The sequence below is a fragment of the Pyrus communis genome, chromosome 2 (genome assembly GCF_963583255.1).
Source record: "Pyrus communis chromosome 2, drPyrComm1.1, whole genome shotgun sequence".
Classification (NCBI taxonomy): Eukaryota; Viridiplantae; Streptophyta; class Magnoliopsida; order Rosales; family Rosaceae; genus Pyrus; species Pyrus communis.
This window is the reverse complement of record NC_084804.1, coordinates 29,061,621-29,132,853: the sequence shown is the minus strand read 5'-3', so window position 1 is coordinate 29,132,853 and position 71,233 is coordinate 29,061,621. Positions and strand designations below refer to the sequence as shown.

The 71,233-nt window shown below is 37.8% G+C and overlaps 6 protein-coding genes across 16 annotated transcripts; 3 read left to right on the top strand and 3 right to left on the bottom strand.

Moving 5' to 3' along the window:
- The first annotated feature begins 4,812 nt into the window (after nt 1-4,812).
- On the top strand, nt 4,813-5,630 carry LOC137726344 (antimicrobial ginkbilobin-2-like protein). The gene has a single exon (XM_068465260.1). The coding sequence runs from the start codon at nt 4,832-4,834 to the stop codon at nt 5,558-5,560; it is 729 nt and encodes a 242-aa protein (XP_068321361.1). The 5' UTR covers nt 4,813-4,831; the 3' UTR covers nt 5,561-5,630.
- A 5,750-nt stretch (nt 5,631-11,380) lies between these two features.
- LOC137721950 (subtilisin-like protease SBT3.9) lies at nt 11,381-17,148 on the top strand. The gene is made up of 11 exons (XM_068460966.1): nt 11,381-11,695; nt 11,928-12,019; nt 12,744-12,841; nt 12,985-13,140; nt 13,223-13,334; nt 14,040-14,580; nt 15,381-15,478; nt 15,578-15,820; nt 16,010-16,124; nt 16,207-16,408; nt 16,485-17,148. The coding sequence occupies exons 1-11, from the start codon at nt 11,459-11,461 to the stop codon at nt 17,051-17,053; spliced, it is 2,463 nt and encodes an 820-aa protein (XP_068317067.1). The 5' UTR covers nt 11,381-11,458; the 3' UTR covers nt 17,054-17,148.
- A 12,596-nt stretch (nt 17,149-29,744) lies between these two features.
- LOC137726543 (GATA transcription factor 5-like) lies at nt 29,745-32,018 on the top strand. The gene is made up of 2 exons (XM_068465475.1): nt 29,745-30,245; nt 30,674-32,018. Exons 1-2 carry the CDS (start codon nt 29,943-29,945, stop codon nt 31,340-31,342), a joined length of 972 nt encoding a protein of 323 aa, XP_068321576.1. The 5' UTR covers nt 29,745-29,942; the 3' UTR covers nt 31,343-32,018.
- A 6,024-nt stretch (nt 32,019-38,042) lies between these two features.
- On the bottom strand, nt 38,043-40,732 carry LOC137726615 (protein FMP32, mitochondrial-like). Of its 2 annotated transcripts, XM_068465552.1 has the most exons (6): nt 40,282-40,732; nt 40,083-40,142; nt 39,369-39,445; nt 39,186-39,242; nt 38,399-38,465; nt 38,043-38,311 (listed from the first exon to the last, which is right to left on the bottom strand). In XM_068465552.1, exons 1-6 carry the CDS (start codon nt 40,597-40,599, stop codon nt 38,192-38,194), a joined length of 699 nt encoding a protein of 232 aa, XP_068321653.1. In that variant the 5' UTR covers nt 40,600-40,732; the 3' UTR covers nt 38,043-38,191. The 2 variants fall into 2 exon arrangements, with proteins under 2 accessions (XP_068321653.1, XP_068321654.1); XM_068465553.1 differs by lacking the exons at nt 38,043-38,311; nt 38,399-38,465 and adding an exon at nt 38,751-38,841.
- A 7,157-nt stretch (nt 40,733-47,889) lies between these two features.
- On the bottom strand, nt 47,890-56,114 carry LOC137725212 (bifunctional aspartokinase/homoserine dehydrogenase 1, chloroplastic-like). Of its 10 annotated transcripts, XM_068463821.1 has the most exons (7): nt 55,710-56,114; nt 55,562-55,622; nt 52,255-52,353; nt 51,968-52,141; nt 51,515-51,613; nt 51,140-51,334; nt 50,149-50,376 (listed from the first exon to the last, which is right to left on the bottom strand). In XM_068463821.1, the coding sequence occupies exons 4-7, from the start codon at nt 52,046-52,048 to the stop codon at nt 50,260-50,262; spliced, it is 492 nt and encodes a 163-aa protein (XP_068319922.1). In that variant the 5' UTR covers nt 52,049-52,141; nt 52,255-52,353; nt 55,562-55,622; nt 55,710-56,114; the 3' UTR covers nt 50,149-50,259. The 10 variants fall into 10 exon arrangements, with proteins under 10 accessions (XP_068319926.1, XP_068319919.1, XP_068319922.1 ...); XM_068463825.1 differs by lacking the exon at nt 50,149-50,376 and adding exons at nt 47,890-48,378; nt 49,930-50,123 and having other exon boundaries at nt 51,968-55,622; nt 55,710-56,105; XM_068463818.1 differs by having other exon boundaries at nt 50,148-50,376; nt 51,968-52,082; nt 52,211-55,622.
- A 2,023-nt stretch (nt 56,115-58,137) lies between these two features.
- On the bottom strand, nt 58,138-70,208 carry LOC137724533 (zinc finger CCCH domain-containing protein 19-like). Its single transcript, XM_068463291.1, has 10 exons — nt 68,650-70,208; nt 68,484-68,563; nt 66,538-66,725; nt 64,481-65,402; nt 64,248-64,375; nt 63,811-63,870; nt 63,683-63,733; nt 61,683-61,753; nt 60,579-60,733; nt 58,138-60,414 (listed from the first exon to the last, which is right to left on the bottom strand). Exons 1-10 carry the CDS (start codon nt 69,987-69,989, stop codon nt 58,325-58,327), a joined length of 5,085 nt encoding a protein of 1,694 aa, XP_068319392.1. The 5' UTR covers nt 69,990-70,208; the 3' UTR covers nt 58,138-58,324.
- Nucleotides 70,209-71,233: the final 1,025 nt, after the last annotated feature.

The following is a 71,233-nucleotide window of genomic DNA, read 5'->3' as shown; positions in this document are numbered from 1 at the left end:
ATTTTAGAGAGAAATGAGAGCTTGTGTTCTCATCCTTTCCCCAAAAACAACCCTTAATGAATTTTAGGCTATAAAGTCCTTTATATAGTCCCTTCAAATAAGTGACCTAATGGACCAAAAGCCCTATTCTTCTAACATGGCCGGCCTATAGGGTTTATTGGGCTTTCAAGCCCTTTGTTTATTCAAGTTGTCATACAACTTGAGTTAATGGGCTTGACATTCAAATCCCATTGGGCCTTGCGGTCCAAAACTAACCCGAGGTCTTTAACGAACTTATTCGTTTGATTAATTAACATATTAATTAATCCTAGCCTTAGATAAATAATTAAACCATTTAATTATTCTTACTCATCTCCGTTGTTTCTTCAAACTCTACCTTACTCGGTGAACGATCCATTAGGTTCCTTTTAGCGAGGCAGTGGGCGATTAAAACTCTTTCTAATCGATTGTGAATTGAAACTTACTTTCAATTCTCCCGTTAGTGATAATACACTTTTAGGGCTTCCACAAACCATGGTTGACACCTAGCAGCATGTCATGGTTACCCAAGCTAATCAGAAGAGGTTGAGAACCTATTCAGTTTTAGGATTCCAAATGCAATACGGTCTTTCTCTAATACAATACTCTTGACCACATTGTTTGGTTTGATAGTTTATTCATGTCTACTATCCAATGTGAGTCTTGTGCTTATATGATTACCTTGAATGTGATTTGGAACACATTCCTAAATCTCATTCATACTTTGGCCAAAGATTCTTAATCATATCATAGAGTATTCTCCCTCAAACAGTTTGAAGGTTAGAGATCCCTTGTTGCGCATTCACTTGCCTCCATGGCTAAGTGGCTTAACCCCAACGATGCCGCGGACACCCTCCTGATGGAGTGACTTTGACATAATCAAAGATTAAGGACCTAACCACAAGACAACTGTGATGCCTCAGGTCAAAAGACTAATTTGCATTATCCCAACCATGAGTTCTCATGTGACATGAATATGAGAACTCTTCGTTGATCGTGTTCAGTGAACTCATTCTCTATTGAGCACCTACGTACTTGTCTTGATGTCACACACACCAATGACTCGAGACTAGTCACTCTCCCTGAGAGAAGACATAGCACGTACTGATCTTAACGGACTGTCAATGCCCAATTGACAATCCTATGATCAGGAACGTTTAGGATGTGTCAACGAAAGAATGGTCTCATGAATCTAACTTCTTTAGATCGCATTCTTCCAATCACATATTCCTTGGACTTATCGTTTAAGCATATAACATTTATATGAGACGGCTCAAACAATAATCTTTGCCCTTTACATTTAAACTACATTAGTTTAACTTTGTGAAATGTCCGTAAAGTATCATCATATGATTGGTTTTAGGGCACATTTCCAACACCCAATCCCCAGTGTTCAACGATGTCCTGCAAGGAAAGGCACCAATGAGGTCAACTGACGTATGTACGACGGCCCATACTACCTAGCTGACGGGATTTACCCGCGATGGTCAACATTTGTCAAAACAGTGCCACGTCCGCGGAATGCAAAGGAAAAACACTTTGTAAGCTGTCAAGAGGGGTGCAGGAAGGATGTGCAGCGTTGTTTCGGTATCCTCCAAGCTCGCTGGGCGATCGTCAGGGGTGCTGCCAGATTGTTTGATGTAGAGTCGCTTCGATCCATCATGATGATGTGCATCATTCTTCACAACATGATTGTGGAAGATGAGTACGATTATGAAGCTGTTGATGAATATGAGCCAGACCCGATGAACAATTCAAGAACACGTATATATTGTGCTCATGACGCCACCGATGAGCCCGTGCAACATGAGCTATTACAAAGGGATGGACGTTACAATGAAAGGCTCATTCAACGATATACTGCATTTCAAATGCCAGACATGCACAATGCCCGACAAATTGACTTGATAGAGCACCAGTGGGCATTGAAACAAGCTGAAGATAATTAAGTTCATTTAGTGTGTTTTTTTTGAATTTGGTATGTTTATGTTGTTTTATTTGGTGTGTTTTATTATTTGGTATGTTTATGTAATTTTTTTTATGTTTATGTAATTCTTAGTATGTTTATGTTTATGTAATTTCCAACAACTGGACATCGATTCTTTGGTTCTTTTCCCACCAATTTTCTCAAGAAAATTGGTATGAATAAGACTCCACATCTCTCGCAACTGCATCTCATTACCCGTAAGCGAACTATGAGTAACTTCAACCCAGCTAGTACACAACGCAACATCTTCAATAAGCGACCAATTCGTACCTGCACCAGTGGTCATTTTGTTGAAAAAAATGGATTCAAACTTTGAGACAAAGAAAGGAATGTGATTGAAAGTAGTTGAGAAAATATGAAATTGTTGTGTAAGGTAGATGATAATGAGAAGGTATTTATAGAAAAGTAAAAACAATTTTTTTTACAATTTTTTTTCAGATTTTTCAGATTTTTTTTTGAATTTTTTTGAATTTTTTACAATTTTTTTAAAATTTTTATTCAATTAATTAATCTCTGCCGTTGGATATAAAAAAATTTGAATTCCAACACTCCAGATTGTGCCACGTGTCACAACGGTAACTTTTCTTAATTTTAAAACTATTTTTTCATTTATTTTTTTATTTATAAAGAATATTAATATCCACCGTTGATCTCAGATCGAACGGTGGATATTAAATCTGACTTTTTTTTTTTTTTTACCGTTGAGATCGAACGGTCCACATTAAGTAACCGTTGAGATCTAACGGACCGTGGGAAGCCACGTGGCTTCCCAACGGTAACTGACAAGCTTTTTTTTTTTCTGATTTTTGTGTCGGCGACGCGCCCCCACGCGCGAGTGGGGTGCACGCGCTTGACACAAAAAAAATTTAATATTCCCTAACGCCAGGCTGACGTCAGCCTGAAGTCACATAGCCCTCAGGCTCTCGGGCTGGCAATTCGCCACAGGCCCGGAGCTCGGGCCTCCACCTTCGGTCAGGCTAGCCCACGCTGGAGCCCTCCCACCGGCCCTCGGGCCCTTGTTTTCTCCACTGTCCCCCGAGGCAAACCCAACGTTGGGCTTGCTCTAAAAGAAGGGCTGATGCTGGCCAAGCGAAAGGGTGTCTAGAGGTTATGGGTGGAAAGGGACTCGTTGCTTATCATTCAACTCGCATGTGGAGTGTGGAAGCCCCATTGGCGTATCCACCAGATCATTAGTGACATTATGGGGACTGCAACTGAATTCGTTGAGATTTCCGGGCATCATATTTTTAAAGAAGCAAACTTTGTCGTTGAAGCTATTGCGCATGTTGGCCTTTCTATTGATAACCCTCACTTTTGGAACTTTTGTTGCCCCCTGAGGCTTTGACCCCCCTTAGATTTGACACTCGAGCAACTGGTTGTACCAAAGGTTTCAGTCTTTAATAAATGATTTGTTTATCCAAAAACAAAAACAAAAAAAAAACAAAAAAACTAGCTAGGGACTTAATTGACACTCGAGTAATAATTCATTGACCAATTTAGCAGTTTACTCATATTTATAATGGGTCATAAGGACCTAGAAGGCTAGAAGATAGACAGATGGATCATTGAAATATATTATGACGTTGACTCTAATAAAGTGTGTCCAAATATGTGCCTCCCGATCTTTACCCATATATAATAATAATAATAATGTTTTTGAACACAATAGTATCTACACTAAAGGGGTGGGGAAGTGAGTTAAGCCTTACAATAAGCTTCCCATAATAATGTGGTTCAAGTTCGCCTTTGGCGAGAATTGAACCTAAGACCTCTCATTTACAAGTGAAGAAGAATATCACTAAGCGAACAGAAATATCACTAGACCGTAGTATTAAGTAGCAATAATAATAATAATAAATTTGAAGTACTAATAGATTGTCCAAAAACCAAAAAAAAAAAACAACGGTATGAATAGGTGGTGCTATCTACACACCTATTTTTACCTCTCAACCACACTCTTCTCAATTTTAGTGTCACATCCCAACCCAGACTCTATTCTACCATAGCACGATATTGTTCGCTTTGGGCCCCGACCACACCCTCACGGTTTTGTTTCTAGAAACTCACATGAAAACTTCCCAATGGTTCACCCATCCTAGGATTGCTCTCGCACGAACTCGCTTAACTTCGGAATTCCGATGAAACTCGAAGCTAGTGAACTCCCAAAAGATCTCTTGCTATATGGAGGTGGGCATGTATGTATAAGGCATAGAGGATCTTCTTCCCTTGGCGATGTGGGATCTAACATTTGGTCGTCGGATGAATGAATTGAAGAAGATCAATGGATAAAGATTAACAAGAGTGTGCTCTAGAGGTATAAAAGAATGTGTGAATAGCACTATCCTAAAAATATTGCGGTAGTTTGTCGAGAACTCCTCAGCGCATTAAGCATAATCATGAGCTTGATCCAAAGGTGCAAAACTTGACCTAATCTTCCACTGGAAAGTAGCACCAGACAGACAATTAATAATCCATATGTAAGTTCCAAAGAGCGACCAGTATAGTGCCTTGAAAATGTGTGATGCTTTAGACATTTTACTTTTAATACTAACATCCGTGGCTAGCTTGAATTCGTCTTTCAACATCATTCGTGGAAGTTTAATTTGTCCAGAACTACGTCAATATCCCATAAGTAACGTCAAGTTTATTATATTGGCTGGTGAGAATTTTGACGACGTTCAATACAATCAATATCTTAGAAACACAAAAAAAAATGAAAAAAAATGGTCAACAATTTCGTCTCCAGTCAGAACCAATATCTTGGAAGCTTCTTATATATCTATATATATACCGACTGCGTTCTTTGATATATCTCATAAATCCAACATGTTCTTCTTCAAATCAATCCCTCTGGGTCTCTTAGTGCTTTGCCTTTTACACCATTCTGCAAGTGGTGCCTCCCCACTTAACCATTTTTGTTTCAGCCCAGAAAACTACACTGCTGATAGTCCATATGGTGCCAACTTGAACTCATTGTTCCATCTTTTATACACCAAAGTTCCTCCTTCTGGCTTTGGCATTGGTTCAACTGGCCAAGCTAAAAACCAAGTGAATGGCTTGGCCCTTTGCCGCGGTGATGTCTCAAGCAAAGATTGCAATACTTGCGTGGTTGACGCAAGCAAAGAGCTTCGAGACCGCTGCCCTTATCGTAAAGGAGCCATAATTTGGTACGATCACTGCCTTTTAAAGTACTCAGATGTGAGCTTTTTTGGGCAAATTGATAGCAGGAACAGGTTCTATATGTGGAACGTCCAAGAAGTAGAGAATGGGACACTATTCAATGAGAAAGTTAAAGAGTTGTTAAGTGGGTTATCTAATGAAGCTTCTGAAGCTAATCAAAAGCTTTATGCTACTGGTGAGGTACAACTCGATACATTCACAACCCTTTATGGCATTGCTCAATGCACGAGGGACCTCTCTGGGGTTGATTGTAAAAAGTGTCTTGATAGTGGAATAAGCGAACTCCCAAACTGCTGCGATGCAAAACGAGGTGGGCGTGTTGTAGGTGGTAGCTGTAATGTTGGGTATGAACTGTATCCCATTGTCAATACTTAAGAGTATAATTATTCAGTACAATGTGACCGACGTCTTGTTATGCTTGCTAATAAATGATGTTCAGATGATATTTGAATGTCTCTCTTGACAAATTTGTCCAAGGATATGGATCTGTGTTTACTGATTGTGTTTGTGTTATAAAAGAAAAGCATTATGGTATTGAGTAGTTTTATGAGATTGTATTTATCTTCGAAGTTAGCATTGAGTGGGAATATGCTGATTTATATTTCATATGAGATCTTTACAAGATTACAAGACATATATATGAGATTGGAATTGAGTGAGGGAAGGCATGGAATGCGGGACGACACACCTCAATCTTCTCGGCACAATCAGCTGCCATAATTCAAGGAAAATAGGTGGTATTCACAACTCATCACAAGATAAGGTGATGGGCAGTGGTGACTACAGCCTAATATATAGGTTTTCTTGTCTATGTAAATATGCGGTTGCTTGTACGATTACGATCGACTTATTTACGGTTTTGAATAAGTCTTGTATCTTGTTCTCTTATAAATACTTACCTTATGGAGAATAATTAAGTACTTGTTATGAATATACTTTTAGTACCTGCGTACATGGGCGGATCTATTAAGAGACTAAGGTGGTCCAGGCTTAGAAAAGTGGCTATGAAAACCTCCAAGGAACACCCAAATCTCGGCTGTGGTGGAGGAAAAGAGCAGCTATGGTTGCCGAGCACCTTCTACAAAACAGAAGGAGAAAGAAGATGACTTTTTCTTTCAAATGACTTGGCCAAAACGAAACCGTTTTGAGCCAAACCATTAAAAAAAAAAGACAATATTTAGACACTGACTAGTCACTGTATTGTTTTACTGACCACCAATAAATAAAAGACACATGTCAACCAAAACTCTCTCTAAATCTATAACCAAACAACCAACTCTAACATTGCACCCATAACCAAACAGCCACTCTCTCCTCCTAAGCCTACTTTGCTGTCTGCTGCAAATCTCGTCTGCAAAAGCCTCTCCTCCGCTAAGCCCTCCCCTCCGCCAAAACATCTTCCATCGAACCCAGCCTTGCCCACTCATAATCCAACCCTCTCTTTGCCATGGAAGGATGTCTGCACCTACCCGCACCACCTTTCTCTCCTTGCTAAAATTCTGGATCCGCCACTGCCTGCGTATTGTGCAAATCATTAGTAGATTATATTTAGAATACTAGAAGAACTTTTTCCTTTAGGATTGTATTAATTGCAAGGCAAGGAATCCTCCTTGGTTTACTATAAATAAAGGCACAAGGAATGAGAAATAACACACAGAATTCCTCAATCCAATTCTCCATCTCTCTTTCTCTCTATGCCGCACCCTCTGTTTGCCTCGGTTAATTATAGGCCACAACAAATTATCAGCAAGCTCTTTAATTATAACATACAAGCTTTGAAGATGGACATTCGAAATCCGGAGGAGGAACTCCTACAAACCAATTCATCAATACCATCACGTAATCCAACTTCTTCCAAAATAACGATGTTTATCTTAATATTTTTTCAGCCTTCATTGCATGAACCTTCACCATAATGCATGAACCAACTTTATGTTTTACGAATTTTAAATTCTACATAGATTGTGCGTACATTATACTCAAAATGTTGCTAGATTATAGGAATTGATATTAGGAATTTGAAAGCAAAAAAAATTAGGCCGGCTGCCTAAACCGCTGGAGCCGAGCCACCAAGATAAATCAAACCCAAAAAAACTATGAGTGTCATGCAGGTTCCGCCCACTTGCCTACATAGTGAGGAGTATACACATGTTAAGTAATGAATGTTTTAGTGCTATGTTGTTTGTAGCAAATTAAAATTTGGCATATCTGTTTTTGGTTTGTGGGATAATGATTTTGACTCAATATAAGGTTTGTGGTATTCAAGAATCTGGTTGCTAGCATGATCTATTTCTATGGCTATCTAATTTCTGGCATTGTATTTGATCTTATTCTGTATATTATTACTATTTTTGAAGATAAATTAATAAATGGCAGAAGGTTCCCAGTTTCATGAGATTGATACTTTTGAGATTGCTCATGCCTTGAAGAACAAAAACTGGACCAATGAGACAGCCAAGTCCAAATTTGTAAGTCTAAAATGGAATTAATGCTTTGGTGTTGTTTAATAATTAAGCTGTAAATTTCGGACAAAGCTCTACTCTATGCCTTTCTTGTTTTCTTTTAAAGGAAAACTAATGAAAAGGGTTTGAAAACTTTGAGTTTTAACGATAAAGACAAAATAAAGGGTAAAGTGAATAGTATCAAGTTTGATTTTTTAGTGTAAAAATATGGTTTTTCGTTAAAGTAAACAGTACCGTGGACTTTTCTTTAAAACTCATTTCTTTTAAAGGATGAGACGCTTGTTAGGAAAGAGGATTGTCTTAATGAATTTACAAAGGATTATCCTAAGAATATTCCATTAGATAACATAGCAGTACTTGATAAAGATTTTGTCTTCATATCCTTAACTGTGTACTGGGTGTTAAACCCAGTAGGTAGATACGCGGTTTGGGTGATGGCCGAGTTCATGGGTTTGGTAGATCGACTTCTCGGACGTCACTTAGAGCCTGTGAGTTGGAGAAGGAGCTTGCAGAGGAAAGAGCTGCTTGACCGTTGGAGGAGGATTTTGATGCACCGGGGAGCTTGGTGCATTAGCTACCTGTCAAGCAACTCTTTCCTCTACCAACTCCTCCTCCAACTAACGCGCTCTAAGTGACGATCGAGAAGTCAATCCACCAAGCTCACGAACTCAGTCATCACCTAAACCACATATCTGCCTACTGGGCTTAACATCAGTACATCAGTAAGGATATGAAGACCAACATCTGTATCAGTTACTGCTATGTCATCTAATGGAGTATCCTCTGGATAATCCTTAGCCAATTCATTAAGATAATCCTATTTCCTAGCAACCATATCATCCTTAAAACAAAGGGCATAGATTAGAACTTCGTCCGAAATTTACAGCTTTATTTATTATACAACACTAAAACAGAATCAACTTCAGACTTACAAATTTTGCTCTTCTCAGCATAAGCAACGTTAAAAGTATCAATCTTAGGGAATTGCGAACCTGCCTGTTAGCTTCAAATATAGTAATGATCAGTGTATAAAATCAAATACAAATGAGAAAAATAAATTGTACATACATAGAAATGGATCATGCTAGCAACCAGATTCTTAAATACCACAACCCTTATATTGAGTCAAAATCATTATCCAACAAACCAAAAGCAGATATGCCAAATTTTAATTTGCTACAAACAACATAGCACTAAAACATTCATTACTTAACCTGTGTATACTCCTACACCTCCATTATGTAGGCAAGTGGGCACGAACCAGCGTGTCACTCATGCTTATTTTGGGCTCGATTTTTCTTGTTAGCATCTGATTGCTTCTACATTTCGCAACAAAATAACAGTTTCTTAGCTAGTGCACATATACTTGACAAAAAATGAAGACGAACTGCTTTGCAGGTATGAACCAACGAAAAGAATACCATAAACTTCTCTGACTGAAAATGTTCATATAAAAACTCCCACTCCAAGTTCCCCAAGTCTTGAGTTCATCTATTGGCCATGCCTCATCAGGCGATGCCCACTCTAAAAAGTATGCATGTAACTCATACTTAAACTCAATACCGTCTAGACATAAGTCAGTCAACATAATCATAATGTTGTTCAATTTTGGTGTCCAAGTTAAAATTCACAAAAACAAAGGTTGTGATTTTTATTTCAACAAAATGCAGACCAAAACTTAAAAGAAAGTTAAAAAAGAATACATGCTGTTTGTAAAGTAAAATTCAGGTTGCTATAGAGATTACTACAATGTATATGTCTCGATCAAAGATTATTAATTAATTCTACTCACAGTAATCTTTTAGATGAGGTCTGACTTTGACTCGTCAAACATTTTTTTTGTCAATATGCCTTGTTTATTGGGCAGTGTTGGTGAACAATGGCCCTTGCATCATGTGTCAACAATCTATGAACGACCTTATGTATCGCTCACCTATGCACAAGTCTATAATGATCATGATCTTTACTTGCACAATACAAACAGTACGATTGGTCTGTTTAACCAACCAACATGCCCCGCGCACTGGTGTTTCATCAAGTTTGGGATAAAACCACCAACACCTACAATGCAAAAGCAAAAATGGTATTAATATGCAGTGATGATTGGTGTAACGTTATGTGATAATAACTATGCTGATCATGGTGTATTATATTTATTTATTTTTATTTCTTACGCCAGCTGCGGCCAACAGCACTCTCTTTCTAGTTGGTGCTTGAGTAGGCAAATCAATAGGAGTAACATCAAGCTGGGATCCTACAGGTGTATAGAAGCCTATCGCTGTTGATGAGAAGTTCTCCTAGTGCCAATTACGGATTGCGATGGAGTGCGAGGAAGAGGGGTCCCGCTCGCACCACTTATGGTAAAGACGATTATAAGGTGGACAACGCGTAGTGTTTTCCTGCCAAGGTCTTGGAGCATCAATATTCCTTGGCCCAAAAAATAAAAATTGGGCCTATTTTTTTCACAAAACAAAATTAAAGAGTGGGCTTTTAGCTAAAGCCCAAAATAGAAACAGAATAGTTTCATACTAAACCTATAAGGTTGGGTATAAGTTCGGCACACCCCATGATTGCGAACCAAATCGTACTAATTTTTGTTTTTGATTTTGATTTTTGTTCGCCTCCCATGCTGTGCCGAGCTATCGTGCATAGAGCTACCCAACCTATATATATATATATATATTTTCTCAATTCAACTATTATTTGCTTTAACTTTTTTTTTTTTCAAAAAAAAAATTATTATTATTAGGAAAGGGAGCAAAGTTCCAAACTATTACTTCAATTTGCAGATCAATTTTGAACTATGATGCATTGATAGAAACTCAACATCTTATCCACTAAAGACCACGTACAAATTATCTGCTCAAACGTGTTACAAAGTTGATTTCTCTCTTTTTGCTTTCATCACTCTTCAACCTATGCGAGGCTATATAAACTCTTCAACCAAGATTGACATTTTCAAAAATTGGTAAAAAAAATAGTTAACACAAATAGAAAAATAATGACTTATTTTTAGCTACGCTCTCTGTAATTCAATTTTAGTCTCACTTTGCTCTTTGTAACTTAAAAGTTGTCACTTTACTCCCTGAAACTCGTAGTTCACTCCACTTTGCTCTCTGAAATTCGATTTTGATCTCATTTTGTCCCCTAAAACTTGAAAGTCATCTCTATAAAACTCAAAATTCACTCCACATTACCTTAGATCTATTAATTTCTAATGTGGATTTGGTTTGAGTGCCCCAAGCTAATCAATTCTTTTTTATTTTTTCATCTCTTCAATTTCCCTTAAACCTATTATTCTTTGATTGTTGAATGTTAATCCATAATGGAGATTTATAATCAAATTTATTGCATACATCGCATAGTCTTATTGAATGTTAGATCCACATATATTTCAGGAAGCGACCTATAAGTTTCAGGGAGAACGGAAACTCTACAAGTCAAGGTGAAACGAATTTTAAATTTTAAAAAAGTAAAATGATGACTTTTAAATTACAAAATAATGTTTCATATAGAATTCCAAATACCGTAACAAAAAATAAGCCAAAAATAAATTACCCCCCAAGTCAACTTTACATAAAAGCTCATATAGAGTCCCGAGGTTATGGCGCCTCCAGCGAGAATGATTTGACCATGAATTCCATTCCCACATTGAACAGTAGAATGTAGGGTAGTTAAGGAAGTGACCACGCTTCTCCACACCAAATGTGGAAAATTTCAGTCAACCCTCTTGAGTCTTTGGTTTTTGGATTATGCTTTTTCCACATTACATTATTCTCATCAATCCTGAGCTGAATGCCGACTGTTGTAAATGCTTTGCTTATTGTCCCACCAGCAACAATTGCAACACAGCATACTCTCGCTACTTCCTTCCACAACCCCCAAGTTTATTAACTCAAACACTCTGAGCTTTCTGTGTTTTCGAATTGCCATTTTTCAGGTCACTCGTTCACATCGCATGGCTTCTCCTTGTGGGGTTATCGGCACCCTTTTTCTTCTTCTTGCTCTACAGAATTCTGGGTTTCTTCTCTCTTTGGCTTCCAAAAATGTGAGTCTTAACCTATTCTTTGTGTGCTTTATAGTTTATTCTTTATTTGTTTTGACAAAGGCGATATTCTATTATAAACTACTCTAACTTACGCGAACTATGTTTCAAACTTGGGTGCAATACGGCGGGCACGCTGCCCTGGACAACTGGCCAAACCGGCACATGCTGTGTGCTTTGTTATTGAATGTTACAATATGATCACTTTGTTTTTGTGGGTTTTTGGTTTTGGCAGGTTTACATTGTGTATATGGGAGAAAGACAGCATGGAGAGCCTGAGCTGGTTTCTCAGTCTCACCATCAGACTCTGTCATCTGTATTTGGAAGGTCATTGATACTTATCCAAACTTTTATCTTTGACTATGTGCGGTTCAATTTAAGTTAAATTTAAACTTAACCAACAAAAGAAGATGAACTGATTTCTATTTCTAATTTAGGAACACAAATTTGTTCAAATTGCTAGGTTTTCTGTATGTTTTTTTTCCCAATGAAATGGTTGTTCTCTATGTTCATAACTGAGGGAAGGGACTATATTGCTATATAATTGTTTTTAACTACCTTCCTATGGCCTTGACATGTTTCAATGCATTTTGTGCTAAAATATTTCGTATCATTTTGCAAGAAAAATAATTCGTAAGGCCTTACGTGTTTCAATGCATTTTGTACTGAAAATCCTCAACATTTTTCGAGAAGAAAAAGTTAAACATGCTGCTGCTGTTTTACTTCATAATAAAACGATATGCTGTTTGGTTTGAGAAATGACACAGTGGGATGGAGTTTTCATAGCTGTGACTGATATATGATGACAACTTCAATAGCATAGACCGAAAACTCCCTTCAGTAAACATGCATATTTGTGTGTGAATGTCTGCTGTTTTGTGGCATGCTAGTTTTGCTTGTTTGGCCAATGGTACCTCTTTCTCTGCAATATCACAAGCACAGGGTGCATCTCATAGGCATGGACATGAAAAATCATCCGAAAAAAGCATATTTTAACTGGACAGGATTACAGCATAATATAAAAGTAACAGGTTGTGAGTAAAATTTTCAGCAAAGAAGCCGCAAAGGAATCAATTCTGTACAACTACAAGCATGGATTTTCAGGGTTCGCTGCTGTCCTAACTCCATGTCAAGCAAAGCTTATTGCAGGTGTTACAATTTTGGTGAACTGTAAACTATGTTTTCTTTCTTTTGAGTCAGAATTTTCTTTTCTAATAAGTAACTTAATTTATATTTTCATTTGCTGAAAACTTAATGCAGATATATTTTCCTTTGCTGAAAACTTAATGCAGATTCCCCTGGCATTGTTCATGTCATTCCAAACAGAATTCTTAATTTGCATACGACTAGAAGTTGGAATTTTCTGGAAGTAAACTCTCATATTAGAAATGGAATTCTTTCAAAGAGTCAATCGGGCATTGGGTCTATTATTGGAATCATGGACAGTGGTCAGGATTTCAAAATTCTCTACATCTTGCAAAGTATATTAGATCAGATTACATTTTACTTATATTGTATTTTGATTCCCAGGAATTTGGCCTGAGTCTGAAAGCTTCAGAGATGAGGGTATGGGAGATGCCCCATCCCGATTCAGAGGGATATGTCAAGAAGGAGAAAAGTTCAATCGCTCCCATTGTAACCGGTTAGTTTATTTCATTTGCACGTGTAGTGTTATATTTTTCATCATTTCCTCATATGACGATGTAGTCAACTGTTGTGTACCTGGTGATTTATTGTTCCTTCACTTGTTTTAGAAAGGAGTTGTTTCGGTAAACTGGATTAGTAGTTATATTGAACCACTAACCTAATAATAGTTGAAGCGATCAGTTTAAATATATCATGTGGTGGAAATGGTCACAACCTTCCCATTGTCCCATTCTTCTAATTTTCGGACTCAACATCAGCAATGACTTTTGTATCAGTTTACTTTGGAGAGCTCTGCCTTGTGCTAACTGCAAAATTATCACTAGGTTTTTCTGTTAGGGACAAATCATGTCATCATAATAAATTGCAAAAAAACTATGAAAAATGTTGCATGTCAGTTTCACATTAGTGTAAGGAGTTCTTCAGTTATCAAGATCCCAGAATCTATACCTATAAGTATCAAGTGTGGGCTGCTTCCAACCAAATATTTTTTAGTGCTTAATTTTCAACAATTACCAAATTTCTCTTAGTAGTCCTTTTCCAATCCGCATTTATGGTGTTTACTTGCGAACCATATCTGAACAACAGATGAGTTTGACTAACTTCATCAAGTCCCTTAAGGGAAACCATTTATTGGTATTCTTTGCTGAACTACAGTCAGAGAACGACATGGTTTATTTATTCTATTTGCTATGATAAGCAGGAAAATAATTGGTGCACGGTGGTATAGTAAAGGATATGAAGCTGAATTCGGAAATCTAAGTACAAGTGATGAGTTTGAATATCTATCTCCCCGAGATGCTGGAGGACATGGTACTCATACATCATCCACCGCAGCTGGTGATTCAATAGAAAATGCAAGCTATAAGGGATTAGCTGCAGGATTGGCAAGAGGGGGTGCTCCATTAGCTCGGTTAGCTGTCTATAAGGTTTGTTGGGCTGGTGGCTGCAGCTCAGCAGACCTGCTTGCCGCATTTGATGATGCAATCTATGATGGTGTAGATGTGTTGTCGGTATCTCTTGGTTCTCCACCTCCACTTTCTTCTTATGTTGAGGATGCTGTGGCCGTTGGCTCTTTCCATGCTGTTGCCAAAGGAATCTCTGTTGTATGCTCTGCTGGAAATTCTGGTCCATACCCTCAAACTGTCATAAATTCTGCTCCCTGGATTTTCACTGTTGCGGCAAGCACTATTGATAGGGCTTTCCCTACTGTGATTACCCTGGGAAACAATCAAACTGTTGTGGTATATCATCACTTCCTTCTTTTAGCCATGAAGTTTTTGTTTGCTTCTTATTGACATGATTAGCGCTATGGTATACAACGAGTTATGTTAATCACTTGATAGACAGTCTGCTGTGATATGTTGCCAGTTATCAGTCAAGCCCTTGGTTCTAAATGCGCGGTTCTGAGTAGCAGTCTTTAAATAAGCATATCACATTGTGTCACAAGAGAACATTCTTATGCTACTCTACGCATAGCATGTATATTAGGCCATTATGTGAAATTCTCTTTTACTAATGCATCGCTCTTAGCATTGTTAAAGCAAACTTGCACAATAATGGAAATCGTTGATTTGAAATTTATGATCCATTAATTTGTTACCATTCATGTTGTTTCCATGATCTAGAAGAGCAATACGTTACTCTATTTGATTTAGTTTCAGAATCTGAGACCCTTGGAGTTGTTGGAAATGTTGCATATTTATCAATTTGAAAATGGTATGTCGTTAATTGTGTAAGAGAAAGTTTGTTCTGAAATACCAATCAAAGCAAATCATCCTGGTAGTGTTCTCAAAATCATTTGGGTATGTTCCACCGATAGAAGTGTTTTGTTGTTTTAATCAGTTTTAAGAATTTTCATCATTGTCGATCAGCGATGCGATTTAAATGAATAATGCACTGTGTTCGAAGTTGAAAATTAAACCATATATACTATATCCTTAATGCTTCAACTTGATTCTGAGTTTCCATTTAAACGTCTAAGTTGGTACTGGTAAATGCAAAACTACAAAAACCTGGAAATGAAATTTATTTTCTCATGTAGGGTCAGGCTTTGTATACAGGGATGGATAGAAACAAGTATTACCCTCTTGTTTATGGAGGAGACATTGCATCTATTGATTCAGATGAAGACATTGCCGGGTATTAAACCTTTTCCTCTATTTTTTAGCTTGAATTCTACATGAGCCTCGTACCTCACTGTAGAGAAATACACATTATAATGGTGCCCATTTTTAACAGGAGCTGTTATCCGGGAACTCTAAATGAAACTTTAGCAAGTGGAAAGGTCATTCTTTGTTTCCAATCTCGATCACAGAGGTCAGCTATTGCTGCAACGACAACTGTGACAAGTGCTAGGGGCGCTGGTCTCATTTTTGCTCAGTTTCCTAGCAAGGATGTTTCTCTGTCTTCGGGTAGTCTACCTTGTGTTCAAGTTGACTTTGCAATTGGCACAAATCTGCTAACATACATTGGAGCAACCAGGTATTCTCTAGTATGTGTAACTTGTCTTTATGCAGAATGTGTACCATATGGAAATAAAAATAAAGAGCCTTTTCATGCTTTAGTTCTTGTCACTCGTCAATATCGCTCCTCATAGAAGACACAATTACATTTCCCTTCTTTATCTTGAGGAGGCTAATAACAGTGCCCTAATCGAATGATGTGCCACAGAAATCCCGTAGTCAAGTTCAATCCTTCAAAAACACTAGTGGGACAACAGATATCCCCAGAAGTGGCATTTTTCTCTTCCCGAGGACCCAATTCTCTCTCTCCTTCCATACTTAAGGTATATAAACTGTGTTGTATTGTTTCATTAATTTTTCTTTTCTTAAGAACTATATTATTAACGATTCGAATGTGTTATGCAGCCAGACATTGCTGCTCCTGGTGTTAATATATTAGCCTCCTGGTCTCCTGCTCGGTCCCAAAATCAAGCAAATCCAGATATTTTCAAAATTGAATCAGGAACTTCCATGTCTTGTCCCCATATATCCGGTATTGTTGCTCTTCTTAAATCTATCCATCCAACGTGGAGTCCTGCTGCAATAAAGTCTTCCCTGGTTACAACAGGTGAGAGAGTAAAATTTCATGCATCTAGTGCATTCAAGGAACTTTTTGGAGAACTGATTGTTCTTCCTCTTTACAGCTTCTCTAGAAGATGAATATGGTCAAAGTATTGTGGCCGAGGGAGCTCCTCACAAGCAGGCCGATCCATTTGACTATGGTGGTGGTCATGTTGATCCTAACAAAGCCATAGCTCCTGGTCTCATATATGACATAGAATCATCAGATTATATCCGTTTCCTGTGCTCCATGGGTTATAACAACACAGCCATCAGTTTAGTGGCTGGGGCTAAGATCACATGCCGTAAATCAACCAACTTCATTAATAACCTTAATCTTCCTTCTATCACCATTCATGAGCTGAAGCAGAGCACAACAGTATCAAGAACGGTCACAAATGTAGGTCCAGTTAATTCTACCTACAATGCTCGTGTTATAACGCCTGCAGGTGTGTCTGTGAGAGTTAAGCCATCAATTTTGTCATTCAACTCTACTGTAAAGAAGCTGGAGTTTAAGGTTACTTTTCGTTCCCTATTAAGAATTCAAGGAAGATTCTCCTTTGGAAATCTGTTTTGGGAAGATGGTTTGCACGTAGTTAGGATACCACTTATAGTTCGAATTGTCCTTGATGATTTTTATGCAGACACATGATGAACTGCCATTCATTTTGAAAACCAAATCTGGAGTTAATCTGATTGTAATTATAATTGTATCCTTATGAATAAATGATTCATGGTTCTGTATCACTTTGCTTCATTAAAAATCTGTTGTTTGACTTTTTCACCATCCCTCAAAGTATGTTGCTTGGCGACCAAGCAAAGAACCTAAACCGCATACGGAAAAAAATTCTTTTGGGTGATTATGGGTTTTAGGTTCTTGGTCATATACTCGAAAAATACTATAATAGCATCGTCCTCCTGGTCCATTTTATATGCTTAACGTATTATGTAGAGCAATTCTTTTAATCAAAGCAGAAGCCATTCAACTGCTGGGACCAGCCTTGCTGCTGTTTATGCACAATGTTCTTATCCGGTATCAAGTTTCCAAACTGTGTGGCAAGGAAACGCTTGCCAACCAGCTTCATTTGTATGTTTTGACTTGTGGGTATGCAGGCTAGGAGTATGACTGCTTCTGCTGCTGCTAACTCCCCTCAAGAAAAGAGGCGAGGACACCCGCAGTGCCTTTAGCAGCCATGTTCATCCTGCTATACATGGGAAGAAAACCAAAACATGCATGGATCATAGTCTTAAAGGAGTAGATGAAATTGCGCCTGCACTTATGAAAGCAATCAAGAATTCATATCTTTCAGCAATCATTTCTCAGCAAACTATGCTTCTTCTACATGGTGTTTGGATGAACTTGCGCATATACTGCGATGCAAGGAGAGAGATAGACAATTTGTTATTCCCATTTTTTACTGCATTAATCCGTCACATGTACGATAACATCAGGGGGCATATACAGATGGGTTTGCTCGACTTGAAGAACGTTTTAAGGATATTGTGGACAAGGTGCACAAGTGGAGGGATGCTGGTGTTGGATTTAACCAAGATTTGTCTAGGTGAGAAGGCTGAGCTCTGTTTACTATTGTTTAGTTTGTTTGTGTAGGTCCTGGAACTGTGAGGTGTGATGGTCTGAATTACGTGTCATGGTCCTGTGACTCCTTCCCATTGCAACTTCAAATATGGTAACTACCGCGCTTGTAAGAGGGGTTAGTGTCTCCTCCTCTCTTAACCCTAGTGCCTCTGTGGTGGTGCAGTGAATAAATTCGTATGCTTGTTGGGTACTTTTTTGTCACATTGATTCAGAATTTGAATTTTCTGCAGCAACTTGGTGCAATTTGCAAGGAATTTGTAAGTATTTATGATCCATATTTTGTATACACAACTGGATGATATAAACTTTCTGATGCAGTTTTCGTTATTCCTGCAGCAAAATACATAGGTTCAGGTTTCTTCCCACCTTTCAAACCATTCATATGCTCTTTTCTTTGAGATAAACAGTGTTAGTTACTCCTCTAATGGGTTTTTATGATGTCCTCCACTTGCATGTCTTATCTTCGTTGACATCATGTCCTTCTATTAGCTCTCCTACTACCAGTAAAAAGAATTGCTATGACATACTCCTGCACTTGATTTGTTTTAATTGACTTTGTAACTGAACACGACATCTTCTCTCGGTAGACAAGAGGTTTGGCATGGCCTGCAGTTCTTGTCCGTTGGGTTACTCGGAGTGCAAGTTTACATATCTCTTCCACTCTTCCCATAGCATTCCGCTGTGATCAAAGTCATTGGTAACTACACTGCCATGGACTTTGTAAACTCCCAACATGTTTTTGAACCCAAGGGATTTTAAATAAAGCCAGCATTCATACTTATTTGTTGCCCTAGAGAAAGTTATCTTGGCAGGGGATTTCAAATGCTGAGGTTTAATGAGATTGTGAGCAGCTGTTACTTCATGTTCCTCGATTTATCTTGAGTGATGATTTTTCTTCTGTTCTTCTGATAAGCTGATCATGCCGGTCTTTCGGAGCAAAGATAGTTGAAAACTGAGTCCTGTTTGTATTGATGTTGGGTTTGCTGTATAGCGCTTGCTGCTTTAGGACAGGGAAGCTCTATTGAGCTTAGGTACTTGGTTCTTTTTATTTACTTTTACTTTACTTTTTTAAAATATGGTGAATTTTAATTGAGATCTGTTTACTTGTTTGGACCGTTATTTGACAATCCACATGGATTCTGAAAGATCCACTATGTCATGTTATTATTATGAGATAGCCACAAAAATTAAAGATATTTTTGATGAGGATGGGTGAAGACCTAGAGATCATGGAGCACTATATAACGAAGAGTATGGGCAAAGGAGAAGCCAAACAACTTAAAAAGAAAAGAAAAAAACCAAGATTATTCAATCTCTCTCAAAATCCTCCTACGAGCAATATTCTCATAGTCTCTCAAAGAGCAAATCTCTACAAAGAAAGCAAGCTTTCCCGAAAGCATTTCAAGGAGAAGTATCATTCCTTCTCCAAATGTCTTCCAATCAAGTAGTTGCGGTGAATACATACCATACCTTCTCCAAGCTCTCCTTCAAAATCAAGCAAGCCCTCTCTGACAAAGCTTTAATTTGCTTTCTCTTGTTTTGTAGCTTTGCATTTACAATTTCCTCTTGTAATCGTTACTAAGTATTTCAGTACAATTTCTCTTTGAGTCTTGAGATTTAGTTTCCGACAATTTGAGGTCCATAGCATTCAAGGCAAAAAGAACTCAACGCTGGGCCTCCCCACTCAATTACACAATTCCTTGGTTAGGAGTCAATTAGGTGCAATTTTTCATGTCCGAAATCTGTCTACTAGTAGCCTCTAATAGTGGCATACCTGTTTCCCTTAATCTATACCCATATTTTCATTTCAGGGGTCAAACGTATGTTGGCACGTCCACTGAGACTTCGTAGAAACTAATTCCTAAATTCTCATCAGTACTTTTCCAATGACTACGATTCAAAGGATGATGATGATGATTGGCCTTTATATGGCCCCAATCAAGGCTATCATCTTAATCATAATAATCATGTTGAGTGGCCTTCCTATGGCTATGACCTAGATTATTATTAGAGTAAATTGGATTAATGGTTTCTGTGATGATAGGGTATTCGGAAGATAGTTCCCATGGTAAAATAATTTGGAATATAGTTTCTAGATCATTCGTAGTATACTATTTCTATGATATAAAACCAAAACTCATGAATGAATAAACCTTGCTCATTTTCTTATTAATTTGGAACACTTACAATATACTTTTTTCTTTTTTTGGAATAAATGATAGTATTTACATTAAAGGTTGGCAGGGTCGGTCCTCAGATTTTGGAGGCCCTGTGCGAGACTCAAACGGAGGCCCTTACAAGGTCTAACTTTTGGTTGCTATATTTTCTTTTATATATATATATTTTTTTTGTGTGTATAAATTGATATGAACGCAAAAGAAAATAAATAAAAAAGAAGCATAGTTTGGTGGCTATGTATCTGCATTCTTTATGTTTTTAAGTTTGAAACTCCTTACTTTTTAAATAAAAAAAGCATGGTGTGGTGGCTATGTACATATCATATCATTGTACATGTATTATAATAAGAACAACTCATGCTTTTTATTATGAACTAGTTAAACAAATCATTGGTTATGATATTGTAGCATCTTATATGAACTGTTAGTTTTTTTATTACATTTTTTCTCACTCCCTAAAGTGAGGATGATTCTAACCCCCACTCGGTTGATTGTCATTAGATTAGTTAGAATTCGAGATTCGTATCTTAAATCAATTAAACCAAATTAATTTAATAGTAATCAATAGGGGATGAGCATCACCTACTCACCTTCCACTTTAGTGTTGTGAGCAAAGTTGTATTTTATATATATGACTAAATGGTCTTTAAATAGAATGAAAATTAGATGATCCTTAAAAATTGATCAAAGAATAAACGAATGACATGTATTCGATTAAATGATATCATATATGGAAATGGGGGTTTTAAAGATTATATCTTCAAACTTTTGAGGATTTTAATTAATTATGATATTCCTAATCATAAATTTATCATCAAAAGTTATCTTTTATAATGATAGAAAATAAACTACAAATATTAAAGAGAAAAGAAAAAATTAATGTAGTTTAGAAAAGGCCCAAAAAGGGTTCTACTAGGACTCGAACCCTTACAGAAACTTATGTAAGTACCAGCGGTTGCCAATTCCCCTAGGGCAACGTTGTGAATGACTTTCACACTCTTTTTATATGCAGTATATTATACAGGTTATTAAAATTCAGGGGCCCTAAAAATCGAGGGCCCTGTGCGATCGCCCGCCTGGCCCCCCCTCAGGGCCGACCCTGAAGGTTGGAAGAGTGAACTAAGTTTTACAATGAGCTTGCCTAATAATGTGGTTCGACTTTTCATTTGGCGAGAATCGAATCTAAGACCTCTCACTTACAACTAAAGTGGAATACCACTAAATCGTAGTACTAAGTAGCACAATAGAATATACTTTTTCTCTGGAGTGTAAGTTACATAAAAGCCCTTTGTGTTTAGAACGGATTGTGGTCACACATTTCTAGCTTGTTTGGATGTGCTTTTAAAATAACTAAAAGTGTTTTTGGTGAAAATATTTTTGGAACCAATTCTTAGTAAAAATGCAAGTAAATCTTGAAAAAGCACTTAAAGTGCTTCATGAAAAAAGCACATAACTGATGTTTCTTGCAAAAATCACTTAAAGTGTTTTTGGAAACCAAAATTCTTTTTCCTAAAAACGCTTTCAACTATTTTAAAATTTATAGCCCACGTTTGGCCAAAATCTTCAGAGAGCAGAGACCAAAAATGGCAGAGCAGCTAACGGAGGAGCAGATCGCCGAGTTCAAGGAAGCTTTTGCCTCGGGGACTGTGATGAGATCCTTGGGACAGAATCCAACCGAGGCTGAATAGCAGAACAAATCAATGTTCTTCAGCCAATTATAGTGTTTAGATTCTATAAGGGGTTGGGGCTATTAAACATTTGTGGTTGGTATTGTTGTGGTATGTTTGCTTTTTAACCGTTTTCTCAACAAGCTGAAATTCTCGTCTTTTTGGAATTAATTGAATCTTTATTTTAATTTTTTTTTTTGTCTTTTTTTTTTTGTTTTTTGGTACAGAAATTTTTACTTTCATGACAAATACAATTGCTCACTGATAACATTTCATTGAATTCCAAACAAAGATGAATTTCAAATCAAATGAATTATGAACCAGAGAAGACCTTTAGCTTGCTTTTCTCTCCCCAAAATCCTATTGTTTTTATCTCAATCTCTGTTAATGAAAAAAATCCATCGATATTTAATTTGAAGGAAAACCACAATTTGAATTTTTAAAACGAAAAAATAATTCAAGATCTCAATTCTGTAAATGAAAATTTGTCGAGCATACCCACAATTTGACAAACCAATAGATGAACTAGTCAAATTTTGTAAACATTGTCATTCGTTGGAAAGAAAAAAAAAGTGAGGAGGAGCAGTTTAAATATACGAACTGATTATACTAAAACTATACCAACCGATTTTACTAAAAATTATACTAAACTGATTCTACATATATTTGAAACTGATGATGCGAAAATGGTCAATGACGGGTTGGGCTAATAGCATATATGTTTTTTGTTGAAAATATATAAACTGATTCTACTAAAACTATATAGATAGATTTTACTAAAAAGTATACAAAACAGATTCTACATATATTTGAAATTGACTCTGCAAAAATGATCAAGGACGAGTGAGACTGATGACATGTAGTTTTGTTTAAATATACTAATGAATTATATTGAAACTATACACACTGATTTTACTAAAAATATACAAAAATGATTTTACAAATATTTGAAACTGGTTTTGCAAAAAATGATCAAGGACGGGGTTGGACTAATGACAAGTAAGTACTTTTGTTTAAAATATACAAACTAATTCTACTGAAACTATACGCATTGATTTTACATGTATTTGAAACTAATTATGCAAAATGGTCAAGGAGGAGTTGAATTGATTCCATTAATAAAGGATACAAACTAATTCTACATATAGGTTCGAAAACGATCCTACAAAAATGGTCAAGGAAAGGTTGAGTTGATGACACACATTAATTTCTTTGAATTTATGTGGGCTGGGCTATGTTAACAAACATAACTCTTAGGGGTATGACTGGTATTTTCAAAAATTATTTCCATGTTTTTAGGCTTGATGTTAGGTATTTTTGTGTTTTTGTCTGTCATTGAAATATTTAAAAATTAGTGGAGTTTCTTGAAATATAGTGTTTTTGGGGGATGAGATTTTAATGGGAGTTTGAGTTTCTGTGATGGTAGTTGTTGTGTCGTCGACTTTGAACCCCAAAGCTGCGCCCCAAGAGGAGGTTGTCCCTAAAACGACACCGTAAGGCCGCCTCTTCTTCTTTTTGAATCTAACAATGGCGTCGCTGTTCCTCTCTGCCTCAAAGCTCAGGGTGTGAAATATTGTCTCCGAGTACAAAGAAAGGCACGCCGGAGAGGTGTCAAAGGCAATCATTGATGGTGGTGGCTGAAGCTTTTAGGGGAGAGAGAGAGTTAAAAAATTGAGGTTTTAAAGTAAAAGGATTCGGAGAGTATAGGAGAGAGAAAGAGAGAGTTTTTTTCCTTCTTGCCATACCAACACTTAACGATTAATTTAACAGATTTTTAACGAAGGTCTAATATTGCAACGAATTCAGAAGTTGATGTATGATATTACAATATTTAAAAGGTGAGTTATTAGTTTGCTATGTGACTCAAAATTGAGTGGTAAAATGTATTTACCCTTTTAAAAAATGTAATATGAGTATAAAAGAAATAAAAGTGGAGAAAAGATAATACTAGACTTAACCTAATAACTATGTTGATTTTTTGGACCCAGATCTAAATTTCCCATAAAAAGTGCATTTCCATGCCCTAGAAAAAGTCACGAGAAATTAATTCCCATGAATTTCTTTTTGTGTACGAAACACAGCCTCATAGTAACTACTTAGTAATTTTATCACTCGAGACCATACCCCTAACCAAAAAAAAAAAAAAGAGGAAAACTAATGAAAAGGGCTTGAAAACTTTGAGTTTTAATGATAAGGACAAAATACATGGTAAAGTGAATAGTACTAGAATTGACATTTTAGTGTAAAAATGTGATTTTTCGTTAAAATTAACAGTACAGTGGGCTTTTCATTAAAACTCCCAAAAAACAGACTGCTCCCTCGCGTACTCTCTCCCAACCTCATAGTAGTTACTTAGTCATTTAAATAGCATTAATTTTTTTCAGTTATTGATAGTGCATATGGTAGCTTCAATGTGACATGACAATATTGGTGTAGAAAAGATATACTTGGCATAGTCTTCTGTTTAGTGTAGATTAGTATAAAATATCGTTATTAAAGAAATAAAATAAAAGCCAACTACAAGCATAGAAGTCCATGTTGTTCGACTACAAAATGTTATGTGTACCCAAAATATAAAGTGGTACACCATGTATTATAATATAAGTAGATGAAATGGTTGATATGTCATACTTTAGGGTATATTTTTCAATATTTATGCATTTATATTATAGTATGAGGTGTACTACCTTGTATATTGGATTAAAATATCTATCATTAAGCACCGTGCTTCTCTAACATGTAAGATGGGCCGGAGCACTTGGCTTTCATAAGTTTATTTCTTCTTTCCAATAAAAATTTTATTTTTACCATTTATATGTACCACCATTTGTATCATCTCTCTAATAAAGATGAGACCCACATGTATTGTTGCCCTAACTCTATTAGATAAATGATACAAATAAACTCTTAAAGGCCTCGTTTGGCAAACCATATTATGTATCAGATAGGATTAATAATACAGAGGCTGGTGTTTGGAGACTTATGTGCTAAATAGTCGCCGGATTAACGAATCTAGTCCAAATTGATTAGGACGCCTCATACTTGCTAGTTAGTACGCTAAAAAAACTCGATATAATTAGTCGGCCTCAAAACTAAAAAACACGCTTCGCACCCTTTTCGCATCGGAAGCAGATTCTCTGCCCTCCCACTTCTCGTGCCCTCCTGTTTGTGTGGTCACGATTAATCCAGGTCAACATTTTATATTACTATTCATTTTTGTCTTATTATCTCTATAAAAAAAAACAATATAAAATGTTGACGTGGCTTAACCGTGACCACACAAAACAGGAGGGCACGGTGTCACATATCGGCCCAGGGGGGACCACTTCCCGGGCCCGCTCCACCACTGTAGCACGATATTTTCCGCTTTGGGCCCCGACCACGCCCTCATGATTTTGTTTTTGAGAACTCACACGAGAACTTCCCAATGGGTCACCCATCCTGGGAATACTCTTGAGCGCTACTCGCTTAACTTCGGAGTTCCAAAGGAACCCGAAGCCAGTGAGCTCCCAAAAGGCCTCGTGCTAGATAGAGATGGGAATATACATATAAGGCTAACAAGATCCACTCCTAGGGCGATGTGGGATGTCACAATCCACCCCCCTTAGGGGCCCGACGTCCTCGTCGGCACACACGCGGCTAGGGTTAGGCTCTGATACTAAATTGTCACATCCCGGCTCGAGGCGGATCACTTCCAGGACCTGCTCCACCACCGTAGTACGATATTGTCCGCTTTAGGCTTACCATTCCCTCACGGTTTTGTTTTTGGGAACTCACGAGCAACTTCCCAGTGGGTCACCCATCATGGGATTGCTCTAGCCCCCTTCTCGCTTAACTTCGGAGTTCCTACGAAACCCGAAGCCAGTGAGCTCCCAAAAGGCCTCGTGCCAAGTAGGGATAGGAATATACATATAAGGATTACTCCCCTGGGCGATGTGGGATGTCACAATCCACCCCCCTTAGGGGCCCGACGTCCTCGTCGGCACACCACGGCCAGGGTTAGGCTCTGATACCAAATTGTCACATCCCAGCTCAGGGCGAATCACTTCCCGGGCCCGCTCCACCACCATAGCACGATATTGTCCGCTTTGGGCTTACCATTCATTCATGGTTTTGTTTTTGGGAACTCACAAGCAACTTCCCAGTGGGTCACCCATCATGGGATTGCTCTAGCCCCCTTTTCGCTTAACTTCGGAGTTCCTACGGAACCCAAAGCCAGTGAGCTTCCAAAAGGCCTCATGCTAGGTAGGGATGGGAATATACATATAAGGATCACTCCCCTGGGCGATGTGGGATGTCACACACGGGAAGTGGGAAGGGAGAGAATCTACCTCCTTTCGCATCTACTCTGTCATTTCGCGTCTACTACTAGAGATTCAAACCTAAATCAGCAAAACCACTCCTGCTTACACCATGATTGCATCATCTTCCTCATGGGTGTTTTCTTGTTTCATCTTCATCGTCTTCCTCTTCTTGCAATTTTCCTCTCCCTTTCTTGTATCCTTTATTTTGTGATTTTTTTCTATTTGATGGAGCAATTTGTGATTCTCGTTTTGGTACAGGTTTCAGAAGGATCTCGAATCTTTGAGCACTTCGTCTTCCCTGTTCATTTTTCTCTCGGTTACTTTTGTTTTGATTTTTTTTTTTTTTTGTGAAATTTATTTTTTTTTTTGGTTTTTTTTTTTAAATTTGAATTGTCATTCAAAAAATACTAATAAAAAGTTATTAGAAAATAAAATATAATCAAACCTCTTATTACGTCATTAGTTTGATATTGCACCAAACGCTGGACTAATTTAGTCAGTACTATTTGACGACTATTTATTCTATCTGATTAAAATAATCAGTACAATCCGAGCTGCCAAATGAGGTCCTTTAGCTTTTTAGGAAGTGGGTGGATTAGCTATCAATCAATGCCATCACTAGCCTCAAATTTGAAAGTTTTAACAGCGGGAAAGACGTTGGAAATTACGGAGAAAAAGAGGCGCGATTAACGCAGACAAGTAATCCCATTCCTTCCCAATCTCGTAAATAACTTGAATGCCGGTGGCGACTGTCCATGACTAAATGATTGCAGTTTCCTGGATGGTAAACTTTGGTTTCGTTTAATTTGAACTTTGAATGATCCTAGCGCCCAAATCCCAGCATAACCCACTGTCACCACCAATCAAGGCAATACCCACCGCTCATTCAAACATTCGAATTTCTTGATTCTTGATAGTTTGGAGAGAATATCGAACATTAGAGCTCTAATCATAATAAGTCACCATTAAGATTTATATCGGATGTGAAAATGAAATTAGTACTTTTAACATGGATGAACTCTTCTGTGTTTATATTCTACTTGTTTTGAAAAATATAGTTTGATTGTTAAATGGTAACAAATTTCGAACATGAACGATGATTAATGAAATTAATAAATAATAACACACATGTATATATTAGTTTTTATATTTTTTGATTAAAAGTACTTTGCGTAAAAGTTTGTAAAAACTCGTAAACCATTGTAATTAATCATTTAATTGCAGTACAATGACGCGGTATAACGGTTTCAAATTAAGATACGAATTTTCAATTTAGAGGGCTTAAAAAAGTTGGAACCGAAGGATCCAGTGCGATGATGGTCATTGGTGGGCATGGTCATTGGTGGAACCAGTGCGATGATGGTCATTGGTGGTCATGGAACCAGTGCGATGATGGTCATTGGTGGGCATGGTCATGGTCAAGCTCAAATGGGAATGTGGAATGTGGAATGTGGATATGGACTTGGTCCGGATAAGCCAAGCATGCCAACCCGTTGAGACCTAGAATAGTCAGCCGGACAGAGCCGGACAGCCATATGTCACGCGCAGACACCAAAAACACGCCGAGTCACAACCCCTCCCCAGTATTTAATTTAAATATTTTATTTTAGAATTGCCCCTAAAACTTTTGATTTGTTTTTCTCTTTGGTATCTTTTTTTTTTTTCGTTCCAAATTAGTCCATAAACTTTTAAATGTGCAAACACTATGACATAATGGCACGTGACCAGTTCTGAAGTAAGTTTGATAACCCATGTATTTTGAAAACCAAACGTCTTAAGTCCACATGAAAGTATTGACAGTGAAATACAATCAAAACGAACCAAATCAAAATGAGCCCGTCTAGTTTGAAGTTGTTTATAGTTCATATTGAAAGTATCTAAACCGTCAAAAACTAGTTTTTACGTTTAGTAGTAACCCATTTATTTTTTTTATAGTAATTGTTGGAAAATAGTTATTTATTTAGTGATTAGATTTGGGCTTAGCCCATTAGAATTAGATTTTCATTTCCTTGCTTATTAGGCACTATGGTTAATTTATTATAAATAGAGAACTTTGTTATTTAGAGATAATAAGTCATTCACAATGTAGTTTTTTAAAGTTTTGTAACCGTTTTGACATTCTTATTTGTTGAATAATATTCTATTTTGTAATCTTATTTATGGCGCACTTTGATATTCAACTAATAAAATAGTAATTGACTTAATAAAATAATATATGAGTATTTTTTTTTTCACGTTTCTTAAGTCATTTTGGTGTTACATGATTAAGTGCGAGTGCAATATGTTCCAACTTTAAAAAGGGCATAATCTTTTTGATAAAAAAAACAAAAGGCATCATCTAATTGCCCCACCACAAACCTTATCAAAATTTTCAAACTGTTGTCAGTGTTCTCATTTAACACATTTCAAATCTTATTAATTGTTAAACTATAGTATTCATTTTTAATTATAAGTAAAAAATCTTAAATTCAACTCTTATGAATAACAAGTTTAATACTAAATTATAATTATTCATTTGTCCGACTACCCCAATCACCAACACTAACATCTTTTCAAATAAACATAAGGGAGCATTTTAACTCACCACATTAAATTTTGGTGTATACTTACTATATACGTAATCACCTATCGCGTGGCCTTTCACTTAACCTTGGTATTTTTTTTTCAAAATCGAAAAAGTAATATTTAATGTGAAAGTTAACTAGAGTTAGGTTAAAGGATACATGACAAATGATTAGGTGTATGATATGGTGAGCATACACCATAATTATGGTGGTGAACAAAAATGCACTTTAAAAATAATGGCTTGTTCTTAGCTACACTCCCTAGAACACTATTTTGATCTTATCTTGCCTCTGTAGCTTAATAGTCACCGCTCCCTTAAACTCAGAATTTGTTCCCTTTTAACTCTTGACTTTCTCTTCTCCTTCAAACTTATAGATCGACTCCTAAAATATATGTGGGACACAAAACTCAATAAGACTATGTCACATGTGCAATAAATTTGATTATAAATCTCCATTTTGTGTTTACATTCAACAATTAGAGTATATCCAGTTTAAAAGAAATTGATTAGCTTGACACATCCAAATCAAACCTCATAAGAAAATAAAAGATCTAAGGTAATGTGAAGCGAATTTTGAAATTTTATAAAGATGACTTTCAAGTTTCAAAGGCAAAATGAGATAAAAATCGAGTTCTAGCAGGCAAAGTAAAGCGAACTTTGAGTTTCACGGAATAAAGAACGACCTTTGAGTTATAAGAAATAAAATGAGACTAAAATCGAGTTTCAAAAGGCGTAATGAGATAAAAATCGAGTTCTAGCAGGCAAAGTAAAGCGAACTTTGAGTTTCACGGAATAAAGAACGACCTTTGAATTATAAGAAATAAAATGAGACTAAAATCGAGTTTCAGAAGGTGTAGCTAAAAATAATAAATTTGAGACCAACTTGAGACGAACAAAAATTAGAGGTCCAAAGTGGAAGCACCACTACAATGGAAGGATCAAATTTATAATTCATTTAGTTGAATTGACTCCAAAATTCAAAATAAATAGGAAACGGACACTGAGAAAGAGATAAAAACACGAAACCAATAACTCAGGCACTTGCTTCGCTCACAAACCAGCCTTTATTTCAGTGCTTTTAACCCAACACACTCTGAGTCGCTGACCCCATCAATCATCCACACCACCTCGCCCCACAGTTTTCATCCTTCTCTCCTTCTTCTTCCTCTCTCACCAGCACCAGGTACTACTACACATATACTTGTTGTACTAATAATAATAATAATAATAATGGAGTACTGCATGGAAGCAAGGGCCTTGAAATCGAGTCTGCGCAGAGAACTGGCCGTGAAGTCGACCCAGCATGTTCTGTTGGAGGAACTTTGGTGTGCTACTGGAATTTCTGGTGTGCCCTGTGAGGATTTTTCAGTGGATGACCTTCTTGACCTCTCCAATGGCGAATTCGGAGACGGTTACGTTGAAGAAGAAGGAGAAGAAAGAGACTCAGTTTCTGTGGATGATGAAACTTCCAATTCAAGCAATTCGGTCTTGGCTGACTCCGACTCCGGTCTGGCAACCCAGCTCTTAGTTCCGGTAACAATCTTTTGAATTGACAATTTTTTGTTTAATTCTCTTTTAAATTATGTAACATTTTGAAATTAAATTTTGGGTTTTGGGCTAATTTACAGGACGATGATTTAGCAGAGCTTGAATGGGTTTCTCATTTTGTGGACGATTCTCTTCCGGACCTCTCTCTATTACACACAATTGGTGTCCAAAAACCGGAAGCTCTTCCTGCGAATCGGTCTGAACCGGAACCCAAACCGGCTCAATTAAGAGCTTCTCTGTTTCCTTTTGAAGTCCAATTCAAGCAATTCGGTCTTGGCTGACTCCGACTCCGGTCTGGCAACCCAGCTCTTAGTTCCGGTAACAATCTTTTGAATTGACAATTTTTTGTTTAATTCTCTTTTAAATTATGTAACATTTTGAAATTAAATTTTGGGTTTTGGGCTAATTTACAGGACGATGATTTAGCAGAGCTTGAATGGGTTTCTCATTTTGTGGACGATTCTCTTCCGGACCTCTCTCTATTACACACAATTGGTGTCCAAAAACCGGAAGCTCTTCCTGCGAATCGGTCTGAACCGGAACCCAAACCGGCTCAATTAAGAGCTTCTCTGTTTCCTTTTGAAGTTCCGGTCAAACCTAGAACCAAACGCTGCAGACTGGCCAGCCGGGATTGGTCCTTGTCCTCTTCATCTTCACCGTCGTCGCCTTCTTCTTCTTCGGGTTCGGGGTTTTCATTTTCAACCCCTTGTCTAATCTTCAACCCGGTTCAAAGCATGCACGTATTTGTTGGTGAACCGGCGGCTAAGAAACAAAAGAAAAAACCGGCGGTCCAAACAGGGGAGGGTTCAATTGGGGGACAGTTTCAGCGGAGGTGTAGTCATTGCCAAGTTCAGAAGACTCCACAATGGAGAACTGGTCCGCTTGGTCCTAAAACGTTGTGTAATGCATGCGGCGTTCGGTTCAAGTCTGGCCGGCTTTTCCCGGAGTATAGGCCGGCTTGTAGCCCGACCTTCTCCGGTGATGTCCACTCGAATAGTCACCGTAAGGTGTTGGAGATGAGGAAGAGGAAAGAGATTGGCGAGCCCGAACCGCGGTTGAACCGGATGATTCGGAGTTTTTGATGGGTTAAAGTTAGAGAATAGTGCACTTGAACCGGATCGAATGGGATGGACCCAATTGTGTTGTACATTTTTGTTGGTGGTTGGCTGTAGTAGTGGTGGTAGTACTAGGCTTTTAGGAAGCTTTTAGAATTTAGCCATGGTTTTAGGTTTTAGCTCTATACTTTTTCTTGTATTATTAATTAATGGTCTCCATCTTGTTACGGTAGTCGAAAGATGGCCCCGTAGTAAAAGAAATTAGTGTTTAAACCCTTGTGATGAAATTTGTTAAAAATTAAATCCAACATTAAAAGTTATGTAAATAGAAATTAAATCCAACATTAAAAGTTACGTAAACTCTACGTTAATTGGTAGTGCGGGATCCTCACATTAAAAGTTTTGTAAACTCAATGTTAAGTTTCGTAAACTCTACGTTAACTCATTCTGCGTTCGAAGTCCTCAGACCTAAAGGGAAGAAAAGAAAAAGGTCATTCAGCGTCCCTCCCAATTTGAACTGGGATCGAACTGAAACTGTCTATTGAAATCATAGAGTGGAGCGATGAAACCATGAAATCACGATCAGCAGGTTGTTAGGGTTCTGTGAGAAATCAACTTGAGTTTGAGTGAGAGAGAGAATTGAAATTTTTTAGGCTCACAAAAGTATTGAAAGGGGTTTACAGGTATGAAGTTTTCTTGTTTTGATTTTTGATTGATGTTGAATCGGGCTTTTTTTCTTATTGCTGCTTTTTTTTTTTTTAAAGCAATGAAAAAGACAAATTTTAGCTCACATGTAAAATATTGATAGTTGACGAAACTTTTAATATTAGGCTTAATTCCTAACAGATCTCAACACATGATTTAAATCCTAATTTTTTAAGACGAGCTATCTTCCAATTTTCTTATTATCACATGAAACTATGAATCCAATTAGGTATTATTAATTTGTTTTGCAGGTTTAAAATTAATGGAGAAAGGGGGATATAAATTTAGGGTTTGAGTGGAGCTTTGGACCTTCCGGTTTTTTATGGATGGGGAATCTTTCAATCGTTTGTTTTTTTTTTTTAATTTTTTTTTTTAACAAATGATATTATCTATACTAAAACAAAAAGGGTGAGCTTTGCCTTATAATGAGAAGGAATTAGGCTTAGTCTCATAATAGACTAGCAATAATCTGATTCGAATTTGCCTTTCGCGAGAATCAAACATAAGACTTCTCACTTATAAGTGAAGAGGAATGCTACTAGACCGTAAACTAAGTGGCTGATGGATGTGGAATCTTGAAACATTAGAAATTGGGTAATGTTAGAGAGACCAAATTTTTAAACAAAATTTTGTAAACCAAATGATGTGGTTGTGGATGATTAGATTATTAATTAAGTGTCAATTAACGTTTTTATTTTCAATTAGTAACATATGATTTAGTTTATAATTTTGTTTTAAAATTTGATCTTTCTCGTGTTTTTGTTAAAAAATTTAGTTGACCAAAAGAAACTTGATTCTTGAAACGCCAATTTGAAAGAATGGTGAGCTGTAATTGAGGTTAAAAAAATGATTGTGTAGGTCAAATCACACATGGCATGACTAATCATCATTAAAATACTTGCAATGAATCCCCAATAAAACATTTTTGACACCATCATCACCTTCAACCACCATAGCCATCACCACCTCCACCATCCCACAACTACAGGCACCATCACCACCCCTTCCACCATCGTTGCCACCATCACCATTAAAACATTCTCCACCCATTACCCTCACGATTACTACCACTAACTTCACCATCTCCTCCACCACCTTCACCATTTCCTCCACCCGACTTGATATGGATTCTCACTTCAAATTATTCGAATGTAAACAAACTTTCTATTTATGAGAACCTAGCTCCACATCTTCAATGGTGGCACAAAGAGAAGGTATAACTAAACAACAATACAATTCATTAACTTCCTTTATTTCCTTACAAGCTTCTATTAATACTGACCTCCAACTTCTAACAAACTCTAACTAACTCTTAACTAACTAATATCCAATGTACATTTGTCAATCTTAGATGATGTCACCTAACATCCTAACAATAACCCCACTCCCCTTAAAACACAAGTTTCCTCAAAACATAACTAAAACACAATACAATAAAAAAAAACTCAACAACATTGACAGAGTTTATCACAACTGCACAATTTCTGGAAACTTAAGCTTGAGCTCCTAATATTTTTCCCAAGTAGCATCATCCTTAGAGTGGTTCTGCCTAGGGATGCAACTCGGGCAGGCTGGGTGGGTTGGAAGGTCAACCCAATCCTAACCCAACGTTTATAATTCGGGCTCGAATTCGGGTTGGGTTTCATTCGGGTTCATTTGGGCTCGGGTTTAATTGGGTTAGGGTTTACTTGGGTTGGGTTCAGGTTGCCCAACTTTTTCAAGTTTAACCTTGTAACAACTTAGTTTCCAAGAATTCCTGAAAAAAATTAAGCCAAGTAGCATCAAAGTTAGCCAACTTTAATTTTATAAATCCATCTACTATAAAGCTTTAGGATTTAGAGACTAAAAATATGGGCTGACTAATCATAGCCTCTTATTCCCTAAAAGCTTAAGTAATTATAAAGGGTAGTTTATTAAAAAAAAACATTAGAAAGCTCGTTGGTTTTTGGACTTGACTCACTTGGGTGTAGTATGAGCATTAATTGATATGGGTTACAATCTGATTAGATTGGGTTTGGTTAGTCGGGTTGGGTTGGGTTGGGGATGGACGGGCAAATGATCAACCCAACTCAACCTAATTAATGAACGGGTTGAAATTGGGTTGGGTTTGGACGGGTTATAACTAAAAAAAAACCTTATTCTTTGGGTTTAAAATCGGGTTAGACATGGACGGGTTCGGATTGGCCCAACCCAAGTTGCACCCCTAGTTCTACTAGTACACCAAAACTTCAATCACTGCAAAATTGTTTCTTTTCACCATTCTTCTGTCCAAGATTGCCACGAGAACATCCTGAAGAATACTTGAATCTATGATGACAGGCAATGGAACAGTAGGCTGTGTATCCAAACCCAAGTGTTTCTTTAAACAAGACACATGGAATATAGTATGAAGTTTAGAATGATTTGATAATTTGAGCTTATAAGCTGCAGGACTGCTTTGGACAATATTTGAAATGGACCATAAAATTTTGGTTGTAGTTTAAGAAATGGATGAGAAGCTAAGGATATATGTTGGTATGGCACCAATCTCAGATAAACCAAATCTCCCACCTCAAATACCATTTCAGACCTCTATTTATCAGCTTGAACCTTCATCCTACACCAAGCAGCTTCCAAATTACTTTTGAGTAAAGATAAAATTTGATCCTTGTCCTTCAAAGCTTGATCCACATAATCAACCTTAGTAGTGCCATTCTCATAAGCTTGCACTGTTATTGGAGCTTGACCACATACAATTTCAAATGGAGTCATCTTGGTTGCAGAATGAAAACTTGTGTTAAAAGACCATTCTACCCAAGGAAGCCATGATACCCATTTCTTCGATTGCAAGCTACAAAAGCATCTCAAAAATGTTTCAAGACATATGTTCAATACCTCAGTTTGACCATTTGTTTGAGGATGGTAACTACAACTGAAGCATAAGAGGAACCTTGAAGATGAAAAAACTATTTCCAAAATTTACTTAAGAACACCGGATCTCTGTCACTTACTATAGAATTAGGTATTTCATGTAATTTGAAAATATTATCGACAAAGAGCTGAGCAACCATGGATGCAGAATACGGATGACCAATGGCAGTGAAATGAGCATATTTGGAAAATTTACCAACAACAACCCAAATTACAGATTTACCTTTACATGGGGGAAGGCCCGCAATGAAATCCATAGATATGTCGGTCTAAATCTTGGTTGGTAAAGGCAAGGGATGCAACAATCTAGGGGGAGACAAAGTCTCATACCTTCTTTTGTTGACATATTGAACAACAAGCTACCATATCATTCACAAACTTCTTCATACATTCCCAATAAAAGCACCTGGAAATCCTCGTATAAGTCTTCAAAAAACCTCATGACCAGCAGTGGGTGTTGCATGGTTTTCATTGAACACTTTGCTCCTCCATTGACTAATAGGACTTGAACAATCCTATTCTTGTATTTAAGTAGACCATTATCCACTTGAAACTTCAAAATAGACACTATCATCTTTAGACATAAGGCTTTGAACTTTCGACACTATCCAAGGGTCCTCTTCCATATCTCTTCTCAAATCATCTAACCATTGAGAATAAGGGTAAGAAATAGCCAATACTTCTATATCTGCTAATAATTGATCAGTAGGATTGGTAACATTCAAGGGAGAACTTGATAAAGCATTAGCAACTTGGTTATTACAACCCTATTTAAATTGAATTTTATAGTCGAATCCAAGTAGTTTGGTAACCCATTTGTATAGGCCTTGCCTTGAAGGAAATATTTCAAATTGTGGTGATCAATTTGAATAATGAAATGATTCCCTACTAAATAGGACTGCCACTTGTGAATGGCATGTAAAATTACCAACATCTGTCTCTCATATACAGATAACACTTGATTCCTAGGACAAAGTGCTTTACTAGTGAAAGCAATTGGTTTTCCTTCTTGTTGAAGCACAACACCAATGTCATGACCTGAGGCATCAATTTCAATCACAAAAGGCTTTGTAAAATCCGGTAATACCAAAACTTGAGGAGATAACATTGCTTATTTGAGAGTTTTAAAAGCTATAGTAGCTTCATCAGACCACTGGAAGCTGTCTTTTCTTGTAAGTGCAGTCAATGGACTTATGATCTTGCCAAAATGAGGAATAAATTTCCTCTAATACCCAGTTAACCCCAAGAAGCCTCCCAAAGCTTTCACAGAATTGGGAATAGGCCATTTGGCTATGGAATTCAACTTAGTGGGATCAGTAGATACCCTTTTCCTAATTATGAGTTAAACCCAATAAAGCCACAAAACCCACTTAATTGCCAAATTAGTTACAACATTTTTTGACAAATTATAACAATGTCACTTATTCAGTGGCATCGCATATCACTGTTAACACCGGATCCTATTCTATCCCTAAAATAGTACATGCCTAAAGGAAGATAAAAGCCCAAAGGAAGAAAGGAAGACAAAGGCCCAAAGGAATGAAGACCAAGGCCCAAAATAGCTGGGAAAGACAATCCCGAATGCTATGGATGGCCAACAATCTGGTTTTCTTGCCAACAATAAAGCTAAACATCTCCCTATAAAGTACTTTCCGATCACTGGCAACAAGTTGGCATACTGCCAACTTTATAGCACGACGTCTTAGGGGCAGGCCTACTCAGACATTAACCGTAGGCCACATGTTGCACGTCTACGAGAGCAAAAGCCTATGACGAGACATAAAGGCTAACAAATCAAGCACTCGGGCATGAGTTTCCACCAACCCTAGGGCTGAAAGGCGCTCGATATGCATTGGCTCAAGAAAACATGCAAGTGGATATGAACGAGTGTCACTTAGCCACATGTGTTGACTAAAGAACAGAATGGCAACTCACGGGTCACGTCAATGTACTTGGTTCATTAAATGCAAATGCAGTGGAGAACTCAAGCCCAGAGAATTGGGGCTCATTGAAGGACTATATAATGAGGACGAGTACCTTATTGGATGTAGCCCAGTTTTTAAGGGCTTATAACCTTTATTCAATATATCTGAGCACCTCAATGGATGTAGCCAAGTTTTTAAGGGCGAATCACTTAAATCTTGTTATTCAGTTCTTATTATTGCTACCCCGAACCACCAACGGCTGACCACACTAGTCTTTGTTAACCTCAATGGATGTAGCCCAGTTTTTAAGGTATGTATGTTCAATTTGTTTTATGTCTTAATGTTAATAATAGGAAATTTTGGCGTAGTGTGTGTGTGTTTCTTGTTAATTTATTATTCAGAAAATTTGATGTTTATTTGCATCAAATTAAGGTTACTGATTAAATGTTATTGATTGTTTTCTGAACCCTAGAATGGATGCAGCACAAGATGTACCAGTTTCGCTTCATACCTTGAGAGAGTACGCTATTCATAAGCAGATGGCTGATCATCCCCTAGTGGAGGAGACGAGGAGACAAGAAGAACTGAGGTTGGCCGGCGACAAGGCCGACGAACTCATGAATCTGGAAGCTGTTGATGTGAGCGACGAGAGACGGACATGTTGAACTTGTGTTTGTTTAAGCTAGCAGATGGCCGTAAAACCTGGCCTGGTTACGCCGGATCGCAGCTGCTCTAGATGCACATGAGCTTCAAAAAATTCTCGCCATTGCTGTTCCGTGTAACATTCCGGTACTCCAGCCGCCACACAATATTTACCGTGCGCCGAGATTCTGAGTTCAATTTACCTTTTCTTTACTTGTGTGTTTCTTTTTGACAAAATTCGGAACCACCGTGTTGTAACTATGGATTGGTAGATCTTGTGATGTTAGAATTGAACTTTTCAAATTTTTATGGTGTCGTAAAGTTTTACTTCTCGACTCAGTCACGGCCGTGGCTACAAGAGTATTTACGCAAGAATTTTACGTTGTAACCTGCTATTTATTTAAATTTCTATCTCCCACGTTACGCGACACTACAACATGTGATAAATAACTAGTTACACCAAAGATTTTCGCCTACTCAAGGGTGAGATCTACCATTAAAAATTAAATTAGCTATAACTATTGGAACTGTAAACATGTGTAACAGTACTTTGAATTGTTCGTTCTAACATCAAATTCCCATGACCATACGTCTATATCGGCTATATAACCCTGTAACAGGCATCACATTGCCACGAAAAGAATAGTGACCTCCGAGTTTCTGTGTCTCATCGATGATCAACGTACCTACAATCCTATACGAAAATACGAACTACAGCAAGTCCAACAGCAGTTATGGAGACCAAGGTACCTATGCAATATTTGATCACCTCATATTTTGCAGTTTCCACCTGTGCTCTTAATGCATGAATTTCCTGTCAACAAGGTTCAACATCATTATTTCTAATAAAACCCTATGTTATAAGTCAACTGATGTAAACCAAATAGTTTCCAGTGCTCACTCGGTCAAGTTTATTTGTGAGATTGGTTGTTTCTGCATTTTGATTGGCAAGCTCGTCGCGTATGCGCCTGCAATCATGAATCAGAAATTATTAATTTATTACGAGAGTAATCTGTTTACACCCAAATTTCATCTCGGGACACCCCATTCAATTTATAATATTCCAAAATCAACCCTACATAAAAAATATAGAAGGAAACAAAAAAATTGCACAACCACCCATCTCACCTTCATTGGTGAATCCAACTCGACCCCTAATAACCTCCCCCTATTCTTCTCCAACAACAGCAAATCCCCATCCCCACCCAACCCAAAAGTGTGGCTAAGGCTAAAAGATCCATTGCATAAAGAAATTGGAGAAACAATGGCTATTCTTCTTCTTCTATTGTAAGGTAACTCAACAGCCCAGGTGGCTGGAACATAGCCATCTGCCACTCCGCCGATCTGGAGATGGGAGGAGCCACTGATCACCATTAGTCCGGTGAAGGGGAGATAAAAGGGTAATAAAATGTGATGAGAGGGAGACAAAAAGCGAGGATAAAGGGGGTGGTGGGGGGATTGCATCCGTGGGTGGGAGAGAGAGATAATTGAGTGGATTCAGAGGTGGCTGGAACATCCGCCCTTTCTCCATTAATTTTTCAGTAACTTAATAATGGGATACAATGGTCATTAAAGTAAGAAAAATTTATGGGTGTCCAAAGATGAAAAGTGGGTGTAAACAAAAACAATCTTATTACAATGGTACCAACGGACTAATAAAATTGTAGACAAGAAGAAAATTGACTTACCCTCTTTCAAGATTTAAATCCAAACGCTGCCCTGCTGTAACTTTGTCAATCTCGTACCTGTTTCAGTAAACAAACTATTGAACTAAGACCCCAAAGAAAAATAACAGTATTGGAATAATAAGTTATGAGTCAATAATTCCCTTGACAGTAGAAACCAAAAACATAATACATCAGAAGACATACCTCAATTCACTGCGCATCTTCTCTATGTCACCACGAAGTTTTTCAGTTTCACGTTGCAACACTGTAAAATGATGCTCCTACGACCAAACAATGATGAATTAGAATAAGAAAATGATAATTTTTGTATTGTATATATAGGACTATTCAATACTAAAACCATTCAAAAGTCTAATAAATCTAAAATCATGCTATGCTACCTCAACTTCATTGAATTTCAAGCTAAATGTATGTGGAAATCGAATTAGGTTTAAACAACCTCAAAAGAACTAGATACGATTTCTGATAAAGAACGAAGGGTGATGGATGGGGAACAAATCAATGCCCTGCTAATTTTGATATATATATATATATATATATATATATAAAAGGAAACTGTTATTGGCACTCCAAAAATCTCATTATGCACTCATTGTGCACTCCTCAGAAGTGTATTTTTCTTTCTATATATAAAAAGTTTGGAGTACAAAATGAGAATTTAGGTGTGCGAATAACAATTCCTTTAAAAAATTTCAAATTACCAAATTTTACTCTACTTCAAAAGCTCATGTCTATTTTATCATAACAAACAATGTTGAATTCCATTTGGTGACATGTAATATGACAGCAACTTTCATGGAACGCTATACCAAAACAGTAGCAGTACTGCTTCAATAGCTATAAATTATTCTCGAAGTGCTAAGTTTTATGAAGAAGGAAGGACAAATCTGTTGGAACCTGTGAACTCTGTACTTCGGATTTGAACTTTGACAGGTTTGATTCTTGCAGCATTACAGCCTACAAATACCAAAAACAAAAAACGCATCAAAATCAGACCGCAAGATGAGCAGTAAAAACATCGAACAAAACACGCACAACTTCTAAACTCACACTCCACTGAGGCAAATCAACAAACAGTTGGGGAGCAGCTTTTTACCTGTTGCATTTCGGATTTAGATACAAAAGCATGAGCTACATTCTCCAAGCTATCGTTCAGAACTTCAGTGATCGCAGCAGTGATGGCCTCCGCCTGCTTCGTCGGCACGCCTTTGGCCTCCAAACCCCTGACCAGAGCCAGCGTGTCGACAAGAAACGCGCGGTTTCCGTTCGGTTTGACCAGCTGCGAAATCTGCCTGCTCATGAGTCCGTATCCGCTGTTGCCTGTCGAGGAAGGCGCATAGAAGTTTCGTCGGAAGCCGGAGAAGCGAAACGCCGATTCGGCACCGGTTTGAAGCACCCGCTTGCAGAGCGCCATGGATTTGCTTCAAATCTTTCGGGGAGAGCTGATAATCGAAGTGGGGTCCACTGGAGAGAGGAAGAGAGAGGCGGCGAACAAACGTGGATGGCCGAAGGACGTTAAGAAGAAGGAAAAACGAAAAGAGAAAGTAGTTTTGCGGTTGCTTGGGGGAAACGCAAACAGCTTGCGTTTATATTTATGCTTTCCTGTGACTCTGTCTCGGTCGTTACAAGCCTTTGCCCAAGTCAAGTCTTGCAGTTGTACTTCCAAACTTAATATATACCTATTCACATACTCATTTTTACTTTTCACATATTTAGTAATTTTTTGTCATTGATTTTTTTAATTTATTCGATCTATGGCCGGAATTAAGAAGGGTGGTGAGAAGTAAAAATAAATGTGTGAATAGCGCTATCTTGTTTTAAATTCAAAATTTGGAGATTTTTTGTGGATGGTTAATCATAATAATTTGTGTTTTGAAAAATGCTAGAGAGATCATTTTTAGATCATATTTTACAAATCACATGATGTGGCAGTTGATGGTTGGATTCCTTCTTTAAATGTTTAAACCAATCATCAACCATTGTTGCATCATGTGATCTATAAAATATGGTTTAAAACAATGGTCTTTTTAACTTCATCCATTTCTTTTAGTTTATATTGTATTTCTCCAAAGCCAAATGCAAAACTAAAGGGTTTACCGTGTTGTGAAGAACTTAATTGGAAAGAAGTCTAACACCTAAGAGCAAGTCCACCCCTAAAAATACGCTGGCACCCAGCCCATTTAATCCACTCAAATGAATAATAATTGACCCCGATGCATCTCGATGGCTTAATTGCCATGGTTTGGCTGCAAAACGGCTCAAAAGTGGTTGTCTTGGTCTTGAGTTAGCCACTTTCGAGCTGTTTTCGGCCAAACCCCGGTGAATTAGCCGTCGTTAAAGGTATCATTCTCTTCGTCTCATTGAGAAGTATGATTTTCGTTTTTGAATCACTCGATTTCGTTGAGTATTGAAGAAGTTATGAACGTTTAAAATTTACCCAGTTTAGAGCGAGTTTTCCAGTTTTTCTGCGGACCAGTTACCTTTCAGGCTATTTTCTGATCATCTCTGACAACCATTGGGCTTCCAAATAGGTATAATCTTGTTCTACACTTTCCTATCTTCATTTTGATATATTATGGGTCGAATTTGGTTAAGAAACGATTGAGTTACGAAGCTTTAAAAATTGCCCAAACTTCCGGCCAAGAGTTCTGGGACACTTAATGGAGTTTTTAATGGAAGAACCAAAATAATGGATGGTGGACAATCTCAAGGACCATTTCTATTGATTTTCAATCCCAAGGACCAAAATGATGTGTTATGCAAATCTTAGAAACCATTTTGGCTAAAAAGCCTTTCTATAACTACGAAGAAGATTCGAATTAACTAAAGTTATTCCAACAATGTGCCCTCCCTTTGGTCTGTGGACAAGTACAAATAACTAACCAAATTGAAGTGGCTGAGAGGACTTTGTGTGGTTGGGCAATGGCGCAATGCCAACTATGCTGTCGGTAGAAGGTGAAGTCAAGGATAAACCTCAACCCATGATATTCGATGCAGCTATTTAGCTTATACCTTTTGCACCGGTATAAATGATTTTAATTTTCTTTCACAAAAGATTCGCATTACAAAAATTTGAGTGAAAATATCACCAGCTGACGTTGTAATACCGTATCACAAGGTCTTGCTTTGGTCTCTAGGACTGAAGTAGAATGGATACTTCATTAGATTCATGGTATTAGGTATCGTTTGGTATGCAGACGGGACGGGAAGGAACGGAATGGGATGGGACAGGACGAAACGGAACGGAGCGGGAGCAAAGATGCCCTCGGATGGAAACAAGGAGGAAGAAGAAGGAGACAGAGAGGTTATAATTTTGTGTTCCACGGATGTGGAACGAGTCGTTCCAGGTGGGTGAGGTGGAACGAAAATTCACCCAAAACTCGTCCTGTGGAACAGCTCGTTCCACCCGTTTTAGGCGCACCAAACGTGGGACGGAACGCCTTGTCCCACTCTGTTCCGTCCCGTCCCACGTACCAAACGGTACCTTAAAGCAAGAAATAAAAAATTAGGGTCTAACTTCAAAGCAGATGATGGATTACTCAAAAATAAACTTATCCACTGCAACAACCCTCACATTGGAGGACAAGGAGAAGTTCCTTTCATGTTTAAACCCCTTAAGCTAGCGGTGGATTCGCTCCGTGATTAAGGTACTTCTCTTCAACCTACTGTTTTCTGGGTTCATATCTCCAACCAACCATGCTAGTATTGTATTCGTGATTACAAAAGTTGGAACAAGGTTTACCTATGGCAGACCTACTACAAGCAGCCCCTATTATTACAAATTTCCACTGCAAAAACTCGACCTTCACCGGGATGACTATATTGTCAATACGAGCACAGAGAAAGTGAGGGAATGAAGGGAGGGGAAATGAGGAAGGGAAATTTCAATTTGATTATGCAACTGGGATCATGATTCAGGCACTGAGATTTTCTATTGATATAAATTATTGTTGCAATAGAAGAATTGTTACTTAGGCCTTCTCCGGTAAGGGTATAGAATGTCATCCACAATCTGTTTCACGTAGTTTCCCACTCTATTCACATTTCGAGAAACGACTGATGCTACTAGTGCCGCATTCCTCTTAAACCTGCAGATATAAGTATAAGGTTTTTGAACCATAAGTCGAAGGATAACAAACAAGACCTGAAATTAAAATAACAAATCATGGGAAAAATGTCATTGACAACTCATTTTCTCTTCTGCTAAGTCGAGTTTCTGCCAAACCTGTGGAGGTATTCATCTCGTGTTGACTGTGCTGGTTGGTAGGTTCGAGGTTGAGGAATAGGCCGACCGTTTTCTGGAGAGGAGACACAAAAAGTTATCAACAAGATTGCAGTGAATGCTATAAGAAAACTCAATCACTTTGACAATTAGTATTCATGTATTAAAATAGTTTGCTGGTTCACCAGAAACACCTGAGAAGCTTAAGCTGTTAGCATATGAACTATCAATTATTTCATAACATTCTAAGACTCCCTATCACATGTGGGTCTCCCTTGTGGAAATCAATCGATACTGAAGTTACAAGTGTAGGGATACAAACTCAGGATCTCGTTCTTTGGTAAAGTTTGCTAGTTTACTTCCATTCCCAAATATTAATACTGTTCAGTGGAGACATAATGTGTATGTCGAACTATTGGATACATAGCCCAATCAATGTGGTACAGTGCTCAACATTCCCCTCAGGTGGATCGCCTCTTTTCGGTGACTGCACATGTGACATGTGGTCCCTCTATTGGTGATCAGGATTACGGAGTTCTTATTCCTATTAAGATTACCTACACTTTGTGCATCTAATACCATGATATAGTTTGTTGATTTACCACTATCCCAAAAGCTTCGACTGTTAGGAAGTGATGCAAGAGTTATTGTACATTTTAAACAGACACAATCTGGATGAAGGCAGAAAAGAAAGGTCGAACTTAGACGTATTAAAGCAGGCGCATATTCTTCAAATAGGTTTCTGGCATTTACAAATTTGAGCATGGCTTTACTTTCAAATAGAGCACACATTACTCATAGTCAGATATTTGGAACAACAGAGCCTCATCCCAACTATTTGGGTTCACGATCCTCCATTCGATGCCAAGCTGGGCCATATAATCATCTAGATTATACACTATCACATCATTCCTAATTCCATCATTGTACTCGTCTTTCTTCTTTCCCTAGCACTACTCTCTATGTTGAGTCACTCTTCCTATCTAGTGAATGCATTGATCTTCACTGAATGTCTCCAAAGACTCCTAACCACCATAGTCCATTTTCTATCATTTTATATCTAATAAAAGCTTCTCCTTTTTTTTATTTCCAGCCAGTCAATGAGTGCTACTTCGACTTTCTCATGAATTCAATCATTTTGAATTCAACTGTTCCCTTTCTTCCCCACGCATCATTCCCAACATCCTTTTTTCGGTCACTCAATTCATAAAAATGTTGTTTTCTAATTGCCCTACATTCTGTTCCATATAGCATGCAGACCCAATAGCTATTATATAAAATTAAATGGAATGTAAAAGCCGTGCCTCATGGGAGAGATGTATTTGTTCAACATTCATGGAATCAAAACCTTATTGGCATACCACCTCCCCTTAACAAAGGAAGAAGAAACATAGAAATAAAAACTCTAACACACCTTCACCTTTATGAGCAGGAGTTGGAGCATGAGTATGGCCTGCAGGTTTTTTTGTCATACAATACCTGGCACAAGCTAGTTATGTCACAATCCACCGAGTTGATGAGAAGATCTTTAGCATAAAAATATGAGTATTAGAAGTATTTATGTAATTAGACTTTTAATTTGGACACAAGGACAAGAAACATATTTGGACAGGAAAGTGATACAGATATTCCACCAGATAAATTCCAATATGAGTTTTGCAAATCAGGGAAACAAGGAAAAAGAGATCAGAGCGAAGATATAACACCTCAAGACCAACACAAAACGGCAATTCTGCTTGTTTATTATGTGGATCAGTAGGAGTATCTTTTCTGTCTAAGAAGACAGAATAACCAACGCAGGCATACTTAAAATGGGCAAGCGTCCGGTCTGCCTTAGACGCCTCCAATTCGGTTTCTCCCACAATGTAGCTCGGCACTGGCCATATAAAACGATAAATAAGCACATATCTTAATCTTAATTGATGCATAACAAAGTATAAAAAGTTTCAGGTAAAATTAAAAACCCGAAAAGATATAATTATGAAATTAACTATTAAATACACCATGAAGACACAGCCTTTTCTTTTCAGCATGATAAAGTATAAGCATCAAATGTGCCTGTAAAAATTGTAGCAGCAGAATTAAAAGCACCAAGCCTTTATTTTTGGGTGATTGGATTAACATGACCATCAAATTCATTCATCAATTTGGGGAGAGAGAGAGAGAGAGAGAGAGAGAGAGAGAGAGAGAGAAAGAGAAACCTTGTTGGAGGGTTTTGGAGAAGCCGACGCAGGTGGGGTATTTGGATTTGGATTTCTGGTTGGAAGAGTAATAGAGGCAACCCTTGCACGACTTTCCACATCTTTCTCATCATATTCTCTCATCAAAATTTCGATTAGATACGATAATAAACAAGTTTATGAATTTGATGTGACGACTCTTTATGGTATTTTTTCGCTTTTATATGATAAGCTTCATATTATAAGCTATGCAGTGATGAAAAAATTAGTAAAATTTGTACTTGAATCGTTTAGCGAAAGTAAAAGTGCAAACAATACATGAAACATGAGCCTCCTAAGTGTACGCGTTCAATCTTCAGTGGACTCCTGATCCAAACAAATTGGTAGCCGTAGCCCTTCTTAGGGCCCTCCACATAAGGTTCCACATACACCTCCGCGCCCCGATGTCGACAGGCACCGACGTGGAGGGGCGTTGAACCGAAGAGCGGCGATTTTTATTACGCAAAATATGGGTCACCGGTCTATATAGGAAGAATATATAAATATCTTGCTCCAGAACCTCCCAAAAGATGGGTCACCCGTCAGGCCCAAAAGAATATAAACATCTGTTGTTATCCAAATTCCAAAAACGAGCAATAGCAAAGGTTTCAGGGTCTCTCTCACTCGCAGAGAGCCATGATCCGCTTGTCTTTGAGATCCGCTCCCATGGTCGGCCGCGTACAAGAATGCGTTGCCATTTTCCGCCTCGCAATCGGCGGAGAAGTAGAAGCCCACGCGAAAGCCAAGTCAAAATCGGTTCAGGGGCGGAATAGAGGGACTCGTAATCGTAAGTTTTCGTTTATCTTTTAGGGTTTATTATGCACCTATTTGGATTCTTTTAGGGAGTTCATGTAGATAAATTGTAAAGTGCTACATTTATTTATTTCGGGATAGTTTAATGTAAATAAAATATCCATCTGCGTACTATCCTTGAAGTTCAATTCCGTTGCTCCCAGATAAAATGCACTCCCACCCTGGTGTATGGGTCAGTTGTAACTATTTGTTGTCGTAACAGAGATTAAGAGTCTGTTTAAACGTACTTTTAAAATGATTGAAAGCGTTTTTGATGAAAATGTTTTTGGAATAAATCCTCAATAAAAATATAAGTAAATCCTGAAAAAACACTTAAAGTGCTTCCTGGAAGAAGCACATAACTAGTGCTTCTTGCAGAAAACACTTAAAGTGCTTTTGGAACACAAAAACACTTTCTAAAAGCGCTTTCAACCATTTTAAAAGTACATTCAAACAAGCCCTAAACTATTATTAAATGATTGATAACTTTGTTATAAAATCCCCTCAACCCTATAATATATTAAGCAGGCGGCATGGCTACGCTAAGCTTAATATCATATTACCAAAGAGACTTAATATCATATCAAAGAGACTTTCCATTTATATCTCTATTTGATATCATATCTCTCTATACCCTAAAATTAGTTTCGGTTTTCGGATTAAGGAGCGCCTCAAAAGATGATGAGTGAATTTCCAGAATGCATTAATTAATTGTTCCAAGTGAAAAAGAAGTTGCACATCGCCTGAAAACATCAGAAGTGATACCACATCGATGGCTTCGGTTCCATCAAGTTCAGTCGCTTCTGACCTTTAATTTCCAAACCACCTCCTCAGGAGTACTCCCTCGAACCAAACCAATGGACAAATTGGAATTTTGTACGTAGCGTTTGGAGAAGCAACGCCAAAAATATAAAGCCAATTAAGAGAGCAATTTCGTTATCTTGCATATGATGAAGCGATTTTTCTTTTCTTCTCTGGGGAACATGCATCAAGTCCACTGTTAACACATGGTCCTTTTCGGCTCCTAGAAGTAATGCAGGCTCAAGAGAAGGCCCGACTACGGCCGAGGAAAAGAGGAGAAATCAAGGCTCATGGGAAGAAGGGAGGACCAAGACCTCAGGGATTAAGAGAAGAGAACTCGTTGGCACATGACCCCCTCTCTCTCAAGTGCTAAGCATGCAGTGGTTGTTGACGGTAGGTATGGAATAGTCAGTTTGTTCATCTGCTCATCTATGTTCCAACCACCAATAATGATCACACGAATTCTAAAAATACTTTTGGTTCCTTATTTTGATCCTTTTTTCTGCCGCCACTTTTCGGTTATTTAAAATTTGCTCAAATCATAACTTTGTCATTCACGATACATGAAATGATAAACCACTTACGAGACTATCCCAAAAGGATGGTTCAAAGACGGCGAAAGTCCTAACGAAATGACATAAGCGGGGGAAGAACCCACCAGACCTATAAGTAGAAGGAAGTTGCAGCAAAATTAACAACGCACAATGTCCACAAATTACCATACAAATAGAAACCAAAAGCACAAGGGTAAACAATAGAAGAGCAAAATTCGCAAGGAAGATTCACATCTACAAAATCATTCATTCATAGATGGGATCACAATTCTACAAGGTACCAAAGTCGGAAACCCAAGAGAACCATCACGAAGTCTACCAAAGAGGTATGACAATTCACATCGCCATCTGAAATGCTGGGCATAATTCCAAATAAATATTAAGCTAATGACACGTGTTCTCTTGATGACCACAAAAATCTAATGACTCCGGTAGGGTTGGGCGTAATGACGGTTAAACATCACGTACTAGCAACAATTTTCTGTTGAGAAATTTCTAGGGTGAACCTGCTAACGCATGATGATGGGATGGAGAAACTCAGCTTCACAGGATATTTTTGCCCTCATAGGCTCACAAATTCCCTGAATCCAGGATCAGCCAACTAGCTACAAAGTGAAGAGCCATTCTCTGGGTCAGAAAGTTCATGGCTTGTGTGGGAAAATAAGAATCAAATGCACAAATCAAGAACTGTTATTAGGTTTACTTGCAAGTTAAGTCTCAATGGCAATCAGGGGCAGAGTCTCTAGCTCAATGGAAACAGCAACACGCCATAAAAGCAAATGCTGACAGAATATAAAGCACCATTGATTCATTCTGTTGGGTCAGTTTTTGTTCGAGTTTAAAGCATCATTCCATTCGGTCAAAACTTAAAATCATCCTTGATCCTTAACCAAAAAACATAAAGAAAAACTAATAAAAAGGGCTTGAAAACTTTGAGTTTTAACGATAAGGATAAAATAAAAGGTAAAGTGAATAGTACCAGAATTGACTTTTTGGTGTAAAAATGTGGTTTTTCATTAAAGTAAACAGTAACGAAAGCTTTTCCCCCAAATGTGTTATCCAAATGGTATCATACAAAAAGCAAATGCCAGTCCATTAAAGTGAAAATGTGCAGCAGAACTATATATTCGCCAAAGAAGTACTGATTCACCGCACGATTTAGGATATTTATGGGCTGGAAATTCATCATCATGCATTAGCAAGTTCACCCTAGAAATTTTCTACCTGCTAATGCATGATGATGGGACGGTGAAAATCAACTTTACAGGATATTTTGCCCTCCTTGGCTCACAAATTCCCTGAATCCAAGGATCAGCCAACTCCTCAGCAGATATCCTTGCATAGAGGAAAGACTCTGAGTTACCCCTGACTTCTAGCAACGTAAATCATTTCTTACAGTGAAAGATTCCAAAGCCTTTCAGTGTTTGTTCATCAATGAATTTCAAAATTCATTTAAACGGACAACAAGCAGACAGACTCTTATCTTATAATCAGGTGGTTTTAATGAGTACTTACCTAAACATTAGGCATTCGTATATTCACAAATATCAAACATGAGCTTAATTTCATATTGAGATATACTTCCCCACACCTCCCAGTGTGTATGATGAATATAAGAATTTTAGACTATAAAACAAAACTGCAATGTTGGTTGATTGTGTGAGTTACGAGAAGACTTAAATACTAAAGAAAAAGAAAAAGGAAACAAAAGATCAAACCACAATCAATAATAAGATTTCTATTCTGGCTGAACATGAGTCTCTACATAAGCATATTTGATGATTTGAAAGTTAAAGCAAAAACCTTTGCTTTCTATGCCATATTAGGTACCTCTACTTCTTTTGCTCATCAGGCATCCAATATTTATCCCACCATGTTATAAACTGGATCACGCTTATATGATGAATTGTCAGAAAGAAAGATATCCCAAATTCATGGGTTTTGGATGCAAGATTATTAATTAAAACCACAAAACGCACTTGGATAGATCAACTAATTAAGGAAATGGTTGACATTTTTGTTCTTTTCAGTTAATTGGAATTATATGTACTACAGAAACAAGAACATGCAATTAGATATCATCAAAGATAAAACACTTGAAAGAAATTTGCAAGTATAAAAAGAGATATTACTAGATCAAGCGGCCCTGAATTTACCTTTTTGTCAGGAGTGACTTCGTGACCGCGACCGGTCATAGTAATGACTTGCAAGAATAGAGTCAGCTGTGCGGTCAACCAAAACAGTATTTGGAATAACATGATTCCCATGTACATTCTGCACAAACTTTTCCATATCTGCTACAACTCCTTTCTCTTTTCAGAGTTCTCTCCATCTAGATAAGTCAACAATCCTACAACAATGAAAAATTAAAAAGTAAATTATGGCACTCAAAGTGAAACTATAGAATGACAATGACTTAAGAAGTAAATGTATTTGAACTAGTTACTACCAGCCTCTATAAAGCAATGGATCACTTTATTTGTAAATTAAATATAAAAAATACAATGGAAAAGGTTGAAATTGGAAAAGACTAACAAAGAGAAAAACTTATAAAACGTACGTAGATATAGTAATTGGACTGTAGAAAGGAGCAACTTCCGCTGCTAAAGGAAGCACGTTGGTCAATTATCAACTCAAAAACATTTCATTAACGACACGTATGAATTAAGACCACCACCACTCCAAGGTCTACTTCAGAATATGCAAAGCATTTGATTAAATCATATTCCATTGAAAGCTTTTTAACTTACGCCTCATTCAAAAGCATTGTCCGTAGCCAGCAATTCCCATAACACACAAATCAATGTTAAACTCTTCCTTGAGGGTAGCTATATGCAGAGATTTGAAAATTTTAATTTTAATGAATTGCCCACGCAAATAAAAGAAATTCAAAGTACCTAGTTTTCATCAAAGTTTGGTTTATAAGCAAGCAGCAATATACAACTTATCACGAACATGATGAAAGTCAGAGAGGATAACTCAATTGGGGGCCGTAAAACCCAATTTTGAATTGCATGTGGCTGTAAATGAACAACATGCATGGCCTCAGAATGTTTTTGACCATTCATTTGACCGTGTTTTCTTTGCACAAACTAGATGTGCATATCCCACCACATAAACAGGAGAAGAATGAATCAGTACATCTTGCTGCTTTCAAATCTTAAATCAGACTAGGATGGGAACTCATATGCAATAACCAGAAAAGGCCACCAACAAAGCACGCAGAACGACAGACTCTAACAAAACTGAGCACCTCAAAATTCTAAACTCCAAAGTGTCATGAATATTTTCAATAACAGTTGACCTTACACGTGCAATATTATACAAAAGCCTTATAATAACTGAAGAAAAAGGGAAATTAAGTACCTGATCCCTTAACTGATCGAATAATGTGACACCAATCAGAGCAGGTCGGATATTGCCCACTGCTATTGCAGTTCTTGAAAGATATAATCTAAAATGGACTGCTCTCGGAGCCCTAATACAATCCTCCTGCTTTATCACTACAGTAATTTTGTACTCAGTACAACCATGAGCAATTGCACACACATTAATGTTTGCCTGCATTTCATAAAACAGATTAGATCCCTTCGTATTGTAAATAATGGATTATGAGAAACGCGTAGAATCAAAGTCTACAGTAGCCCGGATTGTAAACCAGTGTACAAACCATGAAATGTTAAATCAATAAAATAATCCAACTTGTTGCCAAAATTAATAAAATGATAATAAATCCCTAACCTTTGCCAGTGCATTGAAAAGAGTTGCACTAACTCTTGGAGTACAGGCAATTTTTTGGCCAACTGCTGCCAAAATACTACAGTTTGGAATGACTTGAACCTGAGAGGGAATCGGTGCCAGAAATTGGTATTAAAAAATGACCACAAAGATACATTCAAACATAAGTAAAATAAAATAAAAAATAGAGCGCAGTAAAAATTTCAATGTGGGAATCAGTTAAGAATGGAATAAAACATATCTGAATACAAACCAACACATTCATTCACATTAAAATTCATGTCACCATTTTCAACTCTTATAATTCTTTAACTGATCCACAAAATATGGGTCCGATAAGGTTTTTCACAAGTAAACAATAAACTAATTGTTAGTGTCAGTACATTATCCTTGACCTGCTTAATTTACATATCGAGCAACCTGGTCAAGAACATTAGTCAAATAAAAAGCAAACACCTGAGAAAGACACCCAGCATTCAAAATCTCACGAAATCTAGACTGCAGTAACTCAGAAACAGCATTTACTTCCTTCAGCATATACCATGAACACAAATTCAGAGGATGACATAACCTGAGATATCATAATAACATTAGCCCCAACATCCTTTACGGCACTGAATATATCACGGGCTGCACCAGGAACACCAACCAGTCCAGTGATAAACAAAAGAGAATGTTACAAACAGAGGGAAAGTAAACCTTCAATTATAATCCAGCAACAACCACTGTAATGCACAGCTCACCCTTAAACCATGACAGGGGCCAAGTAGTCTATTCTGGCAAATGCTTTAAGAAACGACTCCAAACCTTGAGCAGTTTCATCCTCATTAGACCAACATAGTCTTGTTCCATGTCCAGCAAGGTCAACATCATTCCTTATTATAATGGGAAAAAGTGCACAACCAAACCAAAAGTACAACTTGACAATAAATTCAGAGTTTAGAATAGTTTTAAATGGCAGCAATACATTATGTTACAGTACCAGTAAATTAAACTCAATCACAAACACTTCCAGCAAAATTAACAAAGCACAGTTTTAAAAACAAAATTTTAAGTCTGTTTCATAAAACTAAACATTACAAACTATAATCTATAGATGGCAGAAAGCCCCTCATGTTTGCCAAGCTGGATTTGGTTGATAGCATGATAAAAACGAACTTTCCTCCAACATTAAGCATCTTTATACCATCAGAGTTATAGGCAAACAAAAGATCTTTGTCTCGAACTTTCTGTGCAATCTTCATAACGGAATCAATAGACTTTAATTCAACAAAGAGAACTAATTGAAGATAGTAGCCATCATTCAAAGAAGTCATTGGATGTCCAAAATTATCAACGGTTTAATATAACAGTTCTTTTTAGTGGTTTTGTAACACTGTTTCTTATTTAATTTAACACTGCTTCCAAATTCATATTAGTACTTTTTAAATCTATCAACTTGCTATATTTATATGTTTTTTTTTTCTCTTTTTAGTATCGGACATTGTTAACAAGGTGGACAATTTGAAAAGAAAAGTGGTTATTGCAAGAGCAGGAAATGTTTACTATTTGAAGTTAGGAGTTTTTAAAATACCAAAGGCAAATTTTTCTAAAGGCAATGGTTGTCTTAAGGAGGTACTCAATCAAGGAATTTATTATGTAAATCAGTTGGGAGTGTGATGAAAGTATAGCCTTTATGGTAATGGGATTTGATGATGAGATTAGTCATATGTTTCATCTTTTTTGCTATTCAAAGGAAAATGATTCACTTCTAATTAGAATATTAGTGTAAAAGTCTAGGTTTTATGCTATTGGATCAGGTGTGATGTACGTAATGCAGAATGTTAAGTCTAAATTATGTAAACTTAGTCGTATCGATGTCAAATCTACTTTGAAGTTAGCTGAATGTGCAGTTCTGCTTGCATGAATGATCCATTAACTGGGGTCACATAACTGGTTTTAAATTAATGTGACCACCAGTGGATGGATCATTCATGCAAGCAAGTGGAAGTGCACATTCGGCTAACTTTAAAGTAGATTTGAAATCGATACAACTTAGTTTACACAATTTAGACTTGACATACTGTATTCCATACATCACACCTGATTAAATAGCAAAAAACCTAGACTTTTACACTAATATTCTTATCAGAAATGAACCATTTTCCTGTGAATAGCAAAGATGAAACATATGACTAATCTCATCATCAAATCCCATTACCATAAAGGCTATACTTTTATCACACTCCATCTAATTTACATAATGGATTCCTTTATTGAGTACCTCCTTAAGACAACCATTGCCTTTAGAAAAATTTTCCTTTAGTATTTTAAAAACTCATAACTTCAAATAATACACATTTCCTGCTCTTTCAGCAACCACTTTTCTTTTCAAATTGTCCACCTTTTTAACAATGTCAGATACTAAAAAGAAAAAAAAACATATAAATACAGTAAGTTGACAGATTTGAAAAAGTAATAATATGAATTGGAAACAATGTTAAATTAAATAAGAAACAATGTTACAAAACCACTAATAAGAAATGTTATATTAAATCGTTGATAATTTTGGACATCCGACCGACTTCTTTGAATGATAGCTACTATGTTCAAATTGTTCTCTTTGTTGAATTAAAGTCTATTGATTGTATTATGAAGATTGCACAGAAAGTTTGAGACAAAGATCTTTTGTTTTCCTATAACTCTCATGGTATAAAGATGCTTAATGTTGGAGGAAAGTTCGTTTTTGTCATGTCATCAACCAAATCCAACTTGACAAATTTTCATATATCAGTTTTTAACTTTTTATGAACAAATTAAAAATGGTAATATATGACAGCTAAATTTGTAAATAATAATGAGCTTAATTTCCACGAAAAACAACATTCAAGTAAAATGAGATTTACTAAGATCCTCTGATTGAGATAGGAGAGATGGTAGGCGGCCCTCTAATTAAGGTTGTAGGCAGGGAGGTAGGGTTCTGCTTCTCCAACAATAAATGGCCGGCGGATCATTGTAGCATAGCGGAGGCCACCGAAGCGCAGCGCAACATGGAGATGATGGGGAGTCAGGAGTTCTACAGTCTGAGAAAATGTATGTAAGATTTTTCCTAAACCCTAGACTGATGTTTTAAATAGGGAAAAAATGCAATTGGACCTCAATGATAGACGATCCATATTGCCAGTTGGACCTGACTGATGGACAATCCCGAATGACTATCCGACGATCCGGAATGGAGGTGAGGTCTGACTGATGGACGATTCGGAATGGTGGTCGGGGCTGACTGTTCCTCGGTACATATAGTTGTTGATGCTAGAGCTAATAAGCTAGGCTTTCATCAAAGACACGGGTTATTGAAAAACTAAAAGATAGGTGAATTGAAGATTTTACAAATAACAATAGATGGATTAATAAAAATCGAATAATAATACGATTCGATTCAGCAAATCACTAGCCTTCCATGAGTTCTGTTCCATCCCATTATCCCAAGCCACGGTCCTCTCTCACCACCACCAAGCCCGCCCACCCTCCTCCCATCGATGACTTCATCCAGCAGTGAGACTGTGTCGACGAAATTTGAGAGGATTACGGATTGGGATATCTCGGTTAAGGAATCGACGTCGGCTTGGTGAGTGAGCTTGAAGCTTGCACATGATGCCGGAGCCGATGAGGTCACGGGGTGGGGTTGACCAAGGTTGGAAGAGGATAGAGTTTGTCCATATTTAACATGGCAAAGGTAATAGGAGGAAGAAGAGGGCTGTTTGGTTCTCAACATAGCAAAAGTTTAATATAGAATTAAAAGGGACAGCTGTTCCCATTTCACAGGGCCATGTCATTTGGTCAGGAAATTGGGTACTCCGTAGTGAGTACACAAATATTTTCTAATGCTCTAATTTAATAGACACTTAAAGCATCTTCGAAGAAACTGTCAAAATGTTCAAATCAGCTTTAATAATTATAAAAGACAGCAACAAAAATTTTCAATCAAAAAACCAAATCTGATGTGTCATGATATAGAATAGCAGCCCACAAAATTTGACAGCAACATCAAATATTTTTAATTTATTTCACCTGGAATTCCAAAACCTTCAAACTTCTTCGTCTCTAACCATTTGCAGAGTCCTCTCCAATCCTACAAAACCTAGAAATGACGATCTGATCCCAGTATATCAAAATTGGCCCCAAAATACGACATCGTATTAGGATCGAGAAGGCTTACCTTTGACGAGCTTGATGACAAGCTTCTTGGTAGAGGGCTGAGGGGGCTGTCCCTTTTTGGGGACAAATTGGCAGCGATGCCTCGGGGAGAGGGGTCGTTTGGCTTGAGATCTTCGTCGAGGGACATGGAAGAGGGGTCAAATACAGCATCGTTATTGGGGTCCTGGGACGGGTGAGTGTGAGGGTGGTGGTGCTGAAGGTGGTGGAGGCCATTTTGCTGGGATCGAGGGAACAGGCCACCGCCTGCGACTTGGCCTTTTTCTCGGGTGGGCCGGCGGAAGAAGGGTTGAGAGAGGAGGAGGAGGGGGATTTCTCTTCGATCTTGATCCACACAACCACAAAAGTTTAATTTCTGCAACACAAGATGGAAACAAGGAATTGTGATTTAGGGTTTCACACTTGTAAAATATAAATATAAAATAATAATTTAATTTGGTATATGAGGTGAGGACTAAAATTTTAAAAGATGTCAAATTATCACATAGGCTATAAAATTTCAATTTTATGTTTAAAATTTGACACCTCTTTCGATACTCTTACAGCCAACCGTAGTATCGCGACTTCAATCGTCATCCTAAAATTATATGTTATGCGAGCTTGTGGGTAACTGAAACAACATATATAAATAATTGAAGCATAAAGTAAAAATTAAAATTAAAATTGTACAACCTCATCTCCAACCATCGTTCTCATCCTCTTCCATTGCGAAAGTCTCATCTCTACCTTTCTCCAGATTGAACAATTCTTCATGTTGTGCCAATAATTTTTTCTATTGCTCATCGATTTCATACAATCTTCTTAAAGAAAATATTATAAGAATTCAAGATTTAAAAACAATAAAAAAGGATCATGAGCTAAAAAAGAAGGATTGAGTTTAGTAAATGATGATGGATATAGGGTTTATATGGACAAAAAAAGACAGGATAAGGTTCTGGACAATGTCATGTGGCACTACGTGATTGGTTGAAAATCTTATCTAAATCTTGGCTAAATTATTGTAAGCAAATAGTGACATGTGGCGTGTCGGGATTGGTTGAAAATCTTATTGGAAATCTATCCATAAAATAGTACGTTCGGATAATGACACTTGGCATGACAAGATTGGTTGAAAATCTGATCGAAATCTTGGCTAAATTATTGTAAACAGATAGTGACACGTGCGGAGTCGAGATTAGTTAAAAATCTTATCGGAAATCTATCCACAAAATAATATTTTCGGATAATGACACGTGACGTGACAAGATGGGTTAAAAATCTCATCCGAAATTAAGACTAAAGGGGTGTAGTCAAATTAAAATTTGTTAGTATTTTAATAGACTTTAAAATCAGAGTGTAGTCAATTAGGAGTTTGAATATAGATTTTAAATGATTTTAAAATCATAGGGTAATTAAATTAGGATTTTGGAGAATTTAAAGAATACATCCAAATTCATGGGTAGTCAATTAAAAGTTTAAAAAGTCCATACAAATCTAAGTACAGTGGAAATGTCAAACATTTGCTGGGATTTTTGTGAATGAAGGATTTTGATGGATTTGAGTGTGGGTGATATAAATACCAAATGCTATCAACAATCCAACCTTCCCCCTCAGATTTCTTTTCACACAAACCATAGGAGATGAACAAGACTATCATGAGTTCAGAGCATTTCCCGGTAGACTCCCGCGTATTTCATGTTTTTTGTATTTTTCTGAATTCATGCTCTTGGTTTGTTCATCTAGGAAGATGAGTAACAATCGGACCATAATTTTTCTGAACTGGGATTTTTTCATTTGCCCTTTTGATTTTCTGAGTTGGGCATTTCCCATTTGCACTTTTCTTTTTCCACGAATAATTGGTGTCCATGTTTTTGACACAAATAATTGCCTTTATTTTTGGGTGATTGGATTAACATGACCATCAAATTCATTCATCAATTGAAAGCAGTTATCTGTGAATCCATCAATGATTCAGCTGAGAATCATCAATGAATTCCCGATCTCCTGCTATTTCCTTGTTTGTTTGTCTGATGTTGTTTTTTCACTTCCCTCCTTGTCATCTGCACTAGAATAGTAGAATGTCCTCGACGGTTCGATGCTGATCGTGCGGTACAAAAGTACTCGCTAAAACATGTGTAAATCGTAACCGACTTGTATGTCACCATAACGATCCTCGTTCATGTTTTTAATCCACTCACGGAGTCGTGAGATTAACTTATATGGCTCCGATGTCATTATGACAGTTGCGAGGGAGGATCAATTGATCTGTTAATATTGAGATACGTCTAGAGTTCAATTCCCTTCAATTTAACACCAGAACCTTTGCCTACTGGATAGATAAGCGAGTTCGAATCTCCCTCTATTTATAAAAACTTGCATTTTCTTTCCATTCTTTAGAGTACAAGAAATCTTACATGCATCAAGATCACCCATGATTGTAACACATTGGAATATCTAAACAGTAACGAAGAATGTGGGAAAGACCAAACAAAGCATAATACACTAAACTAACCCTGTCATTGTAATTAAAAGATTAACAAAACAAAGCGTTTATACAAAAGTCAAAACTCTTCCATGGGAAATTTGCTGTACACTATGAACTGCTCTTCTGCTGCTGCTGCTTCTGTGTTCCCAAAAATCTTACTGGTCCGGGTGCAGATAATCACACGCTGCGCCCTTCTTGCAGTGACCGCTCTCAAAGAACTTGCACACTCTGGGCCCTTTGAAAGGCAGCCTCGAAGACCCTCCTCCCCCGCCGCCACCACCACCACTACCAAAGGACGACTGCCTATTCCAGGGCTTTCCACCACCATAACCAGAATCTCCGCCATGCGGAGCGCGATCCCTTTGATTTGAGAACCTATCTCCTCCATTCTGAGTTTGCCCAGCCCAACCAGGATTGGTGTTCGCAACTGCTGGCCCTTGACCAGATGGAGCCCAACCGGGATTTCCACTTAACGAAGGAGGTCCTTGAGCAGCAGGTTGGACCCAATTAGGCGCTGCATTTCCAGGTACTGGACCTTGACCAGGTCCAGCCCACCCTGGACCCTGTCCCGGAGCTCCCCAATTCATGTTTGTATTTCCTGGCACTTGTCCTCTCCAGGCCATGTTTGGATTTCCCCCAATTGGCGCCCAACCTGCGTTTTGATTCTCTTGCCCCTTTCTTGGCAGAGAACTTTGGTTATCTGGGACACCCATGCTCCAAGGTACCTGGGGTGATGGTGCTGGAGGCTGAATGTATGATTGATTAGCTGGGACTTGGGGTCTCCAAGGATCAGACTGTGGAACACCAGAGAAGCCTGATGAAGGCAAATTTCCAGCTGCATTTCCTGTATTAATAGACTGGGTAGCATTGTTAGTAGATGAAGCGTTACCCCAGTAACCATGGGCCGGATGTTGTGCAGGCATAGTAGAAGCATTAATTGGTTCTATCCTCTGGGATGGAGCACCTGCCCAGGGTTGAGTTTCACTCCCAGGTACTGGCCCTGGAGCAGTCATTTCCTGTTTTGGAACTGAACCAGAAGCCCACCCTCGAGCATCACCACCGGGAGTACGATTAGTAACAGTCTGTACCAGATTTTGCAGATTTGAAACAAGATTTTTCACATCTGTTACTTGATTCATTGAAGCATTTACTTGACCATGCATTTGAAGAGTATTTGTAGAGCCCAGAAGCACAGCAGTTTCAGACTTGGGTGCTGCATTAATGCCGGAAAGAGAGCTTGAGCGATCAATTCCAGAAACTCGCAATGCACTTTCTGGAGTAGCTACTGTACTAGGTTGCATCACTCCATTCCCACCCAAGACAGAGCCAGTTGGATGAACAGGGGTGGGTGACCAATTACTTTCATAAGCTTGACCCCTTGCCCCACCTAATGGAGTTTGGGATGGAGTAGGTGAGGGAAAGTTTGTTGTGCCCCACCCATCTGAAGAATACTTAGGAACCTCAACTGATGATAGAGTACCTCTGGCTGAGGATGAAGTAATTTCGTTTTCAGATCCCCAACTTCCTCCTGCAGCTTGGCCTTCTGTACCCCGTTGAAAGAGACCTCCTTGAGGCTTCCCAGACGGTGCAGGTGAGAGACATGAATCATGCACCATTTGGGCCTTTAGAAAACTACTGTCAACCAGTGAAGGGTCTTTCTGGAACTTTCCAGCCAATACATCAGTTACCAGGATAGAATCTTCTTCCTTCTCAGTGTTCTTCCAAACTCTCAAGTTGGCAGGAAAATAGCCAGTGTTATTCCATTTGCGTAGCTGTGCCATGGAAAATGGTCCCTGAATTTTCCCGGAAGGATCCTTGTAATGCCATATTTTTTCTGAATCATTGATAGTGGGTGTAGATTGCGCTGAGCCAGTGGTGAAATGTGCAACTGAATTTCCTGAGCCACCACCAGGAGATGATTCAGATTGTACCACAGACTGCGTACTCCTAACACCTGTTTCTAAACTTGAAATAATTTGTTTCTTCTCCCAGTGGCTTGTTTGCTGCGTTTCTCTGTCTCTTCCTTGACCCCATGAATCATTCACTCTCTCACCAGCTCCAGTTGTATTTTCTGCTTTGTTGTAGAATCCCTTATTTGACGTATTCCTGCTTAACTCTCGATTCGTATTGGAATAATTCTTTGTCCCACTCCAGGAATCATTAAAAGAAGATCCTCCTCTTCGTGGAGAAATTGGATCCCTCCCTTTCCTTCCAAAGGAAAAACCTGTAGGTCTCGTGTAACTATCTGCATGGGTTGAAAGCTATGTTATTAATGACTGAAATAATGACTGGATTATCGCTATCGTTTCAGTTAAAAAATTATGATTGAATTAATGAAAAAGAAAATAGCACTAGAGAATTAAAGGTATAAAAATTCCCAAAAAAAAAAAAAAAAAAAAGAAATGGGACCTTGTCTCTTGTCATCTCCTTCGTCTTCCTCCTCCTCAGATTCATAACTTGGGTCCATATTTGGATCCGCATGTATTTCTAGAGTTTCCTCTAGTCTACGCTGGCGTTCCTCAGGCGTCTTTAGAAGCTGCAACTTCTCTACACACTCTCTAAGCGTGAAAAGAAAGTTAAGGATTTTACATCATACCTATTCCTAGTCATCTTAAAGTACCATATACAACATTGACCATTAAAAAAAAAAAAGTACCATATACAACAAAAGCAGTAGCAGCAACAACAAAGAAGCCTTATCCCATTAAGTGGGATATACATATATATATATACAACAAAAGCATCTCCAAAAAAATACAAAAAAAAAAAAAGAAAAAGGTAATTTAAGGTTTTCTTTCCAAAGAATCAAGAAATTAATAGGATTTTTTTTTATACTGACAGTGAAAATACGTGTTTCTGGCATCAACTAATGAAAAAGGCAGATGGAACTATTAAATAGGTATCTGATGCTCTATTAAGGAGCTAAAATTTCTTGTAAAGTTAGAGTGCTAAAATTTCTTGTAAAATCAAAGAGAGAAAAAGGCCAAATGCATCTGCTTATTGCAACATCCAATTCCCCTCCAAAACAAAACATAAAGAAAAAGAAGACCTCAACTGGTATAAAGTATCCCTTCACATGTGTCACTCATTACTTCTAATCATAGCAGGAGAAAAAAAAAAAAAAAAAACATGCGAGGGTAAAATTTCCTCCTTTACCAATATAAAGTTTTTAAGTTTTCTGGAAATCACTAATATAAGAAACAGGTCAATTTATATCGAAGGCCACAGCCTTGGAAAGCAAGTAAATATAAAATTACACCAAATAGCTCAGACTTCAGGAAAGAGAGTAGTGCATTTAAACATCACACACCAAGAAAAGAGAAATGATTTTTGCACACCATATTTCACCTCTTGCAGACCCCTCTTTTTTCCAGCCATTGGAGTGAACAAATCAAGGACCAAATTAAAGTGAATGTGTAGAACTATAAGGTAAAAAAGGAGGGTCTGCAGAAATCACTTTCCCACAAAAAAATTGTGAATAAAAATGTATTAAACTTGAAAAGTAAAGGATATTCCTTCCTGCGCCCTTTTTCACTTGCTCGATCACGAAGATGGCTGAGTCTAACTATCTCCGTTTCTAACCACTGTATCAGAATAAATAAATAAAACAAATCCATCAAAGAAAAGCAAGGAAAACTATTACAAAAATAATATCAAAATCAAGTTATAGGAAAAACAGAGGGCATAGTGTATATTGAATTTACACCTACAAGATTTAAAATAAGGGTTGAGTCAACACTAAAGGAGCCAGAATCCATATTGCATCTAAGAAGAAGAGGAAAAAACAATCCTTCTTAAAGAACAAATCTGGTTGAGATTATTAGGAATTAATTGGGGAAAAGCAACTAGTTCTTGCCGATATTCCTATGTTGCAGACATGTTAGGTCTTTGATCTCTTCATGAAAACATTAAAACTCCGGTAGCAAATGGCAGAGGATGGCTGCAAAGAACTTGATCTGCTCACAAGTTCAAGACTGGATTGAGCTTGTTTTATATTTGAGTTGATCTGGAACCCAACCATAGGGTTACAAAAATAAAGCACCTACCTATCTCAACATTAGGTATTTATGCCATGTCACCCTGTGTTATACTTCATTTGAAAATTTATAAATGACAGACTTAAGGCTTAAATAAGGATCCATCGCTTGATTGGTTCCAAAGCTCAGCAAGTAAAATCGGCAAGCTTGATTTTTGGGGTTCAATGGTCGGCCTTTACTTGTTCAAGACCAACTTGAAATGCAACTGTTGAAGCTCGACATCAATAGCATTCAGATGTCCAGTTAAGTTGGAAAAAGCAATAAGTTGCTTCACCTAGGCTTCATATGCAACCCTTCAGATCCACTTACAAATGGAGAGGAAAACCATTACACCATAGTGCTAGTAGCAGCTAGTACTCAACCTTAGACAAGTTTATTACATGGTGACAGTGTACCATATCCCAAATATCTTCTAAATTGAAAAACATAATAACACCAAAATTACTCCTCTTTGTTGTGCCTTTATGGGTGGTACAGATAAAAAAATCAATCAGAATTAAACTTGGAAACCAGGACCTCATACCCTCTATAATCAAACCCATTGTGGTAAGCAAATATGCCAAGCTACGTTTCCCTTTACAAGCCAATAACTGAAGTTGGAAAACCAAACACGAAGAAAGAAGCCTACTTGGGCTAAAAAAATAGATAAAACAAACCTTGGTTCAGATCACTACCTAAGTCCTTTATTAAGTGTGGAGTAAGTTTCTAGCGTACCTAATTCAAGGGATTGGAATTTGGCAACCACATAAGCCTATACTAATATTAAAAGTCTACAAGCATTATTTGGTCCTTGCATGCTTCCAAATTATATAGTTTACCAATTTACAGAAACATAAGATTCCTGGTTCTTATAACGAGGAGCCAGTAACACAACACACGTATTTGGATTACAAGAAACTGTTTCTTTGTCACTTTTGCAGATTGGAGGGCTACTTACTGTATCTAATATATTTGGAGGAAGGAAAGCTTTGCTTAATTACCTTTAATCAGTGGTTTCTGTATCTTTTTATGAACAATAAATGGAACTTCTCCGTTCCATTATATTGTATGCAGTCCACCAATCTTGTATATTTTAGATTAGTTAATGAATCCAGTCCTTTTTATGAATAAAGTATATTATAATCTTCTCCCTAAGTGGACACTCAGTGGAGGTATATATTTTCTTCATCGTCATCATCGTCATCATCATCCTTGCATCATCATATTTTCTTTTCTTTCCTTTTCTGTGAAACAAAACTTTCCTAAGTACACTTTAAAACTTTATCCGGGAAATCAAATCTACAGCAATTCCTAAAGTCAATGCTGTAATATGGAGCTCAATTTTGAGATGAATTACCAACAACATCTGATGCGACATGAAACATGTGCAAGCCTAAGAGTACATAGAATATGTCCAAGATGCAAATAAAAAATTGAAGGAAAAGAAGTTTACAAGTGAGAAAGCAACTTTAAGGGATAAAAGGGCAAGAGTTTTACATCTTTGACTCTGACTGCTTGGAGCACCATTGCTTTGTCTTGAACATCACCCTGCAAACGACCACTTTCTCAGGAGAAAATAAAAATTAACATCAACACACAAAAGTAACAATAGAAAATAGAAATACCACAGTAAGCCGGTTGATAAGTCCACATTTTATGCTCTGACGCAGTCGTTTGCATTCGTCCTAAAAATAAACAATGAAACAAGGTGATAATCAAACAAGTGATTTCTAAATGAAAGCAGAAACAAAAAAAATTCAAACAAAAATTGCTTTTCCAGCAATCTTCACTATGATGCACATAAAGCTGCAGTCTCTCCCAATAAAGAGGGAAAAGCAAACTACACTATCCATTCGATTGGATGTGAGAATTATTCACGTTTCCCTTGTACCATATCTTGCCCAATGGCAAGCATTATCAGTCTTTCTAATGTTATTTCTAATGGAGGACATGCCCTTGAGAACAAGGATGTCCAAATCATGTCTCTTTAAGAGCCACATTTATGTTATTTTTAAACCGAGTTTGGAATTGAAAGGAAATAGTTAGTTATATGCTAAATCACCTCAGTGAACTCTTGGTTTGAGATGATATCAATCGAAATGATCTCTGTCTTGTTTAAGTTTAATATCTCTAGCAAGATGTCTGTCATCCTTTTACCAACTTTATATGGCTCAGCACCTTTGCATGTACCTGTTCAGAAAATCATTTAGACAATGAACTTTACAATTCTGAAAGTTTAATGCCTTCGTTGCTCACGCCAAAAATACAATGAAAGACAATTAATCAAATAATTACCTGTAACTTGCACCAGCCTATACAAATCTTGCTTTTGACCACTACCAGAAATTCTAATTCTGACAAAAGAGCCGACAACCTTGTCTTGAAAGTTATCCAGATCATCAAGTAGATCTTCCACTAAATTACGCCTTAAGAAAATTAAATTGATGTTATGCATATCAATGGCTGCAAAGTCGTCAATATTAGATTGAGGTCCTTTCCCATCACCCTTTTTACGTGCTTTACGTCTCTTATCTTTACTGGCCTTTACTGGGGTATCAGAGTTGCCATCAACCTCCAACTGATTGTCATCGGTATCAACAACACTCCCTTGAAGATCATCAGTGTGAGCATCCTCTTTTACAAGAAAGTGGGATTCAAGAAGCTTTAACATTTCAAAATGCCCAACGCGTGGTTTCCCAAATAAATTTTGAAGCCTTATATCACAAACTATCTGACTTTTTCGCCGAGGGTCACGAAGTTTGTTCCTTTTTATATATTCTAGCAAGAGAGCCTGGACATCAAACTGAGATAAAGCAGACTCGTCACCATCTCTCATGTGCATTACAAACTCCAGAAGTTCCTTTGATGCCCACCCTGTACTGTCATCTGCAGATGGACCTCCAGAGCCAGTTGCTGTAGCTGCACTTGATGAATCCCTCCCCTTTGCACGGGTTCTCATTCGTTTTTTGGACTTTCTTTTTTTAGGGTTAACTAAATCCAAATTCTCAGAGTTGTCAGAATCAGACCCTCCACCATCATTAGCATCATAGGGTTCATCACGTGACTCCTGTTTATTAGCACGTCCAGTTGATCCCTTCCTTGGATTCTTGGCCTGAGCAAGGTCATCAAGCGTTAGAGATAACTTCTCTTTTAAGTCTATCCAATAATCCTTGAAGAGGTACTCCCAGCTGCTTTTATCATCAAAATCAACTTCATCCTGCACAAGCACAAGAAAAAAAAGAATAAAACGAATGCCACTGCAAGCAGTTTAAACGTGTGAAGTGAAAACAGTACATAGTTAAGGACAAGATTAATGTTATAAATTGTAATGTTATAATTTTGATTTTAATTAATTGACCAGACCTAATGTCTAATGACATACCACTCAAACCATGACACACTAGAATTATACAGGTGGACATTGCTGAGAATTCCCAACCAAAGGGAGAGACAAACACTCTCTGACTTTGACTTATATGTACAATGACAAATTAAAACGACATTTCCTCTGTCGCATGAAAACTTGGGCAGCAGCAGTTAAGTATCAAAGGACTATCGACACAGGCATTGATAGACCTATAATCTCTAATAGGGTGAGTATATGCAACACCTCAACCATTTCACATGAGCTTTCAGCTACATTACATCTAATCTTCCTTTCTTTTTTGTTCGTTTTTGCACAAAATTATAACCAGACACTTTATTATGCCATAGGTTTCAAACCGATACATGGAATTACAATTAGATGCTTTATTCTTGAAGCCATATTTTCCAACATATTATAAAAGATTTCTTACAAACAAAAAAAATATTACAAAAAAAAAAACTCAATCAAACTAGCTTCCCTTAAATTTATTGACATAATTCAACATATAATTCCAGATATATGACTTGTACAAACTCAAGCAACTCAATATGCACTGACTGGATACATTGTTCATCGAGTGAACTACAGTCCGCCAGAAGGGAACTCAAACAAAACAAGATGAGAACAAGGGAAAGAGCATATAAAGACAAATCCCAGACATCAACAACCCTAGGAAAAAATCACCAGGGAAACCAAGATACTGCTGTTCCCAGTTCACCTTCGATTAGAAGAAAGGGAAGTCACTAACGTCATTACATACAGAGGCTTACGAAACCTCCAAATGTATACGCTTTGTTGTTTCTTTTTTCCCTTTTGGCTGACTGATTTAATTAGGATGTAGCAAAAATGAACTTCACGACACACTACTTTCACACACTAAAACACTCCCAAGAAAGATATAACCCTTGACCCTAATCGTGACAATGCTAGCAAAAGGAAAATACAAAAGTGATTAGGGAATAACAGAAGAAAGAGGGCATCATACCTTGTCCTTGTTTCCTTGCTCATTCTTTTCAATCATCATGATAGTTTTCATGCATGTCTCACAGAAGCCTTTGTTTCCTCGAACACATAAGACAACAGCATCTTTGATACACGCCTTGCACAAGGAAAAGGTGCATGTATAACACATGTAGTGGGCACTCTTTTCACAGTTGCTACAAAGGTGCCAACCTAAAATATATTTATTAATACATCAGATACTGCCCAGCAACCAAAAGAATTGAAATAATTTTCAAATAAGCATTTTTATAATGACGTTAACATCGTTAAGTGATGAAACCCAGTGACACATGTAAAAGAACTGGTGCTTATAAGATGAAGAGTTCAAAATAGCCATAATGCCTGCAATCTCTATCAAAAAAGACACTGGCAACTAGATTCACTAAAAGTACATGAATAATAAAAATTGAAGCGGACAAACACATAACTTCCAGGTTAAGGCTAGAGTCTGAAGTCTGAACTGAGGTAAATGCTGAATACCTTTCATGAACCCTTAAAAATCTTCCAAAAAAAGGAAGAAAGAATAAAAATAAATAAAAAATAAAAGAAGTTGATAAAGTGTTGCCTAAAAGTGGTTTGCTAAGGTACTTGGTAGGAGTTTGGTACTTGTTACGTTACTTTAACAGTAACTTAACTGTACACGATACACTTATGCCTGATATATTTCTTCCCAAAACTTGAATTTTATTTGACCCGCTTAAGTCCCCATTCTATATTATAACATAACCTTATACAAGCAGTTGTAACTCTCTTGGTAATAGGTCAAAACACAATGTCCGTCAATTCCCTATTTAGCTGCCGGTCATAGGTCATTACATCAGCAATTGTTTCTCCCCTTGTCATTATAAAAGAAAATCTAAACCAAGGATCAAAAAACTGATCCCTCTCTGCAGAAAAAGCAATGCCCTTCTCTTGGTAAACGATTTCAAATTTTTATAATTGTAAAGTAAACAAAGAACTACATCTTGCAGGTACTTGTAGTCATAATTCCAGACAAATACATAATCACTTGGATACTAACTAATATCTTCAAAGCACACAAACTGTTCAAGGACAATTAACAAATAGTCATCCAAATAATAATATTCCAGGTCAATAATTACAAACATGCAGCTCCAAATCAACTCTAACTAGACACAAACTGTCCAATACTTCAGGATACTGAAAGTATGCAAAAAAAATTCACTTACTTGAAAAAATACAAATATTTCAAAAGTATCACAGTATTTTAGACCCCTAGCCAGCAACTAATAAAATATCATTTTCATATAATTTAAACCAAATATCAAAAACGAAAACGAAAAGCAAAAATATAATTTTACAACATAAAAACACTAACTCAATCATCACTGCACCAAGGAAGCACTAATGCAGCTGGAGTTTGAAGCTACAGAAACCGCATGCTAAACACATAAATGATCACCAAAGAAACAAATATACGAAGACATGGAATAAATAAAAATAAAGAGAATTCAATTTAGCAGAAGCTAGGAGATGAACCTAAATTCTCAAAGGTAAATCTAGGAACTGATCAGAAAACCGAAGCCTCCTCAAGATTACAAAGGGTCTTAGTTTAAAGGCCTATTCCACTAGATGAATTGTTTAATGAGGTGTATGTGCTGAATGGATGTTTGTTCAAAATGCATTTAAACTTAGTAATGAATGTCCATTATGAATATACATGAAATTCTACTATACTTAGGGGTATCCAATACATTGGGATTGTTGGCCGTTAGAATACAGTCATCAAATCCCAGTGTATAGAATACCCCGGAGCATACTAGAAAATCCTGAATATACATTGTACAAACAAGTACATTGTGCATTAATAGTCTACTGGCCCTTAACGTACTACATCAGAATTAAATAAAACAATAAAACTTGGTGAAAAGGAAAAGAAAATTAAGGACTTCAGCCGCAGCAACTTACCGCAATTCCATCGACCCTTGGCTCGAAAGAAGGCCTCATCACGATTAACACATGAAGGATGGTATGCTTTGGGACATCCCCTGAAACCACCAATTAAACTAATCAATAAACCAATCACAGAAATAACGTCAAAAGAAGCACACACAGTAAGCAAAGTTCAACTGACCTGCGGTCACAAAGCACAAGCTCACCCCCATCAAAGCAAATGAAACAGACATCCTCTTCCATTTTCTTCTTTGAGAGGAGTTTTCCCGTGTCCTTAGAACTCTTCACACGCTTCCTCTTCCCACCACTGCCGGCTCTTTTTGTCTCCTCCTCCTCTTCCACCTCCATTTCTTCTGCTTCTTCCTCTGCCGCCCCCGTCTCCTCTGCCTCAGTTGTCTCCTCCATTACATCATCAACCATATCCAACTCCCCAACTGTGTCAGTCTCAGTCAACATGTCTGCCGCATTCTCCTCATCATCTCCCCCTGCTTCAGCCTCCTCTCCTTCTGCTTCGGCCTCAGCCTCCTCTCCCTCCGCTTCGGCCTCTGCCTCCACTCCCACCGCCTCATTCACATCCTCCTCTCCCACCGCTTCACTCCCATCCTCCTCTCCCACCGCCTCGTTCCCATCCTCCTCTCCCACCGTCTCGTTCCCATCCTCCTCTCCTTCCACCTCGGTCTCAGTCTCCTCTCCCACTGTCTCGGCCTCAACCTCACCTCCCTTGGCTTCACCCGTCATTTGCTCTGTTTCATCCTTCACTGAAAGCACAGTCTCCTCAGCCGTTTCAGCCACATTAGAATCCTCAGCCTCCTGCTTGTCCGAGTTAGCCACAGCAGCTTCCTCAGGCAACACCTTCACCTCTGTCTCCAATACCTCATCATCCACATCCCCAACCTCAGCTTCCTCTGTGCTATAACCTTCAGCCACATTCATCCCCTTCACAACCTCAGTGTCCTCTGTCACATGACCACCGGCCACAGTCATTTCCTCCTCCACCTCAGTTTCCTCTGTCACGTGACCTCCAGCCACATGCATCTCCTCCTTGACCTCGGTTTCCTCTCTCAAGTGACTTTCAGCCACATTCGTCACCTCCTCAACCTCCCTGTCCTCAGCCACGTGACCTTCTATCACATTCGTCTCCTCTTCCACCACCATCTTCTCTCCCGCGTCAGCAGCAGACTTCTCCATCGCCACCCCCAAATCCTCCACTGCATCAGTTTCAACTGTCTCCGCAACCGCCACCACCGCCTCAGCCACATCCACCATTTCCGTATCCCCCTCCTTACACCCTCCTCCAATTCCATCCCCATCGCCTCTCTCTACCGAAGACGCAACCGAATCAGATTCTCCGTCGACCCCAAGCCCCGAGCCGCCATGCTCGGGCTCAGGTGCAGACTCCGGGTCGCATTGTGGTTCGGTGTTCCGGAGCTCCTCTCCTGTATGAGGCAACGGTAAAGCGTCGTCTTGGAGTGAAATCGAAGGCTCGTTCACCTTGGAAGCATCTTCCTCGTCGGCTTCCATGGCAGTAACTGAAATTGGAAATCAGAGATTGAAAACCCTAAAATCCAAAGAGCTAGGGTTAGGGTTTTAAGCTTCCGGTTCCCCTGCAGGGCTATATGTCGTCGTTTAATCGTTACACAACACTAAAACGATTGTATTAACTGAGGGGAGTAGTAGCGAAGGAGAAGGAGGCAACTGCCACGACAGCCAAACAGAAGAAATGCCGTAAGCAACAAGGGCTTTTTGGTGGCTCGTAGGTTTGGGTTTGGGACGTGGGCTGCTTCAGGTAAAATTACTAAAAGCTCCAATGCTATTCCACCCACCCGCCCTATACGCATCACATGCTATAGATGTGAGGATTTTCCATCCACACGTATTTTTAACCTTCATACATCTTATTAATTCAATTCATTTAATTTAACGATTGAAAATTGAAAGCTGTATATAAAAGGTAAAAAGAGATTTGTGGATTACACCATTCTTTCTCATTCATAGAGTATTCAATTTTAGTGGTTTTATCGTTCGATATATATTTGTTCGTGTTCAAAATGTATAGTATACATCCAATGAATGACAAGTTATACGTGATAAATTGGTTGTACAAGAAAATCTATCATATTATAGGCCTTCTTTCAATGGCCCGATACCTGGCAAAATCATACACGCCACAAAAAATTAAGTGTTTGGGTTGAACCTTAATGAGTTTGGATTGATAATAAGTGAACCTGTTGGTAGCCTATTAACTAATGGGTCGATTTGAATACAAGTACCTGTTTCAACCGGTTAAGAGTAATGCTAGTTTAGCAATTTTACGTACCTATATAACAGCTACCCTTTAAGAGGTAGATCAATTTAACAATATATATATATATATATGTATTATATACAAGAAGCTAACATGAGATACCCCTTTTCGAGGCATGTGGAGATGCCGGGAAGGGTTGAGGATTTAGTGGTGCCCGGGGGTATATGGAAAAAGGATATTATTGAACGGTGTTTTAACGAGGAAGCCCGTATTATTTTGAGTATGCCTCTTAGCAAACTCGGATGTACTGATAGAATTATTTGGCATTACACAAAGAATGGAGTGTATTTGGTTAAATCGGGGTACATGGTTGCTTAAGAGATGAATCAAAACGGGGAGCTCGGTTGTAAAGGTGTGGAACAATCGAGTGGAGAACAAAATAAGGATCCGGTGTGGTCGGCAATTTGGCACTTGAAGGTCCTTCAAAAGCTGCTGCATTTTATATTGAAGGGATGCAAAA

Coding starts and splice junctions, on each gene's coding strand:
- LOC137726615 (XM_068465552.1), bottom strand. CDS start 40,599: ATGGCGCTCTGCAAGCGGGTGCTTCAAACCGGTGCCGAATCGGCGTTT. Junction 39,243..39,368: donor AAGATGCGCAGTGAATTGAG/GTATGTCTTCTG, acceptor TTACTGAAACAG/GTACGAGATTGACAAAGTTA. Junction 38,466..39,185: donor GATTTAAATCTTGAAAGAGG/GTAAGTCAATTT, acceptor TCATGATTGCAG/GCGCATACGCGACGAGCTTG.
- LOC137726543 (XM_068465475.1), top strand. CDS start 29,943: ATGGAGTACTGCATGGAAGCAAGGGCCTTGAAATCGAGTCTGCGCAGA. Junction 30,246..30,673: donor CAACCCAGCTCTTAGTTCCG/GTAACAATCTTT, acceptor GCTAATTTACAG/GACGATGATTTAGCAGAGCT.
- LOC137721950 (XM_068460966.1), top strand. CDS start 11,459: ATGCTTTGCTTATTGTCCCACCAGCAACAATTGCAACACAGCATACTC. Junction 12,842..12,984: donor TCAAGCAAAGCTTATTGCAG/GTGTTACAATTT, acceptor AACTTAATGCAG/ATTCCCCTGGCATTGTTCAT. Junction 14,581..15,380: donor GAAACAATCAAACTGTTGTG/GTATATCATCAC, acceptor TTTCTCATGTAG/GGTCAGGCTTTGTATACAGG.
- LOC137726344 (XM_068465260.1), top strand. CDS start 4,832: ATGTTCTTCTTCAAATCAATCCCTCTGGGTCTCTTAGTGCTTTGCCTT.
- LOC137725212 (XM_068463818.1), bottom strand. CDS start 52,048: ATGCTGAAGGAAGTAAATGCTGTTTCTGAGTTACTGCAGTCTAGATTT. Junction 51,335..51,514: donor TTTTCAATGCACTGGCAAAG/GTTAGGGATTTA, acceptor TATGAAATGCAG/GCAAACATTAATGTGTGTGC. Junction 50,377..51,139: donor TCGATCAGTTAAGGGATCAG/GTACTTAATTTC, acceptor TGCTTCCTTTAG/CAGCGGAAGTTGCTCCTTTC.
- LOC137724533 (XM_068463291.1), bottom strand. CDS start 69,989: ATGGAAGCCGACGAGGAAGATGCTTCCAAGGTGAACGAGCCTTCGATT. Junction 66,726..68,483: donor CAAGGGTCGATGGAATTGCG/GTAAGTTGCTGC, acceptor AATATATTTTAG/GTTGGCACCTTTGTAGCAAC. Junction 60,734..61,682: donor GAAAAAGGGCGCAGGAAGGA/ATATCCTTTACT, acceptor CTTTCTTTTCAC/GCTTAGAGAGTGTGTAGAGA.